The 71334-nt window shown below is 51.3% G+C and overlaps 1 protein-coding gene across 3 annotated transcripts; it reads right to left on the reverse strand.

The window, feature by feature from the left end:
• Positions 1–7729: 7729 nt before the first annotated feature.
• KCNJ12 (potassium inwardly rectifying channel subfamily J member 12) lies at positions 7730–52076 on the reverse strand. 3 transcript variants are annotated; one of them, XM_019656746.1, is made up of 4 exons: positions 51548–52076; positions 34846–35097; positions 19410–19531; positions 7730–12718 (listed from the first exon to the last, which is right to left on the reverse strand). In XM_019656746.1, exon 4 carries the CDS (start codon positions 12660–12662, stop codon positions 11376–11378), a length of 1287 nt encoding a protein of 428 aa, XP_019512291.1. In that variant the 5' UTR covers positions 12663–12718; positions 19410–19531; positions 34846–35097; positions 51548–52076; the 3' UTR covers positions 7730–11375. The 3 variants fall into 3 exon arrangements, with proteins under 3 accessions (XP_019512291.1, XP_019512292.1, XP_019512293.1); XM_019656747.1 differs by lacking the exon at positions 34846–35097; XM_019656748.1 differs by lacking the exons at positions 19410–19531; positions 34846–35097.
• Positions 52077–71334: the final 19258 nt, after the last annotated feature.

Consider the following 71334-nt stretch of genomic DNA (forward strand, 5'->3'; position numbering starts at 1 on the left):
CCGGCCATTGGATGGCCACTCACGCTGGCTGCCAGCCACTCATAGTAGCTCACGCCAGCTCACACCAGTCCATGCCAGCCCACTGCAGCCCGCGCCATCACTGGCCATTCATGGCAGCCCAGCTCCAGGTTGAGCTGTTGTTCACAATATTAGCTGTAGAGGGCGCAGCTTACTGGCACATGTGGGAATTGAGCCAGCAGCCCTCTTGTTCAGAGCTCACACTCTTACCAACTGAGCCACTCGCCGGCCCCCCGTAGCCATTTTATCTTTTGTTTTCTTGTTGCTCTGTGTCACCATTGTTTATTTTTCCCTGGTGTTTCTGTCTGTTATTAGTTTGGTGGTATTCTATGCTTTCCTCTTTTTTTATGTTCTGTGTCTCAGTTCTAAAATTTTTTGTGGTTAACATTAGGTTTATGCAAGAGAAAGTTTCATATATACAGTAGTCCTTCTCTTTGTTGTTGAATGCAAATTATCTCCATTCCCCTATGCAAATTCAGACCTTTATCCCCTCCACTTTTATGTTTTTGTTGTCACAAATTATCCGTCTTTATGCTGTGAATTCATTTCCAAATTGCAGTCGCTATTGCATTCTCCTTTGATTTTAAAAGATATTTTTACCTCCTTTAACCCTTATTTTATATTTAGGTGTATAGTACCATGTTCTGAATAAGGGTTGCAATTTCCTGCTTCTTTGTGTCTGATTGTCATCTTACTCATAGTTTTGTATCTTTTTTCTTTTTGTTTCAGGTAGAATAACCCCCTTAAGTTACTTTCTGTAATGCAGGTCTTGTGATGGTAAATTCCCTCAGCTTCTGTATGTCTGAAAAATTATTTATTTTTCCTTCATATCTAAGGGATCATTTTTCTGGATATATTATTCTTGGTTGGTAATTTCTTTTTCAATAGTTTGAATATTTAACTCTATTCTCTCCTAGCTTGTATGGTTTCTGCTTCAAAATCTCATCATAATCTAATGTAATTTTCTTTATAGGTTAGCTATCTTCTTTTTCCTGACTGTCTTGTGATTGCTTTCTTCGTCACTAATTTTTGACAGTTTTAATATAATGTCTTGGAGAAAGACTTTTTGGATTGAGATAATTATGTGTTCTCTTTGCTTCTTGATTTTGAGGATCCAATTCTTTCCATATGTTTGGGAAGTTCTTGCCGACCATTTGAATAGGCTCTCTGTTCCCTTCTCCCTCTCTTCTCTTCTAGTATACCCATTATTCTTATATTGCTCTTTCTGTTGGAGTCAGATAGTTCTTTTATTTATTTTTTTATTCTCAAAATCTGTCCCTTCTTCCATCTGCATCATTTCTAGATTTCTATCTTTGACATCATGAATTCTTTCCTCTATCTAATCAGGTCTATTTCCTAAACTTGCTAGTTAATTCTTCATCTCTTTTATTGATTTCTTCATCTCCAGAATTTCTATTTGGTCCTTTTAAAGTTTCAGGCTCTTCAGTAAAGTACTCCTTTTGTTCATGGATTTTACTTTTGAGTTCATTAAATTGCCTATCTGAGTTTTCTTGTGTCTCATTGAGTTTTTTTCAGAACTGCAAGCTTGAATTTTCTGTCATTTAAATCACATATAGCCATGTCTTCAAGTTTATTTTCTGGAGATTTTTCATTTTCTTTCTGAAGTGCCTTGTTACCTTAGTTATTCATCATATTTGATAGATTATTTATATGCCTAGGCATTTATGAGAATGAAATCTGCTTTTTAAAATAATGTCTGGCACTTTTCTATTTAGCAGGTTATAAGAAGAGTCTTTGTTTTGTTTTTCAGTAGGTGACACTGTAGCGCACTGTTTTTTGTTGTTGTTGTTTTTAAAGATTTTTATTGGGGAATTGGGGGATGGGAACAGCGCTGGGGAGTTGGGGGAAGGGGAACAGACAAGTTGCTGTCGTTTTGTTCTTCAGTCTAGTTGTGGAGGATGTTGCTTCACTGGCCCAAGTTGGCACCATCATTGCGCTCTTCCTGGACGAGGCAGATTAGTCGCCGGCTTCTGGACAGCCACTCATGGCGGCTTGAGGGCCACTCACCCTGGCTGCTGGCTACACACAGTAGCCCATGGCAACCCACTGCAGCCTACGCCATCGACCCAGCTCCAAGTTGAGCTGTTGTTCAGCATCTTAGCTGTAGAGGTCAGTGTCACTGGCCCTCATATGTGGGATCCGAACCGGGGCTCTCTGGCATCCTGAGCCAGCTCTTAACCAACTGAGCCACTTGGCCAGCCCTGTAGCGCACTGTTTTTATTTCTCTTACACTATTGGGAGTTCTCCTATCTCCAATGGCCCAGAGGAAAACGCCCTGTTTGAGGAACTGTTTAGTGATGTGTTTGATTGAGACACCATGTTCACTGGTTTCACTGTGTGTGCACATATATGTATGTATGTGTGTGTGTGTGTTGCTAGAGCAAGTACAATGAACCATGTTCACTGACATGCATGTGGCACTTTGTTCAGTGCTACATGTGAGAGACACTGTGTTTAGCTGTGTGAGTACATGAGATGCTGTATGTCGAGGTACATGTGTGAGTACCTCACCTGGTGCCTGTCCTCTGTGTGATGGCACCTTAAAGAAGTCTTCCTTGTGCACCTCCAAGCCCATGGAGGCTTCTGAGTTCTTTGACACCAATGATCCCATTGTACAGATGGACCATAGGGGCTGGACTGGGGCTCCAAGCTGAGGTGATACGAATGTCCTCTCCTTTCATACTCATGTCTATGTCCCTTGAGGGGCCTGGCAGGGATGGGATAGATGTGGCAGGAGGAGAAAAGAAGTTGAGGGGAGGATCCAGCTGGACTGTCCCATTTCACCACTATGTTCCCTAGGTAATTATTATTAATTATGCCTCCTTCCATTTGCAAAAAGGCCCAGACTTGGACAATAAATTATAGGCCATCCTTGGGTTTTAGTCACTTTCAAAGTGTCTCAGGGACTCTGCGGCGGGTAGGGGGAGGAGGGGCCTGGAGTGGAGCCCCTGCTCCTCATCTTCTCTTCTCAGAAGATCAGATGCCCTGGAGGGTCTTGACCTCTGCTTGAGGTCTCTGGGACCCATTTTGCCCCTGAAGCATCACCTCTCCTTACTTTGGGATGACACAGGATGGTATCACCTGGTACCTAGTCTGCTCAGCAGAAGCCCCAGTCATTCTCAACATCTTTCCCACCTCCTTTGTTTTATCATGTCATTTCTAACTTCTCATGATCATTCAGTTCGATTCACACCTTGGTGACTCCCCAGTTTCAACCTTCAGACCTGACCTCTCCTCCAAAATCCAGACACATTGACCTCTCTACATGTAAGCTTTGTTGACTACTGCTTTTTTTCCCCCCTTTTTAAAAAAGAGGTATAATTGACCTATATTTATCCATTGTTGCACAGTCCTGGGAGTCTTGAAAAAATGGACATCTGTGTGACCATCATTATGGTCAGGATATAGACGTTTTCATCACTCCCTCCCCCTCGACCCGAAGTCCCCTTCTGTCCCTTTGTAGTCACCGCCTCCTCCACCCTGGGCCCTGGTGATTGCTGATGTACTTGACATCCAATAGTTTTGGCTTTTCCAGAATGCCATATTAATGGGGACCCTTCTGAGTCTGGCTTCTTTTACTCGCATCATGCCTTTGGGATGAACTGTATCCATCCATGGATCAACTTCCATACCTTCTCGTTCCTCTAGAACAGGGGTCAGCAAACTTTTGAGATGTAAGAGCCAATCCTGTCCCTCACAACAATTTAAAAATTATTCGAGAGCCATAAATATATTTTTACAAATAAGGAAAATTTAAAGTAATATTACAAGTAATAATGTTAATTATTTTCATTTTCAATTTTACCTCAGAGCCACATGTACATACCCAAAGAGCTGCATGTGGCTCATGAGCTGCAGGTTGCCAACCCCTGCTCTAGAGGATTCCATCATGGGACAGGCCACAGTCTGGTCACCTGCTTACAGGCAAGGGGCATTTCTGTCTCTTCCTGGTTTTGACAATTACACATAAAGCTGTTGTAAACATCTAGTTACAGGTTTTTGTGAGAAAAATGAGTTTTCATTTCTCTTGAACACCACATAGGAGTGCACTGGCCTGATATTACAGTAAATGTATGTTTAACTTTATAAGAAACTGCCAAACCGATTCCCAAAGTGAAGTGCCATTTGTTGGCATCTTAAAATGTCACCCAGTCCTCCCCATCCATTCAGGGGCTCATACCAAAATCAACAGGGTCAGCCAGGGTGCCTGCTCAGCCCAACTGCACATGCCTCCTAACTCGTCCAAACCCCCACTTGCCTACCTGGCCCAATACCTTCCTCTCTTCCTGGCCACCACATTGGCCTCACTGTGCCACTTCCTATATGGCAACCAGAGTGATCTTCTGAAAAAATTAACCATTTCATGGGTCTTTCTTGCTCCCACCACACCTGGAGTCAGCAGACCTCAGCCACAGCCTATCCCTCTCCTGTTTGGACTATGTCCCTGGCTCTAAGTGGTCCAGCCACCCAGACCTTCCATATTCTGCTACCCCAGCTCACAGAGCACTGACCCAAGGCTGTCCCAACCTGGGATGCTTGTCCCCAGATAGGTGAAAAGCAAAAAGAGCTTGTACTTATGTTTTTCCTCTTTCTGTTGCCCTGTTTCTTCTTCATTCCTCATGCGCTGCTTTGTGATCATCAGCCTCATTTTATAGAAGAGAAAACTGAGGCACAAAGAAGTTATCTCCCTGGGCCAGGACACAGAATCAGGGAGCAGTGGAGCCAGGTTCACACCCAAAGAGTTGGTCTTCAAGAGGCCATTCTCACTCTCTGGGAGGTTTCAGGGCCAACATGAAGGTCAGCTCCATAAGGGCCCCTCTGACTGCCCTTGTTCTCTGCTGCCCACTTGGTTTGTAGGTCTGTGGCATTTATCATTTCTGGGCCAGGCACGGAGAAAGCACCCAACCATTGAATAAGTAAAAGCCACACCTTACTGTCCCTGCCTTTGGTTAGGTGCTGGGTACAGGCCATAGCCCTCTGGACTTTCCTAGTGCTCCATAGGGGCCAGCTGGCTGGGCAGACAGAGAAATACTCTGCTTCTGAGGTTGAGCATCAGGTTCAAGAAATGACCCCAGCCCAGCCCACCCTCTGTGATTGTAACGATGGACTGGGGTCTCATGGTCACTCAGGACACTTTTCTCAGGGCTGGGACCCAAGGGCCCCTCCTTGGTTGGAGCTGGGCTCCCTGACCCCACAAACACAAGGCTGGTTAACAAAGTTCACTTTAACACCTGCCCACCTGGCCCCAGAGGCTGAGCTCAGATGTTCTTCCAGGGCAGGGGTCGGCAAACTTTTGAGACGGAAGAGCAAATCCTGTCCCTCACAACAATTTAAAAATTATTCGAGATCCATAAATATAGTTTTACAAATAAGGAAAATTTAAAGTAATATATAACAAGTAATAGTATTAATTATTTTCATTTTCAATATTACTTCAGAGTTACATGTACATACCCAAAAAGCTGCATGTGGCTCGCGAGCCTCAGTTTGCTGACCCGATCCAGGGGGGAAGTGCACGTGGGGCCTAGTTCTAAGGGGCTAAAGTGGGAGTGGGGGCACCTGTTTGTGCTGAGGGGTACCTGGGAGGGCCAGAGCCTCATTAGCATCTCTGAATAGGGAGGGTCTGGATGTCATGTGCCATTTGCCTGCCACCAGGAGGGCCCCACCACATACCAGGTCATCCCCACCCAATTTACCCCTCCAGTCACCAGTTCAGCTTCCTCCTCCTCAGCCAATCCTCTATGCCTGCCCCAGACGGCTCTGCTAGCAGAGCGATGGCTCCCAGTGGTGGCCAGCTAAAAGTGACATTGCAGCCTCAGGCAAGTCACTCACCTCCAAACTTCAGCTATAAAACCCACTCTCTGCTGGGCAGAACATGTGGACATGGGACCTTCTCCCTACAGGCCCTCATCCTGATCCAGGTGCTGCCTGTTCTGTGATCCCAAATCCAGCCACTTGTTCTAACAGCAAAGTTCTGTCTCTTGACACCCAGTAACTGGCTCACCTGCTCTCCACAGACAACCACTGTCTTGATTTCTATCCCAAATTAATGTCTGTTCCAGAACTTCATATTGATGGACTTAAACAGCATATGCCCTTTTATGTCTGGATCCTTTCATTCAACATTGTGTCTGTGAGACTCATCCACGTTGTTGCACGTATCTGGTAGCTATTTTCATGGCTGTGTAATAGTCCATACAATTTATATGTGTTCATATTACATCTGTGTGCATTTTAGGTGTGTGTGTGTATGCTTATGTGTGTGTGCAGGGCGTGTGTGTTGGTATGAGCCTGTACCACCCTTTCAAACATTTTCTAGCCACTTGATGGGTTCACAAAAAAGTTGTTGGTGCCTGGAGAAGCAGCCTCCATCTGTGCCCCCATCCTTGTCATCTCATACTGTATATTCCATGCATACCGTGATCCTTCCCCATTGAGCCCATGAGCAGCTCCTCTCTGGAGCCCTGAGGCAGTGAGGAAAGGCGAGAAGCTTCAGAAGTTACCTGTGCACGATTATCTAGGTTGTGAATGGCAACTCTGGGGTTGTGCAGTATACAACTTGTGCCACCACAGTGCTCCAGAGTCTGGTCTGGGGTCCCTGTCCTGGCCTAAGGCCATAGTCTCAGAGCCTCAGCAGGGAGTAAGAGCAGTCCCAGGCTTCAGTGGTGACCTCAGCATTGACCCTGGGAGGGAAAAGAAGAGCGTGTGGGCCACACAGCTTGGTTCAGCACTCAGGGCCCTCAAAGAGCATTCCTTGTGTGTGAGACTGCAAATGGGGAAACTGAGGCCCAGGGAGGGACTGCAGTTGACAGAGTCAGAGAGGATGGAACTAAGCACCAGGTCACTGATTCGCTTCTTTTTGTCCTGCCAGAGCATCCTCCATGTAGTGCCCCAATGGACCCATCAGAGTCCTGGGGTGGGGACCCCAGGTACAACCCAAGGAAACACCCCCGGGTCCGTCATTGATGTGCAGTTATTCCTGTGTGAAAACAGCTTGAGCAAAGGAAGGAATTCTCTCCCTGTGGACCTTGACCAGAAGGCAATTGAAATCCCAGAGACTGAGCCATTTGTACAGATGAAATTCTTTTCCTCGAAGTGGGCCTTGCATATCTCCCTCCCTGCACATACTGCTCCCCCTGCCAGCAGCACCTGTCTGCCCTTCGTCCCCCTGTCAGGTTGAAGTAGGAGTCTTTCAGACCCCCACCCATCCCAGGTTCCCTTGCTGTCACAACGGTGAGAACCAGAGCTGTTGTCTTGTTCCCGGCACTATGGGTACCAGAGTGGGCCTCTGGTCTCCTGCACATGGAGGCATTTATCACATCTTTGCAGAAGGAAGAAAAGGTGGGAGGTGCAGGCCCGGAGAGGACGAGGCAGTGGTGAGGTCACCCAGCTGGGGAGGTGTGATATCTAGTCCGAGTAGGTGGTTTGACACACTCAGGGCCATGTATGTGGGAGAGGGTGTGCAGTCACAGGGGAATGAGGGCATGTGTCCTGGCTGGAAGAGCATGCCAGGGTCTACAAGGAGACTGTGTTCTGTCCCTTGTCCCTGAGCTGCTGCCATGTCCCACACCCACCTCAAAGACCCCTGGAGGACCCCATCACTGCAGGACACGAGGGGCTGAGGGAACACAAGAACGGCCAGCTTGACCTGCAGCCAGGTGGAGCCTTTCAAACACACATCACCACATGGTGGCAGTCAGAGATCAAAATGCATTTAATGTGGTCTAGTCTCGTGGCCTATGTCTTTGTTATTGAAAATAACATGAAAATTTTCCAGTTTCACCATTTAAAATATATTTGACATTCTGTGACCTCACTCAGGGCAGACAGGGCCCTCCTTCCCACCAGGCCCCCCAGGCCCCTTTGGGACCTTTAAACAGGCAAGGACTGGGAGGCACAGCACCAGTGGGGCACAGGAGGCAGCATGCAAGGATGCACACATGGATACACAATCCCTTGAAATTTGTGTGCACAGCTCCCTGGACCTGTGTGTGCGCGCGCGCACACACACATACACACACACACACACACACACACACACACACACACTGCCCCCAGCAGGCAGGCACCAGCCCTGCTGCTACACAAATGTACCACATGCATGTGACATGTTCACAGGCCTCCTACATGTAATCACTCACTGCTGGGTGCCAAGGATTCACATTCGTATCTAGATATCACCTCATGCCCAGGCACCCAGAAGCCTCCCCCTGGCACACATACTCCACATACAGCCTATATGGACGTGAGCAGGGCAGAGGGCCAGTGGAACTACTGAGTTCAGCTCTGCCGATGTCCATGGCCAGTGAGCATCCTGAGTGGTGTGTGCCCAGCCTTACAGCCTGGTGAACATTTAAACGTCTGCATATAACACACACACACACACACACACACACACCTATGGGTAACTATACACATAACTATCTGTGTTTGTGTATACATACTCACACATCTGTATATATGGAGATCACCGTGTGCACACATCTGTACAACAGTCCCACATATCATAAATCCACACGCTCATGAACTTGCAGGCAAAGCCATAACTGTGTGTTTCATTCAAACACAGATGAGACAATTCCATATATAAATCCACACACTTGGTGCTCACACTCTCACAGTCACACACACCCTTCTGCCAGCACGGCCCTTTCCCACATAAGCAGCTCAGTGTCTCAGGGCAGAGTGCAGAGGCCACGTCCTTAGCCCGCTCCAACCTCTGGACCTCCTGGTTCAGACTGTTGAGAAACTTCTTGGAAATCTCACTTCCTGGGAGGGTGAGGGCAGGAGCAGGTTGGAACATACCTGCACGTCACACAGACCACACACCACGTATGTACACATGCACACACACACTCACTTGTGCACAGCACATTCAGAGGGTTAACATGCTTTCCATACACCACATGGACACACGCCTCACAAGCACCCCCAGGGGCCAAGTGATTCTGGCTCTGCATACACACAACTCCTCCTCTCATCCACCCTCCCATTTCAAGTGCATTAAAGAGGAAGACTATTTTGGTCTTTAGCACAAGCAATAAATAAATAAATACAGGGGAGGAAAAGAAAAGGGCATAAGAGTTTGAAAATGCAGCATCTGCTTTTGGCGAGAGATGAAAGGCAGCTTGGGGCTGCTCTCCCATAGGATCTGGTGGCTGAACAGGGAGGGAACAGAACAGGTCTGAGAGGGGGCGCGCCAGGCCACCTGAGATTGTCAGGGCCTTGGGATTCTGGTGTCCCGGGGCTCTGCTCTGGATCAGGTGAGTGGAAGGCTGGTCCACCTAGGCTGCTGGGCAGATAGGAAAACTGGCCTCTATGGTGCCCTAGCCGGGGCCACCCCATCCCTCTGTGGCTCAGCCTGACATCTGTATGTGGGTGGTGGGTAAGTGCTCCTATATCAACTACACTTTCACCCCCAGGGCTAAGGCTGAGAGAGCCAGGTGCTCAGGGCTGGAAGGAGCTGAGGCCCCTCCTGCAGATCCTGAGAGGAAAGAGCTGCCTCCGTACCTTGGGCTGAATCTTCTTGGCCAGAAGTTGGGGTGAGGTCTGAGTCTAGGACAGGGTGTCAGCAGTCAGGCCTATCTAAGGGCAGGGGCTGCCAGGGTGTCTCCGGGTGGGAGCTGACAGCTTGCGTCCAGGCCCTCCACAACCCCTGACCTCAGGTCAGGTCTCCAGGGTTGGAGGAGGAGGGAAGAGGCAAGAGACCCCACCCAGGGCCCAGCCTCTCCCTTTCCCCCAAGTTCCACCCCTTATTTGCATGACTTTGCACTCTGCCTCACAGAGACCTGGTGCCTTTAGGTTGAGAGCTGTCTTGCACAGATTGGAGAGGCGTGGAAAGGCAGGTTGAGGAGACCCTAGCTTTCTAATACTGACTTCCTTATGGGCCTAGTCATTTGGGAGCACAGCATTCTTAACTGTCCTGGGAAAGTTCCCAGCTCCATCCCAGGGTGCAGCCCCCACCAGATGTCTTCTCTGCCAAGAACAAGCCCACATTGGGCAGTTCCGGGTCCAGAGGCCCGCTTCTGGGAGAGCAAAGCCCAAACCTCTTCCTGACTAGGGTGCGTGGATGTCATTCCCAGTACCTTGACTGACAATTCCACACCTTTCCTAAAATTGTTCCTCTGCAATTCAAGGAAGGGTACAGCCTGGCTGCCACTGACCTGGGCTCACAGGTGGTGCTGCTCCAGGTGCAGGGGGAGCATCAGTTCAGCCCAGCCTCTGCAGACAGAGGGGCTGGCAAGGACTTTGCAGTAGAGTCACGGCAGCGAGGAGGACAGGGGAGTCCAATAAAAACAGAAACAGCTGGAGCCAGACCACCAGGTCTCTAAGGCACGACTGACCCTAGGGCCCCATTCAGGATGGGGCTGATCAGCTTCCTCATAGTCTGGCTTCCCTTCCCATGGAGCCATCCAGTCCTACTTTTCCCAACTTCCCCTCACTGTGTATGGGGTAGAGGCCACTGGCCAGAAAAGGAGAGAGAAACAAAACTGGAGAATCCAGTGTATTGGAGGAGAGGGGACTCTCCACTGTGGGCAGGTCTCATATCTGGCCCTGAGATGCACCTCTAAAGTACAAACTCAAACTCAGAAAGCTCAAACTAGGTTTTTCCTCCAGCCCCTATCCTCACCTCTATGACATTGGAAAGCTTTTATTATGATCATTAACATGGTCTTGGTTTTTCTATCACAGGTGGAATCTAATCTGTTCATGTGCATAAAGAACGTTGGTGAGCACTGTGCTTGCTGCCTGGGAGCCACCCACTCATGCCTGGCCTTCTCAGAGGAGAGGACCTTCTGGAGCCTTCACACAGCTGCTTGTGTCCTGGCAGACTTATGGCATTTTAATTGTCCTTCTTTTGTACCTTCATGAATTAAAACAATTTTAAATCACTTGTTAATTTTTTTTTGTAAACAGTCATACTCAAGCTATGATTGAGAAAGCCAAAACCCGTTGTTTCTCCCCAAGTTAAAAACCAGTGAGATGCCCTGCAGCATGCCAACTTTTGCCCAAAGGCTGGGCGGCTGTTGAGCCACTTATGGGCAGGCTATATCTCTTTCCTCAGGCAAAAACCCTTAGCTCCCGTGGCCCAGCCCCCAGGACACCACCTACTTGCCCCTGAGCCTGCTCAGGCCTCTGAGGTGGGGGTGGGGCACCCACTCCAGCCTTTCACTTTCCTGCCAATCTTCTGAGGCCATTGTGAAGAAGCATAAAACATCTACAATGCTACTGAGTCTGCAATTGGGGCGCCTGGTCCGCTCTGCTCAAACCTAGGGCCCTTGCAGTACGCAGGCCTTACCCTGGCTGGGCGGATGTTAGCACCTTGGCTAACTGGCTCAGATCTCTGACTCCCGTCTGTAGGGCCGCTGCTCAAGGGTGCCTCCACTGGCCTGGAGTCTGTCAAAGTCGTGCCTGGCATGAGGACTACTGCTGTCCTGGTCTTCGTCCACTTCGTCGTCTTCATCACGGCTCAGGAAGGCCAGCTCATTCTCATAGCAGAAGGAGTTGGCACTGGGCAGGAGAAACTTGTTTTCCACCAGGTCCTTGGCACTGCAACGGGGTGTGGAGGGCACCTCGTAGGTCTTGTGGAAGTGCGAGTAGTCGATCTTGTACTGGTTCTTCTCCTCAAAGAGTACAGGCTCAAAGCGGTGGCCCCACAAGATCTCGTTGGCCAGGTAGGAGCTTCGGGCCTGTGTGGTCATAGCCGTGGCCTCCACCATGCCCTCCAGGATGACCACAATCTCAAAGTCATCTGTCTCCAGGTCCTGCTGGCTGATGCCAAACAGTGGGCTGGCCTCATCGATCTCGTGCAGGATGGTGATGGGCGACACCAGGAAGATGCGGTCGAGGCCCTTGTCAAAGCCGACATCGATGTCAATCTGGTCCAGTGGGATGTACTCACCCTCTTCTGTGACCCTTGGCTTGATGAGCTGAGCCCTCACATGGGCCTCCACGATATGGCTCTTACGGAGGTTGCCCACACGCCACATGAGGCAGAGCTTGCCGTCGCGCAGCGCCACAACAGCATTGTGGCTGAACAGCAGCGTCTGTGCCCGCTTCTTAGGCCGGGCCATTTTGGCCATGATGGCACCAATCATGAAGGAGTCAATGATGCAGCCCACAATTGACTGCGCCACCACCATGAAGACGGCTACTGGGCACTCCTCCGTCACGCAGCGCAGCCCGTAGCCGATGGTGGTCTGCGTTTCAATGGAGAAGAGGAAGGCTGCCATGAAGCCATGAACCTGCATCACACAGGGCGTGTGGCTGCGGTCCTCAGCTGGCTCCAGGTCGCCATGGGCCACAGCGATGACCCAAAAGATGACACCGAAAAGTAGCCAGGAAGCAAGGAAGGCCAGCGAGAAGATGAGTAGCATGTAGCGCCAGCGGATATCCACGCAGGTGGTGAACATGTCAGCCAGGTAGCGCTGGGACTTCTCATCCATGTTGGCAAACTCAATGTTACACTGGCCGTTCTTCTTGACGAAACGATTTCGGCACCTGCGCCGTGTATGCACCTTGCCGTTGCCAAAGCCATTGACGCCCGACATGGTGACCAGGTGCAGCCCGTCCTCCTCTGATGACACAATGCTGTAGGGGTTGGCCCAGCTAGCTGTGGTCATCCCAGGGATGGGGAGGCCCCGGATCACATTCAGGCTGGCTCCGGGCACGGTGGCTCCTGCAACAGATAGAACAGCATGTGTCCCACACCTGCCCATGCCTCTGCCCCCACCCAGGGCCCTCAGAAATGATTGGCAGATATTTGACCCTAATTTACCCACAACTAAGCCCCTGATCTTCCCTTTCACCTTAAGCCAGCACTTCACCCTCCTTCTAGGCTTGGAAAACTGACACTCCATCCTTCTAGTGCCTCCAGCCCAAAACATTGGCTTCATTCTCAACTCCTCTTACTCCTACACCAAGGGCTCTGCTTTCAAAATATATTTAGGATCCAACCCTTTCACCCACCCTCATGGCCTGAGTCCCCATCATCACCCACCTGGACCAGCATGGCGCCCACCTCACCAACCTCCCTGCTCCCGTCCAACCTCAGTCCAGTGGCAGCCAGGGGGAACCTGTCCATCATCATCTGCTCCATCATCTGCTCAAAGCCAGAGCCCCCTGGCACCTGCAGAGTCTGCATGAGCAGAGCCTGGGACCCCTTGGATCTTGCGTCCCAGCCTCTCCCTCATTCACCCTGCTATGGCCCGCTATTACAGACCCTCCCTTCCCAGGCATTTTCTCACCACCTCCGTCTTTCAAACTTTGGCTTTAATGCCACAAGAACATCTCCAGAGGTCTCTCTGTGCCCTCGGGAGATGGTATATCCCACCCAGGTCTCCATTGTAACCCTTCAGCCGTGACCTCTGACCTAATAATGATAATAATAGTAACTGCAATGATGTCCATGGGGTTGTACTTGGCCACCATCCCTATCCTGAGACCACTGGCCACCTGAGCACAAGGAATTTGCTGTTTCATTCAGTGCTGTCTCACCCCCAGGACTTAGAAAAGGCATTGTTTCCAAGGAGCTGGGTCCCACTCACCCTCCTGATGCTCACGCACTGTACCCCAGGTACACACTCTCAGCACCGATATGTCACACCCTCTGCCTCCTTGTCAGCAGTAGCTAGAAGGGGAACCCTAGGTTGGCACCCTGAGGGGTTACTGACAGCTGACCGCAGCTCATTGTCATCCCCCATCCCCAGTTTCCTCAGGTCTAAAAAGCACATGGGGAGCACTCAGAAGTGTTACCATCCTTGGCCCACTCAAGGAAGTGACTAGTTGGCCTGCCATGTGCATACACACTCATGCACACTGGGCAGTCTCAGGGCATGCCAAATGGCATGCACTCACACCAGATAAACACTGTTCCCATGGCTGGCAGTACATGTCCAGCCCCCAGACACATAGGCCAGTGGCCACCCCTCCCCCAGTGCCCTGCTGGCTCCAGGATAGCCTGTTGGTGCCAGGCTGAGGCATCCACAGGCTGGGAGCCATGGCACCGCCTGGCTCTGTGGGCACTGATGCCATCTAGCCATTAGCATCGGGGCTGCGGGTGCTCAGGACCTCAGCCTGTCTCAGCAAGATTGGGCTGGGCTGGAAGGAGGTGGAAACTCCCTGCCAGCTGGCCTGGACAAGGCGCTGAGGAGTTGGGCATGTTCCTCCCCACCCGTGGGGACCCCATGGACCCCCAATTCCCACCTGGTCACATTACAAGGTCAGAGCTAGACAAGACTAGGAGCCCTCGAGTGCCCAGAAGACAATGAGGACCCAGATGAGACGGTCCCAGGGTGGCCAGGCCAGGAGCAGGGAGGCAGACAGCTGGGCATCCACCAGAGGCTCAGAAACTAGAAGTGACATAGCCAGGAGGTGGCAATGCTGGGATTCAGCCCTGATCTGTGTGACCAGGTGCACCCAGAGCCTTAGAGGAGCAATGAGCTCTGACCTCTGCTCCAAACCTCTAGGAGATAGGTTAGGGTGGAGTCCTCAGGTTACAAGGCTGCAAACCTCTCCCAGAGTCCGTATCTGTTGCCAGGTGCTGCTGGATGCCAGCACTGGCACACACATGCTACCCACACAATGCTTATTGCTTGAGTGAAACAGCTCCTCAAACCGAAGACAGAGCAAGCAAGACACATCAGCAAATGCTCTTAAGTCATCCAGTAACAGCTCAAGGAGGTAGGTGCTATCTGTACTTCTATTCTCTGAATGGAAATTCAGAGAGATGTATTGACTTTCCCAAATCCACACAGCAATAAGCAGAAGAACTGAGATTCAAACCTTTTTGTCTAATGCAACATCTCCCATCATGAGGCCCCAGGCTCTGCAGGGGCCTCTCCTCATGCTTCCATCCTCCCTCCACAGGTGCTTCAGCTGACCACCTCACCATGGGTCTGAGGTGTTGAGACCAGAGGCCTCAATGGTGGATGCTGCTTCTGCCTGGTCCATGAGGCAGGGAGTTGGCGGTGGTGGGGAACCCAGGGACTGTGCTGGGGAAACAGCTCAGCCACAGATTCCTGGACCATCCAGGGAGAGGTGGCCAGAGTTGGGGTACTCTGGTGCCAGGTACCCAGATCACAAGGGGTAGGTTTGTGTGGCCTGAGGCCTTGAGGGATATCCAATGGGTTGTGGCTGTTTCAACTGGGGCTCCAAGCAGCTCAAGGCCTGCATGGAACAGAATTACAAGAATCAAAGACCGGAGGGCACAGCCTGGTGCATTGCTCCTGACAGCTGGGCAGCCTTATGCCTGGCCAGCTCACAAGCAGATGTGGCTGCTGCACTGACTCCCAGCATATCTGCTGGGCTGGGCACCTGGGACCCACCGAGACCGTGTCACACAGACCTGGGAATCCCCTCTTCTGTTGACATTCCTCTTAAAACCACACAGAGAAAATCAACAAGGTCAGGTTCACATCCACTCCCCCTTTTCTCAGAGCTGGAAACTGAGACTCAGAGCAAAGCCACTTGTCCAAAGTCACCCAGAAAGTAAAGAACAGAGACAGAGTTGGGGACATGTGTTGGTCCAATCCTCAGTCTCTCATGCCTCCATTGTGCTGTGTGCATGCACACTCATGTGTGTGTATAGGCATGTGCGTGTGTACATGCATATGTGTATGTGTGTGAGACACTTGGGGCGTGGGGAGCCCCTCACAGACTCTTGGTGAATACAGCACCACAAAGAAAGACCCAGAAGAGGACCCATGAGTAGAAACCCCAGCACCACAAACTTGCCAGACGTCCCAAGGAAGACGCTTCTCACACACACAGGCATGGCAAGAAGGTCGCACAGGTGTGTGGTCTTTAAGGACTCAATTTAAGAAATGTAGGATGGTATCCTCAACCAGGGATTTGCAGGCCTGTTTGGCTCTTGCTTAATGAGGTATATGATTAAATCAGATAAGAAATGGAATTAGATTTGTTTTGCGAGAAGAAGCCGTAGCAAACAAGGAGGCCAGCTCCCTTCTTTATAAATGAGAGAACTGAGGCTGAGGCTCATCCTAGGTCACAAAGCAACTTGTGAATGTGGATGAGATGGTAAAGATAGCAGGACCATCCTTAGCAGATGCCCAGGTTGGCCAACAAGGGTCCTGGGCATTTCCAGGAGGAATGGGAGAAAGGCACTGGGGTGCATTACCTGAACTAGAAAAGGTGACTTCCACACCAGAGACAGCAGTGAAGCAAGTCCAACAGGCGGAAAACAGGCAGTGAAGAACGTGAACCTGGAGCCCCTGAGAAGTGACGAAGCTGTCCCTGCCAGCCCCAGGGGCTGTGGATACAGCTTCCCAGGATCCAGCGTGCTCAGAACACCAGTTGGACCTGGGCTGGAAGCCTTTAGAGAGGCAGCTACCACATGACCAGTGGGAGGATCCTGAAAGTGAGCGGGAGGGGCCTCTGAATGGAAGAGGACACCCTATGCCCAGTCCCCTGAGGCTCTGGACACCTCAGGTTTCGGGGACATCCGGGAGGAGACTAGGGCAAGGCCCGGGCCCACATTCTCAGATGCCAAGAAAGCAGTGACTAGAAGTGTCAGTGGAGGGGGCCTTAAGGGGACAGGGCTCAAGGTCCCCCTCCCTCAGAGGCCTCTCAGCTGACCAGGACCCCTTCAGAGGTATGAGTATAGTAGTCAATACTTATCCAGTGCTTACTACCTCACAGGAACTGTTCTAAGAGCTCTAATTAACGTGCTTAATTTCTATAACAACATTATGATCATTACCCTATTTTCCAGATGAGGAAACTGAAGCTAAGGCTGAGTCACTTGCCCAGGGTCGCACAGCCTTTAAAGAATAAGTGTCCAATCTGGAGTTAGGAGGAAAATCAATCCTCCACGTCCCTCAGGCCTCAAGGCCAGACTGAGCATGACACTGTATTCTAGTCTCAGTCCTCAAAGCCCTTGCAATCCCATGTGGTGATAAGACATACACACAGCCTGAATCTCAGCACTCAAAAGCAGAGGTCAGACTCGCACCAGCACCCTTGACCCATGGACATTTAGCCCTTGCTTAAAATGTCCAGGGTAAGGGCACTCACGACCTCATGATCAAGTCTTACAATTGGAGAAATCCTTATAGATCACTTAGTTCAGGGAAAACTACTGTGTGGACTACAAGCACTTCCTCCTATAGCCTGTGCCTGTGGCAGACATCACTAACCCATCCTTAAACTTTTTTTTTCACTGTGTCCTGGGACAGCCTCAGAATCTTTCCTAATCCATTCACTATCCATCAGACTTAGCATGAGAGCTTTAAAAATCCAATCTTTCATTTAAAGATGGGGAGGCCGAAGCGCCAAGAGGGGCTCCCTTACTCAGTCACACAGGAAGTGAGAGATAGGGCCAAGCCTGGAGGGTGCAGCACAGCGAGGCAGGGTAGCTCAATGGGGACAGGCACTGAGGGCTAGGAGTGCAGAGGCTTTTCTGGTGGGGGCACTGTGGAGCAAGTGGTGGGGGGAACATGCTGGCACACTTGGCGGGGGGTGGTCAGTGAGGAGGCTGAGGCTGGTGTGAGGAGAGCCAAGAGCTGGTGCTGAGGGGAGATGGAGGGTTGGGAGGGGGACCACTTCCATTCTCACAATCTGGGGAAAAGATGACAAGTTCATGTACAGGATCACCTTTGCAGGCCAACACACAGACAGCTTCTGCCCACAGTGCGCACCCATGGCCTGCAAACATTTGTGCAGGCTTTCTGTGCCAAGACCATGTTAGGCCTGAGGAGAGAAACAGCAACAATACATTGGTATGTGCTGGGGATAGGGGTGGTTGGTTTGTCACCCATTCCCTGGGCCCTCACCACTCTGGGGCCCACTGCCCCAAATCCAACCACTAATACCAATCTTTTTGCCTGAAAGTTCTCTCTAGCCACTGGAGCACGCTTTGCTCATGTGTCGGGCAGGCTAGGGAATGAATGCCCCAGAAGCCTTTGGTCATTGGTCAGCTCCCTGCCTCCCACAAGCACACTCTGGGGTGCCTGCTCTATGCTGCCTCCCCAGGTTCTTGAGATCCAGTTGCCCCCAGCAGTGACTTTGTTGAAAATACACCCCATGGTGACTCCTTCCTTCCTGATCTCTCCCCTCTAGTACTTCCTGGGATCACCAACCACTAAACTGTCTGCAGGGAACCTTGCCTCTTGGGCCTCCCTCACAGGCCTCAGGTCGTCCCTCTGTGGCAAAGGCTCCAGAACCCAAGCCTCTCCTCTTGGATGCCCCACAGCACCACATGGCCAATATGGTTCCTCTTCTTCCAAACCTCCGCCCCCTTCCTCTTTTCCACCTCTTCTCCTCTCCTTCTTCTCCCCCTTCCTTACCTTACCTCTCCCCACTCTTACCTTTCCTCTCCTCATGGGGTCAGTTGGCAGCCTGACCAATTCTCCAGTCACCCCAGCCAGAAGCCTGGCTTCCACCCTCTCCTTCAGCTCCCATATCTACTCCCTCACTAGGTCCTATGCATTTTACCTCCTGAATTCTCAAAGCCATCCACTGTCTCCTTACCTACAGCCACCATCCTGTCCAGGCCACTCCTGTCAAGACATGGCAACAGGTTTTTGATGGATTTCACTGTGGTGCCCCTCTGCCCCATGTGACCCAACCCCCAAATCGTAGTGAAAGGGAATGTTTAAAATCTTCCCATCCATTAGGGATCAGCTGAAGGCCATTACTTCCATGACACCCTTTTGGATTCTCTGGCTCTGGATTTCTCCTGTTAGGGCCAGAAACTACTCTCTACCTTGTGTGGCAGTTGACCTTGCCAGGCCAACCTCAGAGGCCCACAACAGCTGAAGCAAGCCTGGCACAGACAGGGCATCCAAGAAATGCTCACTGACCCGACAAAAGAATGAGGGAGTAAGCAGTTGAATACAGTAATTGATGAAGAGATGGATGGATCAATGAATGAGGAGACAGATATATGTACAGATGGGTGGTCAAGCATATGGATGAATAAATAGGACTGACAGATGGGTGGATGAATGCATTGGTGGTGACCAGAGAGACAGATGGATTAGGTGGGTGGAGAATGATTGGATAGGTTAGTGAGTGGATGATAGATGGATGAATCAGTGGATGGAAGGATGGATGGGGGGTTAGGTGAGTAGATGAATGGCTGGGGAGGGTAGATGAGTAGTTGGGACATGGGAGAATACATGGATGGAAAGATGGCTGGATGGGTTGGATAGGTAAGTAGATAGGTAGATGGATGGGGGGATGTGTGGAACTAGTGCATGGATAATGGGTAAATTAGAGGTTAAATAGGTGGGTGGAAGGGTGATTAAGTAGACGAATAGATAGATGAGTGGGTGGGTAGGTGCATAGATGAGTGTTTGGTGAAATGGATGACTAGATGGACAAGTCCACACCAGTGACCTTAATCTTACCTCTTGAATCCTATCTTCTAAGTAACAGTGCTGACTGGGCAAGTGGCTGTCTTCAAGGCTGCATTAGCAGCAGCTGCCATTTCCCAGGCACCAGCTGGAGAGGAATCAGTTGCTAGAAGGCCCTAAAGTTAACAAAGCAAACCAAAATTACTGTAGACGGTGTCACTTTCCTTAGAGGGGCTCGGAAGTCATAAATTTCCACATGAATCCATATTTCTGCTTGCTTCCTCCAGGGTCCCAAGAGAGGTGGAGGGGCCTCCCACACTTCTGTGCCCCTCACCTTTGCAGCATGTGAGCCTGTCCATAACAAACTTTCAGAACCAGAGAAGGGCAATACAAGATGGGTTTCCCAGGGAAAATAACAGATGATATTTAGCAAATGCCTAATACATTCCAGACACTGTGATAGGTGTCCAGACATTAACTCATGTAATGCTCACAACAACCCCACAAGATTGGAACTATTGCTGTTCCCATTCCAGAGGTAGGTAATGTGGTAATTCTCCTAAGATCACAGAAAAACTTGGGTTCCTAGCCTGTGCTCCTAGTTACCACGTGCAGAGCCTTCCCAATACCAATCGCAGGGCCCAGCAGTGGATGGATGGGTGGAGGATGGGTAGATGGATGGGTGGGCTATAGATGGATGGATGATGGATGGATAATGCATGGGTGGGTGAGTGTGTGTGTGTGTGTGTGGGGGGGTGAGTGGGTAGGAATGGGTGAATAAATGACTGGATGAAGTTGTTGGTAGGATAGATAGATACAGGAGTGGGTATATGAATGGGTGACTATACGAGGTGTGATAAAAAATACAGTGAATGTTTAAATAAAAAACAATTCATTGCAGTAAAAGACACATTGCCATTATTCTCCCTCAAAATACTCCCCCTCGCTTCAAACATACTTATGCCATCATCCTTGCCACTTTCTGAAGCAGTTCTGGAAGTCCTCCTTCGTGAGTGACTTTAGTTGCGCTGTCGTGGCTGCCTCCATGTCCAGAATCATTTTGACTTCTGGGGAAGAGCCAGAAGTTGCACGGTGCCAGATCCGGTGAATAAGGTGGATGAGGACACACCATAATGTTTTTATTGGACAGAAATGGCTGTATACCAGAAGAGATGTGTGACATGGAGCCTTGTTATGATGGAGGATGATTTACAGCACACCATTTTTTTTTTAATGAAAATTTATTCAGGTGACAATGGTTAGTAAAATTACATAGGTTTCAAGTATACAATTCTGTAATACATCATCTATATATCACATTGTATGTTCACCCCGCAAGAATCAGTTCTCCTTCTATCACAATATATTTGACCTCATTTACCCTCATCTACCAATAGTTTAGTGGTTACCAGATGACATACTTTAAAACACACCTTCTTTCAACCGTAGTGCACACCTGACTGACTACTGAACAAGTTGAAACTTGTCACACACTGTTACTAAGGTTTGACATGCCGCTTCCCATATTGAAGATCCCTGCCTTTCCGTTGGATGGCACTTGGCAGCAGCATTCACCATAGTTTTTGATCACACCTCGTGTAGATGGATGCACATCAGTAACTTGTCAGAGACTGACCTGGAGCTACCACACATCCTACATGGTCCCTGAAACCCCCAAGCCTCAGTTTTCCCATCTGTCAAAGGGGCCCCCTGCTTTCCTCTTGTGCCATGAGGATCAGGGGAGAGTATGTTGGGAAGGGGCTCTACGAATTTCCAGAGGCAAGCTGACTTAGAATGCCCTTCTCACCTTCCCCCACCTGTTAGTCACTGAGCCTTTCATAGCTAAGGCTGGCTGTAATCCACTGTCACACTGGCTTTTCTGGCTGGGATTAAGGTAACTTGGTGAGTCACCCTTAAATCATAAGTCTCCTGAGGCAGGCAACAGTAATGGGTTTAGAGGCACACAGAGCTGGGTTCAAGTTCCAGCTCTGCCCCTCACAAGCGGTGTGACCTTGGGTGAGTCATTTCCCCTTTCTAGGCCTCTGCTTACTCTGTATGGGGATGGCCTGGCTGCTCCCTCTTCACCCTCTGGGCTCTCACCTCAAGACTCCTGGTCCTCACCCCCTGCTTTCCCATCCCTCATCATTCCCTGATCAGCTGCCCTAGGTCCTGCAGTGCCTCTCTTAGGTCTTTCACTGTAAAAACTGATGGGGCAATTGAGGCTCAGGGAGGCTCTATCATCGACCACTGCCCACAGCTGGGAATCTCAATCGCAAGGACTTGTGACCAGGGCTCTGCTCTAATGCTTGTCCCTTTGAGGAGGCCCACATTGTGAAGGCTCAGCTGCTGCCTTCAGTTACTCTAGTCTTCACAGTCCCACCTTGAGGGAAAGATGATTCTCCCCACTGGACACACAGGGAAATTGAGGCCGAGAGAGTTTAAGTCACTTGCCCTGGGTCGCCTAGAGCTGAAACTCTGAGCAGACGTGTCTGTCACAGGACAAGGAAGCCAAAGGAGGTTAGGGAAAAGGGGTGTGGGTAAGAGATATGGGCAGCCTGCCCTTCTCCACTTCCTGTTGGTCACTTGGCCTGCCCCAGGCTCTTTCAACCTTGTCCCTGACTCCCTGTGTTGTGGAAGGGGCTTTCTATAGACCTACAAATCCAGTCAGTCAGATTTGTTCTCACTCATGAGGGAGGCAAAAATAGTTCCATTCTACAGGGAAAATGAGGCTCAGAACAGAGAAGTGATTTGCCCAAGACCACAAACCACTGAGTGAGTGGTGGCATGGAGACAAGAACATAGGTCTCTGGATGCCCTGTCCAGTGCTTTCCCTAACACCCTGCAGTGGCTGCAGCAGCCCATGAGTGAGCTCGGCCCTCTGAATTTCACCACTTTTCTAGTCATTGTAACAGTCCTGGATGGTGTAGTCAAGGTGGGGGGGGGGCAAGGTTTGCATAAAACAGAAAGGCAGCCTGAACCCAGAGAGGCCAGACTGGCCCTCAGTCTCCCAGCAAGTGAGATCAGGACCTGGACTGACACCGGAGCCTCCAGGTTGGAGCCTTTACCCCCAGCACCAACTGGTCAGCCAAGACCGGAGCTGAAACTGCAGGGGGCACAGGGCAAGGCATTTCTGCTTCCTGAGGCCCAGCTTCCTCTTCCTCAAAATGGGCTGATGCCTGGCTTCCCGGGGGATGTGATCGTGAAATTCAATGTGGTGAGGGAGGTATGCTCTGGGCACAGGGCCTGGCACAGCAGGACTCCAGGAAGAGGCAGCTGTCATAATCATCATCAGGACATCAGTCATCCCTGGAGGGGTGGGGCCCAAGGGGCCAGCAAGTCCGCATTTCTGCAGCGCTGCATTCGAGGCCTGGCTGACCCCCAGTTCACTGGAACTCCTTCCCTGGGCCTCAGCCTCCTCATCTACAAAATAGGTAGACCCCACCTTCCTCAGGAGACTGCCAAGAGGGTAAACTGAGGCCATATCCCACTGTGTGGCACACAGAGCCATACTAAGTGCCAGGTCCTCCCAGTGTTCTCTGAAAGGAGTTTTCTGGCTCTGACAACCACTGGCACAGGCAGCTCAGAGCATAATGGGGATTCCCAATGGGATCAAAGCTGGCACATCCCTGACCCTCCCACATGGCCCTGAGTAATGCTCTCCAAATGCACTCCAACAGGCGACGATGCAAGCGAGCTGTGAGCTGCACTGAGGCAGCACTCTGGCTGCCTTGCTCCTCTGTGCATGGGGTAGTGCTGGTCGGCAGGTAGTGCTTGGTACATGATGGTCGCAGCCTCCACAAGTACCTACGACCCCTCAGGCCCCTCACCTTCTGTGGTCTGGAGACAGGGACTGGACACATCGACCCCAGGAATAGGCTGCACCAAGAGGCCAGGAGGGGTGGACATCCATCCTGAGCCCTAAAGGGAAGCTAGGAGAGGAGTTTCTGGCCCCCAGGGTGGACAACAGGTCAGGCCAAGCACCAGGAAATGTTTCAGAGGGTATTTTTATCTTGAGAACATCCTTCTACAGTGGTGGGGGCAGGAGGGAGACAGGGTGTCCTTGGCCCCAGGCCTCTGGGAGCAGCAGAGGACAGATGCCCCTGGGCACTCTCTACTAGAGTGGCCATTACAGGCAGTGCTCTGTCCCTAGGCTTTGTTGGGTCCTGAGAGCAGTTGGAACCTGGAGAGTCTTGGGGAGTTTCATGGGGCTCCCAGCTCTGCTCCAACTTGCTGTATGACCTGGAGAAGGTCTCTGCCCCACTCAAGGTTTCCTTCTTGCATTCAAACTTCCCTAATGCCCTGCTCATGCTGGGCTCAGCTGGGCACCAGGGACTTGGAGGTGGACCAGCAAGTACCTGCCTGTGTGGGGCACCCTGCCAAGCATGGGAGACAGCAAGTAAACCAGCAACCACAACAAGGCTGGATCAGAGCCAAGGTCAGAGCCCTGAGAACCCAGGGGAGGTGTCTAACCCAGATGGGGGAGAAGAGAGCTTTCTGGAAGGAGTGGTGGGAGCAGAGAGCCTAGCCTGAAACTGGCTGCATTGCAGTGACGGGGACTGAGTCCCATAGATCGGGGTGCACATTTGGCTCTGTTCCTCACACACCGGGGCTTGGGCAAGGTCTCCCCGCCTCTGCCCCTCCCTGCCCCTATCTGCCAATGAGGGAGCTGGCCCTTCCAAGCCCCACATTCCAGGATCCTAAGGGATTTGGGGCTAAGGAGGGTGTAGAGAAACAGGTGGGGGCACACCTTGTCACCCTAATAACAGGGAAGGTGAAGGTGTATTGAGTGCCTACGTGTGCAGGCACTGGAGCAGAGGCATTACACAGACAGATGAAGAGATTGAGGTTCTGAGAGGCCCTGGATGCATATTAATGAGCTTGGACTTGATCCCAGAGGAGAGTTTGAAAGTATGAGTTCTGGGGCAATATGTCTTGGGTTTAATCTTGTCTCTTCTTTTCCCGTGGGACCTTTGGCAAGTCATATAACCTCTCTGAGCCCGTTTTCTCACTTGTAAAATGGGATTAATAATAGTATCTATCTATGGGGTGGTGATGGGGTTTCAGCAAGTTAATATGTGGAGGTTGCCAGCTGAAATATCCTGGCACCCACCCACTCCCATCATCATATCTCTGAGCCTGGCTGATGCTGGGGAGGGGTCACAGGCTCCTGGAGGGCCTCAGCTGGACCTCACTCCAGGCAGAAAGGAACAAGCAGATGGACAGAACGGGAAGGAACTCCAGGCGGAGGCACCCAGTGAGCAAAGGCACCCTGGCTTCTATTTTTCTTACAGCAGCAAATGTTCAAGCTTCAAACTAATTTGAGTCTCAGGTATTACCTAAGCACTCAGCATGTGCATTGGAGAGAAAAGACCTGTGATTAAGTAACAAGAAACATCCTGGAACAAAATAGACCATGAATAAATAGGCTGGAAAATTGGCTAACATAAAAATATTTATGATGTTTTTTTATCAAAACTCACCACAAGCAAAATAAAAGGTATAAATGTTTTGTTTGTTTCATGTGTGTTACAAAAAAGGATCAATGCACTTAACATATAAAGAATTCTTATAAATCAAAAAGAGAAAAAGACACACTAGGAATGAGCAGAGAGCTAGGACTGGACTCCCCACTGAGGGTCACATGATCCTCTGTGAACTGCGTCTCAGGAATGTCCACGCCTCAGAGCCTCAGTGTAAGCTGGTTCCTCATTGTGCAATGTCTTGCTCTGCCTTCCAGAACTTGATGCATCCTTCAAGCTCAAAGGATGCCTCTTTTATGAAACCTTCCAAGATTTCCTTGGGTCCCCTGCTGCTCCTTGTCTTGTCCCCACAACATGTTTCTTGGGCCCCCGGAACAAGTGCCTGGCACTTCATCAGAGACTGTTCCAGGTGGGGTGGCCTAAGCATCTTTGACAGAGCAGGAAAGAAGGCACTGAGAGGTGCACAGCCACGTCCAAGGTCACTAGTCTATAAGCCACATTGCTGAGCCTAGCACCCAGGTGTCCTGCCTGTGGTCCCTGCCTGCTTCAGCCACCTTCTCCCTAATGAATCCTCCAGGCCCACCTTGCCCCCATCAGGGAAAAGCCCCCCACCTTGAGGGCCTCATGTCATCATAATTGGGCTGTGCCCAATATGAGTCCTGACGAGGCAAAGGCCTGGCAGGACCAGGGCCTGAGACCTGGCCTCAGTCCCCAGTGACCCAGAAGTGCTGCTGGGAAACACAGTGACAGTTGTTTTCTCAGCTTCCCTTTCCTTTTCCTCCTTATTTTATAAATTTGTCTTTATCTTGGGACCAAAAAATTCAATGGGAGGGTCTGTCAGACCTCTGAGAGCACTGGGATTCACCTGGCATGGGCTCTGAGATCAGGAGTCCAGGAAAACAGGGTGGGCTTTCCAGAGGGCCCGTCACTCCACCCTAGGACCTCTGTTATAGCTCAGGTCTGGGATCACTGCCAAGGTCTTAGGCCTCCATCTGCTCACCAGAATCACACTTAGCATATACTCACTCACTCAACAGATACCTACTGAGTCTCTACTATATGCAAGCATAGTGCCTGGGGCCAACATTCAAATGGAGCAAAACAGAAAACATGTTGAGGAGAAAAGAACCCGAGTAATTCTGGAGGCAGGGTGGGCACTATTCTAGAGGTCAGGGAATACCTCTCTGAGAGAATATGGGAATAGTGTTCCTGGAACAGCAAGGACAAAAGCCCTGAGGCTGGAATGTTGCTCTATGTGTTCAAGAAACTAGAAGGAAGGCAATGGAGCTGGGGCTGAGTGTGCCAGGCGGAGGAGAGAGTAGGTGAGAGGGAGAAGGGACAGCTTACAGAGATGACTTAGCTGGGGAAGCATAGCCATCTAGGCAGATGGGAGCACCTGGGCCTCCTCTTCCTTATTTGTCAGTGCCAATAATAATCCATGCCCAGAAATGGTGCTCAGAGGACATGCTCCCTACCTCCTTGCCAGACTCTCTGCCCAGTGCACTTTCTTACTCATTCTCCCTCAAACTCCTATGCATTCTTCAACACCCACTTCTAAGCCCCCAACCCTTGTACTTCTCTCAATCCTAGACCAGACCATTCTGGGTGGCAATTAACTATCCTACTGAGTCTCTCCCACCAGGCCAGGAGCCCCCTGAGGCCAGGGCCTAAGTCTGACTGCCTTGAGCATGGGGCCAGTTTCCAGAAGGAAGCTAAAGAGGGCAGTGGGAACCAGACCTCAGAAGCCCCTCATGATGTGCCCCTGTAACCCAGGAGCGCCCTTGAAGCCTGCATTGCAAGATGGCAGGCAGTGCTGTAATCTGTCCCAAGACCACTCCAACCTCAACTTGCCATGGGATCTTGTTCTGTCTGGGCATAATTTTCCCCATCTATCAAATGAAAGGCTCCTCTGGGTCCTCTTCAACTTGTTGCAGGAAAAAGGCTGTGGCCTGAGGGTGGGAGTTTCCCACCTCCTTCCCTTATTAACTGCTCACAGCAGGGAGGGGGCTATGGCTGGCAGGCACCACCTGAGCCCCCTTGGAGCTCTGGATGAACCTACAGGGCAGGAAATGTCAGCTTTCTGCCAGGTCAGCTGGGGGTTCGAGGCCAAGCCTCAGAGTGTTGGGGGGCCTTCCCAACCCTCATAGGACCCTGCTGGGAGACACCCCAATGCCTGCCTTGGGCATTTTGCCTAAAACAGCCAAGTGGGTGGGCCTGAGAGAGCAGCTTCTCCAGGCCGTGGCCAGGAAACTGAAGCACAGGTCATAGCCCGTGATGCCTGTGCTGGTCCCCAGGCCCCCATGAGGACTTCCCAAGAAGACTGGAGGCAAATTGAGGGAGACTGAGGGTATGTGAAGGGGTCTGGTGGGCTGTATGAGGCAGGGAAGGACTGTGTAGTCCCTGCCAAACTTAGCACATTTCAGGACTCTTTCCCAGAGCCCAAAGATGGAACCCAGGGCTCTATAAACTTGATGGAAAAAATACATAAACTTCTCTCTCTGCAAAATGTGCTGGTCCCTCTGTGACAAATGGAAGAAGCAAAGCCCTATAGCTTGACACTCTGTACAGCTGGTATGGGGGCCTCCGCTAGGTCTTGCTGTCGGAGGCATTTTTAAGGAACAGCATGCTATAATGACTGTATCACATACTGTAAAATAATGTTTTGATAACTATTTTACATTTCTGGTTTCCTTTGTGGTCCTATGTGGGTCCTTTCGTGCATTCACAAATGTTATCCTGAGCAAGTGGACATCAAAGGTATCCACGGCCAACCAGGTCAGGACTGTGGCCTTATCTATGACATGGTGAAGTTGGTCACAATTTCAATGAGGAGAATGAGGATCAGGGTGGGAAGGAACCCACAGCTAAAAGGCAACTGATGTTCTGACCCCACGCCACCTCGCACTGACCTCACTACCATGCAAGCCTTTCCAACCCCAGGGAACTGGAACTGTACACCCATCATGCATCAGGCATGCCTGACACTTAACACATGTTACTTCAGTTCATGCAACCATTCCTTTCAATAGGGGCTCAGAGAGGGTGAGCATCTTGCCCAGGGCCACACAGTTGGTCTACAGCCGAACTGAGATGGGAACCCAGACTTCCAGGGCTGTGGGAACAGAGACCCTGGACTTGACCATACACACCTGGCCCTAATGTCTCTAGGAGAAACCAGTCTCTCCAGGTGACTTAGCACCACCTCTGACAAGAAACCTTTGCTAGCTACATGGCTCCCACTGCCTCTTCCTCATGCCTACCTGGTGCTGTAGGGAGGCAGGGGCTGCAGAAAACCCCGGGCCGATGGGGCAAGGGCCTGGTGTCTGGACCTTTTCTGGACCCTGCTGTGCTTTGTGACTCTGAACCACTGGCCCTCTCTGAGCCTGTGCCCAGGAAAATGAGGCAAGTTTAGGGGCATTTGTCCTAGAGCAATGGGCCTTACCAGCAGATCTCTGTCCCAAAAGCAGGAGGGGCAGCCACTGAAAGTCCCAGAAAAAAATGCTCTCATGCCTTTTATTTAGCACCTACTGTGTGTGCCTCTCAACAACCCTATGAAACTGCCTGGGTCTCTCCCTGCCCCAACAGGAAGAAATAGGGTCAGAGAGAATCCAGTGGCCCAAAACAACAGGCCAGTCAGTGCCTGGGGGTGTGTCCCCTCCTCAAGCTAGGCATTCTGGAGAGGTCAAATGCACCTGGTGGCTGGGGCACATGGCCAGAGCTGGGAGGATGAACGAAGGTGCTTCCCATCTCCATCCTCACACCAGCATCTGCTGAGGTGTTAGGATCGGGGTTAGGGTGGGGAGGCATGGATTCCTCCTATGCCAGGTCCTGGCCTTTTCCTGCTTAGCTTGCCATGTCTCCATCTCTAAGTCTGTCATTTGCATGCTTAATCCTTGCCTCAATTTCCACATTGGTTAAATGGGCCTAATTCTATTGCCTCCCTGGTATAACTGTTGAGAATTAGTGGAGCTAGTGAATGAAAAATGCCCAGTACACAATACCTGCTCATGTGTACACCATCCGTTCAGGGATACACAGCCTGAAGCACAGTGCTTACTGTTCTAGGAGTGTCACAAATGTGTGTGCACCTGCCTCTACTTTGCATTTCCCCAGAAGCAGGTAATTGGGGAGGTGACCCCGAGGAAAATGAGGCAGGGAAGGACAGCAGCCCGTAATAGGTGTGTTGATGAGTGCTTCAATGCAGCAGGCACTGGGGCTCCAGCCCACTGGTGCCTAAACTTGCACCTTCATTATCTTCCTCAGGGGCAAGAAAGTTGCAGGAGTGGCCTATGGTGCTGTGGGAGGCAGGTACTACAGTGGCCTGGTGTCATCCATCGAGGGCAGCAGGGACAGTTCCACTGGCCAGAGGAGATGCTAGTGCAGAGATGAGGGTGCGGATGAAAGTTCCAGGTATGAAGTGGGCAACTTGACAGCGCACGTCTCACATGCAGCAGTGTGTGTCTGCGTGTGTAGTGTGTGTCAGCTGCTCACCCCTGCTCCTTTGTGGGAACACACAGACATGTGTACAGTGTGCACACAGACATGGGCCTGTGTCCTCATGAGGATGGATCTGTCCCGACATTAATGCCGGTGCTGGACACCCTAGGCTAGGTCGCTCTGTGTCTGCTTTTGCACTCATGTATGCACATGTTCAAGCTCTATGTATACACATATGAGTGCCAGGCATGACACACACATGCATGTGTGCCCAGGCTATGTGCATTTGTGTGCACCATAGTCCCTTGCCCAGCCCTGTCAGTGGAGATGGTCTGGTCACCTTGGCAACAGGGCAGGAGCTGGCTATGTTGGGACAGCTTTGGTTCAAACTACTGAATACAAAGAGGCTGGGAAAAGAAAAGGAGTTGGAAGGGGCAAAGTCTCAGCCCCCAGGCTCTGCTCACAGCTGCCCCACCTGCACTGGGGCCTGTCCTATACATACCCCAGCTAAGGGCTGCTGGAAACTGGGACACAGGTCCAAGGCCCTGTATCAGGCAGGGCTGGCTGTGCATCCAGGGGAGCCCACATCAGAGGACAGCAAGCAGGGATGACGTGGGCCCTCCCAAGCCCCAACACCGGGATCTGGGGAGGGCTAGCTCTCAGATTCACCAAGCACCAGAAGAGGGTGCTCCAGATACCAGGCACTTGGTAAACCATGGGATGCTGGGCCACCCAGCACAGAAGTCACCCTCTCTGGACAATTAATGCACTAATTGCACATGCTGTCCCATGGCAGTCCATTAGCCCAGATCGTGCGATGATTTATTCAGTAGCTCTTATCTCCTTCAAGTCCCCATGCCCTGCTCATCAGCTTCACTGCCTATGCTGGGAGAGTCTGACCCGTAGACCCTCCCCTATCTTCACTCGAAAATGCTGCATGTTATTTCATCAGACAGAGTGTATGAGGATGAAACCCACAGGCAGCCAGGAGATGAACTCCCACACAAGCGGATGCATCTGGGAAGTGGACTCTGGCTTTTTAGGCAAGTCCGTGGATTCTCACATTCTTTCGGGGCAGCCCTTGCTTGAGAGCCTGGGACAGGCCCTTTGCTTATTTTTACTGGGCTTAATCTTGACTGCCTCATTGTGTCCTGAGAAAGCCCTACAGGAGTCTACTATTATCCCCATTTGCCAGATGAGGAAACTGAGATTCAGAGTGGTGAAGTAACTTACCCAAGGCCAACAGCCTACAAGAAGAGGTGGGGACTAAAGCCAAGCAAGGCCCCCGAGCCTGTGCCTCTTTAACACAGCATTTGGCCTCCCTAACTGAGCAGCCCTATGAGGTAAGCCCCATTATGATCCCTGTTTTACAGATAAGAAAACTGAGACTGAGAAGTAAAGTCACTTGCCCATGGTCACACAACCAGGAATGGAAGCCAGGTAGGTGACCTCGACTGATAATGTGCTCTAATCTATGCTCTGGGTGAGCCCATGGATGTGTCCAGAGAGAATGAGAAATGGTTCAGTGCAGTCAGTCCCCACTGCTACCCGAAGCCGCAGCCACGTGGTCCCCTCACCTGACTTCTTCAATACTTCAATGCCCAGCCCCACCTCCCAGACACTGAGTGGAGATCCAGGTTGGCCAGCTCTGATAGCTCAAAGGACCCAGCTCTCAGCACAGTGACAAGTGTGAAGGGCTCTCAAATCACAGCACTGACCTCTCATCATCACCCTCACAGAAAATGGGCCCCTTGCCCAACTGAACAGGCCCAGCCGTGTCAATATTGGGCTGGGAATTCTGGGAGGCCTCTGCCCATCCCCATTGCATCCTATAACCCCTAGCTTCTCCCAAGACCCCTGGAAACAGAACTAGCTATCTAAAATCCCAAATCCTGCCAGACAGGTTGGCCCCCACTTTGGGACTCAGTGCCTCATCTGTAAGATGGGGGCTGACAGCCCCTCCAAGGGTGGGGTTGGGCATGTGAGGACTTGGTGGCCAGCACAGGGCCCGCAGGCAGTAATCGCCCAGCAAGTGGCCGCTGCGGTTGGCATTCACATCATGTGCAAAGCTCGAGGCAACATGCCTGCTTAAATACACACTGCACAAGCTTTGCTCTGGGCAGGCTCTGGGTTCAAATTCCAGCTCTGACTCCCTGCTTGTGTATCTCAGGCACTCAGCTGCCTCTCTCTGAGCCTCAGTTTCCTGGCTGTCAGCTGAGGATGTCACTCCTTCCCCTACAGGGCTGTGGGGACAAAGTGGGTCCGGGCATGTGCAGCACTCATCTCCAGCCTCAGCAAGCGCTAATGGCTGACTGCCTCTCTCCCATTCCAACTCTAAAGCCAGGGCAGCTGGAACTCTGAGTGATCACCGCCCCCACCAGTGCCTGCTGACCGGGGACCCAGAGTGGCCACTGTGCCAGGCCTAGAAGGGACCCCGGAACAACAGACATGTGGCCCAGCTGGGAGTGGAGGGTACAGGCCCAGGGGCCCAGAAAGGGCCAGCTCTGCCTGGGCCACACAGCAGGACAGTGCAGGGCACGGTGTGACCCCACCAGAAACAGCCCCGCCCACTCATCCTGCCTCAGAACACTCTTCCCCTCTCCCTGGGCAAGTGTGCAAGCCCTGCCTGAACACCAACCATGTTCAAGTTGCAGCTCTGCTGCTCAGATGGGATGAGATATTGGGCAGGTCCTTTTACCGCTCTGAGCCTCAGTTTCCCCATCTGTAACATGCGCGTAATAAGATGTGATTGTAGTGAGGATTTGTGAGTTCATTAATCACTTAGAACTGTGCCTGGCATCGAGAAACATTATCACTATCACTATGATTAGTTGCATCGGCATTTCTGTGCCAGGCACCGGGGGCACAGCAGGAAGTGGCCCATGGGTCCCAGCACTGACCACACTGTATGTTCATGGTCTGTACCCAGGCCTGCCAGCTCTAGAGGTCTTCATGCACTTTCAGGCAACTTTTTTCTGTGTCTTCAGCAGGGCCTAGAAAGAGCTTCTGAAAAGAAAATGAACTGACATTTTCTGACGTTTTACCTCTGACAACATTGAACTCCCAGCGGTACCCATCTCCATGCTTTTGCCCAGGCTATTCCCCCCACCCCATTCACCTATCCCCGGGATGCCCAGCTCCTGGCTAACCTCTGGCATGTCCTTCAGGCCCCTAGCTGGGTATGGGGTCTCCCTGGGTTCCTCTCTGTCACAGCCCTGACCACACCGGGCACCCCCACACACGGTCCCCCAGCCTTGAGCTGAGCTTCTAATCCTGATTCATGTTTGGAGTCACCCAGCGCATGGTCAGGCTCAGAGCAAGAGTTTTGCATCTACGTTCAAAACAACAACAATCTATAAGGAGAGCTCGTGTTTACTGAGAAGGTACTGTATGCCAGATCTTGTCCCCGAGTACTCTATCTAGATTCTCTCATTTAAGCCTCTGAAGAGTCCCATGAAATAGATGTTATAAAGTTACAGACAAGGAAACTGAGACACAGGGAGGTGGCCTGAGGACACTGGAGATTTCACGTGGGCTAAAGCCTGAACTCAGACTCCCTTTTCTGCTCCAGCCTGTGGGGTGGGCAGGAGAGGCCAGCACTGGTGACCACAAGTGCCCTACAGTGGGAATGGTCTTTTTGCCCCTCAGTGGTACCCCTCCAAGGCCTAAGCTTTAAGGAGCCCCATTCTGTCAGCCACCAGCCCATATGAGAGGCCCCCAATGCTCAGTGTGCGAGCAGGACAAAGAAAGAGTGGGGACATGGGTCTGGCTTCAGATTTATGGGACTGCATTGTGCATTCCAGGTCTCTGTGGGCTCACCTGTAAAGTGGGGGGACTGAGATGAGTCAGCACCTAGTGCAGAGTGGGAGCTATCAGTCCTGGAAGAAAGGGGTGGAGGGGCCATGGGCCTCTGGGCCTCGCTCCACTCACGCCTCTACCCCCTGGAGGTAGGTCATCCCAGACAGGGGTCTGGGGCCCTCAGAGGGGCATTAAAGTGCCCAGCACAAGATCCATGGCCTGTAGACAGCGTTCGCCCTGGGAGCAAGAGAGAAAAGGCACCTGAGGCCTTGGACAAAGGACACAGGCTCTGTGAGCACCAGAAAGGGAAGCCTAGGAGCAGATGTGAGGGGGGCCAGCCCTGGGGCAGCCAGCAATTAGGGACAGACTTGTGGGGCCGTGATGCTGGGCTTCTGAGGGTTACCCATCAGTCAGAGCCTGACCCCTAGACCAGAGCTCAGGGGAGCACCTAGGCCCCAAAACATCCCTTAAACTTCTCTAAGCCTCACATCCTAATGTGTAAATGGGGACGACAAAAGAAAGGCAGCTTCTGGGTCCTTTCCAGAGACCTGAGAGGGAGGAGCCTGCACTCTTCCTCCAGCTGAGCAGGGGTGGGGAGTGAGAGGTTTTGGGGGGTTGAAGGACAAGTGAGCCAGAGAACCTGGGGGTTGGGGAGATGTAGGCACCGTAGTACAGGGAAACAACGAAAGACTCGAAAGACTTAAAAATCCAGCCTTGGCCTGGTAGCAGCCTGGGCCCCTCTCAGAGAGTGATGGGTTGGGCAAGAGGGGTCAGAAGTTACTGTGAGTCAGAGCATGGGGGAGTGAGGATCCAACCCATGTATGCCACCCACACTGCCCTTCCCCATGATGTCATCAGGTCACACTCATTTCACTGGTCGCAGCACACACACAGCCAAAGCACCCATCTCCATTGCCCACACAGGCCTTCCATCTGTCTCCACATCCCACATCAGTCTACACTAGCCCAAAGCTGTACCCAGGACCGTGGGCCACAAACTATATTGTCAACCATTCGGACAGCCTGACCCAGTCTACACAGCTGGTCCCAGGCCTCACTTTCTGAACCTACTTGCCTGGACTCTACTGGTTGTGACAAAGGGAAAACGTAGGGGAGTCGATGAAACTCCCACCCCCAATAGCACTAGCTTCCCCAGGCCAAAGGAAGCCAGGTGGCTTGAATCCCCTCCAAATCCGGATGCTGGGCACAGCCCTGGTGGGGGGCTCTTGCCAGCTCTTTAGCGCTGACAGGCTAATTAGGGGATGGGGGATCAGCTGGGCCAGTGCCTCCCCACCTCAAGCAGCTGCAGCCTGGGCTGTTGGGGGTAGGAACCTTGTTGGGAGGAGACGTCAGTCCCCTGCCTGGCTTTCTAAATCCACCACAACAGGCAGATCCACCCTTCCCTGGGGAGCACCAGCCGCTGGGCTGGGCACCACGTCCATGTCCATGACCCGTGACCCCCCCCCATGTGAGCACATGCTGAGGGTCTACTGTGTGTCAGGCCTATGGGAACCCCTAGACACATAGCCCTGCTATGACCTCTAGTGAGTAGATTATTCCCATTTTACACCTAGGGAAAACTGAGGCTCAGAAAAGCTCTGTGGCATGACTAGACTGCTTCCTGCAGAAGTTGCTATAGCTCAGAAAGTGAGAGGGGAGGGGAAGCCATGTCAGAAAGTCTCTTGTGCAAGCCAGGAATGTGGCCCTCTGCACAAATCATTGGGATTCACCATAAGAACAGCCCTAGAAGGTGGAGACTGTGTTTTCATACTCACAGTTCAGATGAGGAGCCCAGAGTCTACAGAGGTGGAACCAGGAAGCAGCCCTGCCGGAAGGCAGTCCCCCCAGCTCAGCTCCCACCTGCTGGTTATTCTGAACATTTCTGAGAGGTCATCGCAGCATGTATGTTGCAACCTCATCTTCTCTTGGAGACAGGGACAGAAGTAGCGAGAAGGCAAAAGCTTGCGAGAAGGCAAAAGCTTGCAGGAAGCTGGGAGCTCAACTCTGGCTTAGAGACTCTGAGGAGCCTGCAGACACATGGGGGAGACACCGTGGACAGGTGAGTGGCTGAGCCTGAAGGCAGGAGAAAGGTCTGGACTAGGGATGAAAACTGGGAGCTGGGTGAGTGGACAGAGGTCTGCAGGGGAATGAGGGGGCACCCCAGTAAGCAGACCTTCAGGAGGAGGCTGATCCACAGGGCCAAGAGGCAGGATGGGTGCCGAGCCACACAGGTCATTCCCAGGGGGAGTGAGGGCGAGCAGGATGAAGACAAGGTGACCATGGATCTGGATAGCTTCACTGGCATCACAGAGGTGAAGGCCAAAAAGAGAAACTGGGGCAAGTGGGGACACCACCCGTGAGTTGTGTGGTTCCTGAGAGCAGAGAAGTGAGGCAGAAGCTGGAGAAGGGTCAGGGGAGGTGTTTCAATGTTGAAAGACTCTGTTCAAAGATAATATGTCCTCAGAAGCTACAACGGAGAGCTATCACAGGACCCAGAAATTCCACTCACTCCTAGGTGTACCTCCAAGAGAATTGAAAACAGGCATTCAAACAAAACTGTGTTCAGAGCCGGCCGAGTGGTGCGTTGGTTAAGAGTTGGCTCGGGAGTGCCAGCTCTGAGCAGCAGGGCCCTGGTTCTGATCCCATATTAGGGCCAGTGATGCTGTGCCTTCTACAGCTAAGATGGTGAACAACAGCTTGACCTGGAGCTGGGCTGCCGTGAGTCACCAGTGACAGCATAGGCTGCAGCCCCTGCTGCAGTGGGCTGCTGTGAATGGCGGTCCAATGGCTGACGAGCGACTGCCTCACCCGGGAAGAGCACAATGATAATACCAACATAGGCCAGCGAAGCGACATCCTCCATAACTAGACTGAAGAACAAAAGGACAGCAACTTGTCTATTCCCCTTCCCCAATTCCCCAATAAAATCTTAAAAACAAAACAAAACAAAACAAAACTGTGTGCACAAATGTTCACGGCAGCATTATTCTTCAGCCAAAGGTGGAAACAGCCCAAACATCCATCAACTGCTGAAGGATAAACAAAACGTGGTGCATCCACACAGTGGGACATCACAGCCATCAAAAGGACTCGAGTGCTGACCCATGCTACAACATGGATGAGTCTCAGAAATATTCTGCTAAGTGAGAGAAGCCAGACACATACAAAAGACCGCATACAGTGTGGTTCCATGTATACAAATGTCCAGAAGAGGCAAATCCACGGAGACAGAAAGCAGATTGGTGGTTTCCAGGGACTGGGGAGATGGGTTGTGGAGAGTGACTACTGATGGTATGGGGTTTCCTCTTGGGGTGATGAAATGTTTTGAAACTAGAGTAAGAGGTACTAGTTGCACATCATTGTGAATGTACTAAATGCCGCTGAAAGGTTCACTTTAAACCTAAAAAAAAATTGTTTTTGAGGAGACACTTAACAGAGATTGAACCCACTGCAACCTGACAGATCCAAGCCCACTCTTCACACCCACTCAGTACAGCCACAGCCACCTACCAGGCAGTGGAAAACAAATGCTTGTTGCTGTAAGAAAGAAACAATATGAGAACGCTGCACCGCCTCTGGGCCCTATGCAAGGCTCCCTCCTTTCTCCCTTTACTCCAGCCCCGATGTTCTGTTCTCCAGGCTGGTCCTTGAGCCCAAGGAGCACCATCCACCCTTGGCCTCTCCCTGGGCATCCCAGCTCTGATATCCTCCTGGCTCCTCCCTGATTCCATGCAGATCCCTGCTCAGATGTCCCCTTTCCTCTCACATGTTCTGTGGTCACTTATTCAGGAGTCTGTGCTCAGTCACCTATTGACATGTGAGAGCAGGGATTCATTTTTTTCTCCAAGATTATTTTTTAGAACAGTTTTATGTTTACAACAAAATTGAGGGGAAGGTACAGAGGTTTCCCACATACCTACTGATGCCACACACACAGCCTCCCCCATTATCAGCATCACTCACCAGAGTGGGACATTTGTTACAATCTGTGAACCCACATTGACATATCATCATCACCCAAAGTCCATAGTTGACCTTAGGGTTCACGCTTGGTGCTGTACTTTCTATGGGTTTGGACGAATGTATAATGACTTGTAACCACCATGATAGTATCATATAGAATGGTTTCACTGCCTTCAAAACCCTCTGTGCTCTGCCTATTCATCTCCCCTTGTCCACCCCTGGCAACCACTGATCTTTTCACTGTCTCCATAGTTTTCCCTTTTCCAGAGTATCATATAGTTGGAATCCTATACATGTAGCCTTTTCACATTGGCTTCTTTCACACAGTAATCTGAATTTAAGGTTCCTCCATGTCTTTTCATAGCTTGATATTTCATTTATTTTCAGTGCTAATAGTCCACTGTCTGGATGTACCCATTTATTTATTCATTCACCTACTGGGAACATCTTAGTTGCTTCCAAGTTTTGTCAAGTAAGAATAAAAGATGCTATAAACATGGGTAAATACCAAGGAGTGTGATTGCTGGGTAGTAAGAATATGTTTAGTTTTGTAAGAAACCACCAAACTTTCTTCCAAAGTGGCTGCACCATATTGCATTCCCACCAGCAATTAAAGTTCCTGTTGCTCCACAACTTCGGCTGCATTTGCTGATGTCAGTGCTCTGGATTTTGGCCATTCTAATAGGTGTGTCGTGGTATCTCCTTTACATTTGCATTTATTTCCTTTATAACATATAGTGTGGAGCACCTTTTCGTGCTTACTTGCCATCTGTATATCTTCTTTGCCTAAGTGTCTGTTCAGGTCTTTGCCCCATTTTTTATAATCAGGCCATTTGTTTCCTATTGTTTGAGTTTTATGAGTTCTTGGTGTATTTTGAGTAACAGCCCTTTATCAGATGTGTCTTTTGCAAATATTGTCTCCCACTGTGGTTTCTTATTCTCTTGACAATTACTTTCACAGAGCAGAAGTTTTTAATTTAAAAAAATTCCAACTTATCAATTATTTCTTTCATGGATTTTGCCTTGGTATTCTATCTAAAAAGTCACTGCTATACTCAAGGTCATCTAGGTTTTCTCCAATGTTATCTTCCAGGAGTTTTATAGTTTTGAATGTTACAGTTAGGTCTGTGATTCATTTGAGGGAATTTTTGTGAAGGGTGTAAGGCCTGTGTCTAAATTTATTTTTTTGCATGTGGATGTAGAGTTGTTCCAGGACCATTTGTTGAAACAACTATCTTTGCCTCATTGTATTGCCTTGCTCCTTTGTCAAAGATCCATAGACCCATTGACTATATTTATGTGGATCTATTTCTGCACCCTCTATTCTATTCCATTGATCTATTTGTCTATTCTTTTGCCAGTACACACTGTCCTGACTCCTGTAGCATTACAGTAAGTCAGGTATTACCAGTCTTCCAACTTTGTTCTTCTCCTTCAATACCGTGTTGGCTGTTCTACGTCTTTTGCCTCTCTATAAACTTTAGAATCCATTTATTGATATCCACAATATAACTCACTGGGATTTTGATTGGGATTGTATTGCATCTGTAGATCAAGTTGGGAAGAACTGACATCTTGACAATATTGAGTCTTTAACCATGAACACAGAATATCTCTCCAATTACATAGTTTTTCTTTGATTTCCTTCATCAGATTATTGTAGTTTTCCTCATATAGGTCTTGTACATATTTTGTTAGACTTATACCTAAGTATTTCATTTTGGGAGGGCTAATGTAAATGGTGTTATTTTTAATCTCAAATTCCATTTGTTCATTGCTGGCATATAGGACAGCGATTGACTTTTGTAAATTAACCTTGTATCCTGCAATCTTGCTAAAATAGCTTATTTGTTTCAAGAGTTGTTGTTTTCTTTTTGTCAATTTTTTCAGATTTTCTACATAGATAATCATGTCATATATAAAGAAAGACAATTTTATATCTTCCTTCCCAATATGTATACCTTTTAACTCCTTTTCTTAACTGCATTGTGAAGGACTTCCAGTACGATGCTGAAAAGGAGTGGTGTGATGGGACATCCTTGCCTAGTTCCTGATCTTTGTGGGGAAGCTTTGAGTTTCTCACTATTAATTATGATGTTAGCTATAGGTTTTTTGTAGATGTTCTTTATTAAGTTAGGAAAGTTCCCCTCTAGTCCTACTTTACTGAGAGTTTTTATCATTAATGTATTTTGGTAGGGCTTTGTTTTGTCCCCTAGAGTGTCCTTGTGCTCAGAGAGAATGCAGGCCCACAATGGGCTTTTAACAATCACCTCAGGAACAAACAGGTGCAGGGTGTAGAGAAGTGTCCAGCAGAGAGAGAGAGAGACTTGCCACAGCAATGTTCTGGAGTAGGCAAGAGAAGTGGTATCCCAAGACAGAAGGCAGGGATAACAATCCATCCACAAGAAAGGGAGGAAGGAACAGTGAGGGGTGCAGGTGTCAGGACATGGGTAGCTGTGGTGGGAGCAAGTGGAAGTTTTCTTTTTTTATTTTCCCTGTGAAAGAGGAGGCCACACTGTTAGCTGAGAATCTAGAACCTTGGTGTGAAAGGTGGGGCCCCAGGACTAAGGGGGCAGGTTCTGGAATGGGGAGAAAGAGAGTGGTTCTGGGGCTAGTGCCCCAAGCTTGGAAGCATGACCCGGAGTGAGAGGGGTCTGTAAGGCCACTTGGCAGAGGGCTGAGTAGCAGAGTGCTGCAACTCGGCTCAGGGATCCGTGTCTTTTAATGTTTTCTCCGTGTGTGCTCAGGAGGGCTAGGGTGGGCTCACGAGGCAAGTGGCAAGGGATCTCTCTGCCCTAGCACCTGCCTAGGGCTCCAGGGATGGCTCTGAAGGGCTATCTATGGTTTCTGCTGGCTGGATACTCACCCTGGGAGGCACTGGTGCCACAGCAGCCTTCCATGGGGTCAGGGGCCAGAGTCCCCTCCCTTGGGTGATTTTTCTGCTCTGCCACCTCCAGCAACCCACTCTCTTCAGAGAATTCTACTCAGGCCACATGGATCCAAAGTTAAATGCATAAGTGCATGAATAAATAAGTGATCAACAGCTCCATTCTTCCCCCAAGCAGGAAAGCCAGTGCCATCATATCCTGGGGCATCAGACAATATTTATGGACAGGTTCATGGACAGCCTGACACACCTACCTCCACATCTACAAAAGCACAGAACTCAGTCATGGGAGGGTGGAGGCTCTCAGGACATGGGCCTGATGGGGAGACAAAAGCCCCATCTCTAAGAAATGGACAAAGGGGGCAGGATCCCCATCCTGAGAGTGTTAGCAAGACCTTAGCTGAAATCTTCCCTCTGCATGAGCCTTCCCTCTGCATGATGCTCAAGCAAAGGTTGGTCTTTCTAGCCTAGTCTTGTGAGGGTAAGAATGAAGAAGATTGAACCAGACCCATGTTTTGGCACAGGGAATGGAGGGCTGCAGGCCATTCAATGTTGGCATCAGCTCTACCAGTCTCTCCCCATTTGGGCCTCAGAGCCCTCTGTCATCTAGAATTCTGCAATAGCTCTTGCACCTGGCATGCACACTCACAGTTTAAATGGAGTAGATAGCCCCATTTCTCAGAGTAGAGAAGCTAGGCTGAGAGAGGTCAAGTTGCCTGCTTCGAGTCACACAGCAAGTACAGGGGGACATGTCCATTTAAATCCAGGCCAACCTGGCTCATATCCAACACTGAAACTCCATGTCAGAGATGTTTCATAGACATCTCTGGATCCTCAGCGCAGGACGTCTCCACCTCCCCTGAAGGGAGAGTCCAGCAGGGCCCATGGCACTCTTTTTTTTCTTTTTAATTAAAATGTATTGGGGTGACAATGGTTAGTAAAATTACATAGGTTTCAGGTATACAATTCTGTAATACATCATCTATATATCACATTCTGTATTCACCACCCAGAGTCAGTTCTTCCATCACTTATATTTGACCCTGTTTACTCTCATCTACCACCCTCCCTCCCCCTTACCCTCTGCTAACTGAATTACTGCCATTTGCAACAAAATGGATGGATCTTGAGATTATTATGCTAAGTGAAAGAAGTCACACAGAAAAAGTCAAGAGCCACATAATTTCACTGACATGTGGGATATAAAACTGACAGCAACAAAGGAACAAAACAAACAAATAAACAAAAACTCACGGTATTCTTAAAAGACTTTGTGCCTTTGGAGAGAAACTCAGGTCCATTCATAAGGCATCTTTGTCAGGCCAGGGCACGATAGCACCACAGTTCCCAGGGGTGCTACTCCCCAAAGGCGGCTTGGCTGCCTGCCTCCCTCAGTGGCCTCTTCTCTCAAGCCCTGCTCCCCACGCAGTCAGGATGTTTTGAGAATTAAATGAGATGATGTTCGGGAAAGCACTGAGCACAGCACCTGGCACCAGAAGGCACCGGATGAACAGTCATTTTCATTATTATTGTTGAGTGCCAAGTCTTAGCAAAATGTCACGCCACTTCTAGAGAAATAAAGGCACCCGGTGACACCATGGGCAGCTGAATTCACCACCAGGGTATGCATTTTGCTGAAGCCCCCAAATATTCTGATGCCTGTCAGGAGCCAAGGGAGGGGGCCACAGACACCCAGGATCTTCAGGCCACACAGCATCAGGCCAGGGCATGACAGTGGTTCATTGATGCACCAGCCATCTCCAGGGGGACACTGCCTGGCAGCCCAGGGAGGGGGCCGTGGCTGGGAGGCTGGCAGGAGTGAACCCAGCTCCCTGCCTCCAACAACATTGAGCTTGCAGGGAAACCCAGACACCTGAGGAGCCTACCCTCAGCCTGGGCTGCTAAAATAGAATATTTTTTTTAAAAAAAGAAAAAGTCAGGATACAAGGCAGCTTATTCAGCTTGATCATGTGTAATGGGTTGAATAATGGCCCTCCAAAAATTTTCCACCTGGAACCTGTGAATGTGACTTTATTTACCATATTTTGCCTTGTATAATGTGCACCTTTTTTGACCAAATTTGTGAGGGAAACATAAGGATGTGCGTTATACATGGGTAGTAACAATTCCATATCTATATAAACATTTTTAATTCTTTTATTTATGCTTATGAGCTAAAAGTGTAACTCTAGAAATCAATAATGATATCCATATACAAAATAATACCATGGAATACAATAATCGCTTTTGTTGAACTTACGAGGAACTTGCAATGACGAAGAGTTCTTGGCCTTCTATGATGCATAAATATCCTAAATTTATTGCCAGTACATAAAATTTCTTGTACCATAATATATTAAAAATAAATGCTAAAAGTCCTTTATAAAACAAAAAACAAGTGTAAACAAATAAAAATTTGAATTAAAAAGTTAAAATGAAAGATTTTTTTCCCTGAAAGTTTTGGCCAAAAACGTGGGTGCACATTATATACAGCAAGATAGGGTAGATAAAAGGTCTTTGCAGATACAATTAACTTAAGGATCTGCAGATGAGATCATTCTGGTTTAGTATGGGCCCAAAAATCCAATGACAAGTGTCTTTATAAGAGAAGACGGAGACACAGACAAAGGGAGAAGAAGGCTATGTGAAGACAGAGACAGAGATTAGAAGGATGTGTCTACAAGCCAAGGAACACCAAGGATTGCCAGCAGCCACAGAAGCCAAGAGAAAGGCATGGAACAATTCTCCCTCAGAGCCTCCAGTAGGAAGAAACCTTGCCGACATCTTGATTTCAGACTTCTGACCTCCGGAATTGAGAGATAATAAATCGGTGCTGTTTTGAGCCACCCAGTTTATGGTCATTGGTTATGGCAGCCAAGGGAAACTACTACATGGCCCGATTTGCTCCTCACCATCCCACCTCTGTTTCTTTTCTGGACCTAACTGATTGCCACCCCAGAATGCTGCCCCAGTGCTTCTTCCACACCCCAGACAAAATGTCAAGTGTATGGATTCATTCAACCCTTTTCTCCTGGAGTTCCCATTTCACAGATGAGGAAACTGAGACCACAGGCTCATCAAGTCACAGTTCCCAGGGGTGCTACTCCCCAACCACACCCTGTCTACCTGACCTTGATCTGTGGCAGAACAAGTGGAGAACCCCTGGGGCCCACCCAGCTGCAGCTGGTCCTGAGGCCGCCAAAAGGGCAGCTGGGTCAGGACGGGGCCCAGAGCCAGGTCACCTGGCCCTGGAGCTTCAGGGCCAGGGCATCTGCTGTAGGATCAGGGCCAGGTCCCAAGGCTGCCTCTGAGGCTGGGGCTGCCAGGGCCAGCAGAGGAAAGAAAGAGGGCAGCCAGGGTCTGTTCCTTTAAGCAGCCCCCAAGGAGGGGCTGGGCCACTCTGCGACTGCCCCAGGGACTTCTGGGGGCACCCCCGCCAGTGGTCCTGAAGGCTCCCAGGACCCAGGACAAGGGAGTCTGGCTGCCCCAGCCACACAGGTGCTGCTGACAGCTTGAGGCCCAGCAGGCCAAGGTAATGGACATGGCTGTGCCTCCGGCCTACAAAGCAGAGGGTGGGGGAGCAGGGAGAGAGGAAGCTCCCTGCCCTGCCCTGCCCTGCCCACAGAACCAAAGCCAAAAGGTGATGAGAAAATGGATGCTCAGATGGGAGTCTGGTGTTTCACGTCCATTTCACAAATAGGGAAATGGAAGAAGAGCACCAGGGGTGATTAACACTTCTCTCAACTTAGTCTATCAGATCCTTTCCAACCAGGGACCCTTGGTGGAGCAAGGCAGGGACTGTCTGTCTGATTTGGCTCAAACCAGGTTAAAGGAATGACAGGGTGGTGGGCACCTGAGATGGAGAAGCTCAGAGATGAATCCGAGGTGACCAGTTCCCCCAAACAGAGGCCTTCTCCCCATCTGAAGACCATAAAGGAGCAAGTAATGGAGATGAGTATCTTCGTGGCAGCTCTTATTTGTTTACACTGCACTGAGTGGCAGCTGGATTGGCTCAGTGGTCCCTGAGGGTTGCTCCAGGGTCAGGGAGCTTGACTGCAGCAGGATGACTTCCCCGCAGGGGGCTGGGCTGGGGGCTGTGCTATTGGGGGGATTAAAAAATGTATATTCCTAGGCTCTATCCCAGACCCTCCAAACCAGAATTTTTGGGGGTGGGGGCCAAGAGATCTCGACTGTTCACTTCAGGGGTCTGAGGAAGGAGGTGCCCTGGCAACAATTCAGCACCTCTCCCGGGGCTCAAATGAGCCAATTCTACAATTTCAGGCTCTCCATCTCAAAGAGGCTACGCCTTCACGATTCAAAGAATCCATGACCTGTGCACTTTGGTGGCTCTATGCATTCAAAGGCTTCATAGCCGAGAGTCTATGACCTGGAGAGTCTGTGGTGCAGCCTCAACCTGGTGCCCACCAAGGGAGAGAGGACGAAGTCCCTGGGTCCAGACTGCTGGGGCACCAACAGGGGCAGCACAGGTGGAGTGATCCCATGGGGGGTAAAAAGAAAGGCAGAGAAGAGAAAGGGAGTTATAGATGTTGGCATGTTTACATAGCTATATTCATATGTTTGCATAAGCAGTCAATCCAGAAGTTTCTCTAATGATGGGCACTTCAAGAACATAAAGCGGTGAGGTGGAGACAGGGTTTGTTTAAACCCTTACAATTGTTTAATGGTTTACCATGAACATGTAACAATCATTATTAAAAATTGTAATAATTAACAAAAGAATATGATGAAGCCTGTACTTCCTTATGAATTTGTTTACTTGTTTCTTTTCTCCTCCCCACCTATCCAGACATCAGCCCCCAGTTTTGGCAAGGGGCACAGCACATGTGCTCAGAAGCTAATTGCTGAAAACGTGAAGGACAAGTGAGACCTCTCTGAGAAGGGAAGGGAGAGGCCGGCAAGACAAGAGATTCCCAGGTGCTGGTCCCGAAAGTAGTGTGTCAGGGGGGTTCCCAGGTCCTGTCCACACCCTGCTTCCACAACGCCCACTTTTGGACCCCTCACCTGCCCCGGAATCCCAGCACCCTCAGGAACCCCAGGAGTCCATCTGCCTCTGCCCTCCATGTGACTCAGCCAGGCCCCACACACTCTGGGTCTTGCCAAGTTCTAGTCCCATGAAGGGATGGGGCCAGCCTCCTGCAGCCCTCCTCAGTCCTCCTTGGACCCCCACAGGCCTGAGTGAAAGCCTGGCCTGGCCTGGGCCTGGAACCAAGAGCCCAGAGGCATACAGTTGGGGGGCGGGGTGGAGTGGCACGGCAGCTACCACCCAGAACACCAGCTGCTGGCAGTGATTAATTCTTTATTTAAGTGCTGGAGAATTGTAGGGATGCAGTGGCCAGCTCAGGGGGCTCAGGCTGCAGCTGGAAGGGGAGGGAGGTGGGCAGGGGCTGGGAGCCACACAGCCCCCACTTCCGACCTCCCCTGCCCTTGATCTTTTAGCCTTTCCATCACACAGACACACAGACACACAAAACATACACATAGCTCAGCACCTCCCCATCTCCACAGGCTCCTTCCTCCCAGCCCCAGCTTCCTAAGTAAGTCTCCAAACAACTTTGAGAAGGCTTGGAGGGCGCAGAGGGTCTCCTCCGCTGCCCGCAACCTTGCTTCTAAGTAAGAAGTCATGCCACTTCTGGCTGTGACTGTCCCTCTCTGGGCCTCAGACTGCCCACTCCCACAGTGAGATGTCATGTTGTACCCTTCCCCCAGCACACTCCCTCACAGGGTGGGGACGACAGGTCAGAGGCTGGTAAAAGCCGTGAGTGAGTTGGACACAATTCTGGTTCTCATGTCCAAAGGTTCTCTCTGGTCCTTTTTTGGCCCCAGAAGTGAGCCTCAAGAGACAGTGCCCTGCCAGGGTCGCATCCACCAGAGAGGCCCAGCCAGCACTTGGTGGAACCCAGCAGCCCTGGCCAGGGCTCGGATTCTTGGAACCTGTCTGCTCAAGTAAGCCCTGTGAGAGGCGACAGGAAGATCAGGAGCAAATGGAAAGGGGAAGCATGTAGGTTCTTTTTAAAGTGGGAAGTTGCTATGGTTGAAAATGGCAAATATTAAAAAAAAATTTAACCTGGGTGTTATATTCAAAAAGGGATTGGCCAGGGGAGGTAAAACACACTGACACAAAATACAAATGGCCAATGGACACCTGAAAATGCTTAACTGGCAAAGGTGGGGACACTGAGCCCTGAGCCACCCCAGTCCCCCGGGGTGGGAGGGCAGATGAGACTTAAGAGGCGCAACTTCCTGTGCCTCAGTTTGCCCAGATCTGCAATGGAAAGAGCTTCTGCCCCTTGAAGGGGTGTGGTGGGGACATTCTAAGCTGGAAGTAGGCCAAGTGCCAGGGACACAGCAGACTCAGAGCTTGAAGCAGGTGAGGTCACAGAAAGAGCTCAACACAGAGTAGGGGCCTTAAATAAATGCGAATTCCCTCCCCCTCACACAGACAGAGGGCAGGCCAAGAGCTCAGAGCCAAGGTCTGAATGTCAGGCCCAACAAGCTCTATGATTCTGGGACAGTGATGTCACCTCTCTGAGGCTCAGTTTTCTCATCTGCAGAATGGGGCAATAATTCTGGCTACCACTGCTACTGAGCACTCACTATGTGTTGGGCACCATGTATGGAAACTGAGCACCTGTATACACTGGGCACTGCTGTAGCACTGTGGGCATTGTTGTGAGCAAACCGGACCAAAACCCATGCACCTGGGGAGCTTACATTCCAGGGGGAACAGGCAGTAAGCAAGATAAGCAAATAAAATATAACGTGGCAGGTGGCATTAAGTTCTACAGAAGAAAAAAGCAGGATAGGGACTGCAGAAAAAGGGAGGCCACCTTGTTATCCAGAACAGCCAGGAGAAGCCTCATGGAGGAGGTGCCATTTGGGTAAGACCTGAAGGAGGTGAGGGAAGGGGCTGAGTGGAGATCTGGGGGAGAGTGCTTCAGGCAAAGGGAGCAGCAAGCAAAGGCCCTGGGGCAGGAGCAGACCTGGTGTGTTGGAGGCACAGTAAGAAGGGAGGTGAGGGATGGCCTGACAGGCTGTGCAGAGTCTTGTGGACTGACCGCAGTGAGGAGTGTGCTGTTTATTCTGGGTGACAGGGGAGCCATGGGAGGGTCCTGAGCCCAGGGCTGTTCCGAGACTAAAGCACCCAGAGTGTATCAAGTACATATTTGGTGCTTAAGCGACCACGACCGGGGGTGGCACTGGCAAAAGTGTCCACTCTAAGAGCTTTTTTTTTTTTTTTTAACTCCCTAGCCCCTCTCCAAGCCTGAGTCCTCCAGAGAGGCCCAGACCACTGGTGAGCAGAGGAGGGAGAGGCTTCAGCTGCCCCAGGAGGTGAAAGAGCTCAGTCCAAACTAATGGGGAGGTGGCCCCAGGAGGATCTAGGAGGCCCCTTCTACTGAGTCTGTGGCAGCATTAATGCACAGCCACAGCAGACCTGCTCCCTGAGGCCACTAAAAAGGGGGCTTCCACTGCTATCTGGCCATGCAAACAGAACTGTGTCCAGTGCTACAAAAGGCCAGTTAGGGGCTGGACCAGGGGTCCCTAAGGTCCCCGCAGCCTCTCACTGCCTCTACAACTGCCATTTCAGCAGCCAGGCAGGAAGACCTGAGCTGTGGCACATCAGGGAGCTGGTGGAGGAAGTGGGTAGGGAAGGGGGTATAGAGGACACAGCAGGAGCAGGCGGCCTGTGTTTGAGGCCCTCTTTTTCTGCAGCAAATCACCTATCCTCTGTGGGTCTCACTTTCCTTACATGTCAAAGGGAAGGCTGGACTGGAATGACGAATTCCCAAGGCTCTGGCACCACCAATACTCACATCCCACTCCTTCATGGAGCCCCCTTTACACACCCCTATTTCTGTTGAGACCCCATGCCCAGAGGCACACAAAGAGGCTCACATTTCTACTCTCCCATCCTGTGTGCTCTCAGCAGGCTCCCCAGCTGGGGTTTCAATCTCACTTCACAGATGATAAACTGAGGCCCAAGAGGAGAAGTGACTCAGCCACAGTCACACCAGAAGCCTTGCCCGCCCTAGCTGTCTGCCCGGAAGTCTCCTCCTAAATGCTAAGATCCTTGAGGGCAGGAGCCAGGTCTCCATTTATTCAACACTGGTTTATTAAGCATCTTCTGTACGCCAGACACTGCACTGGGGCCCAGCTAAGCATTGGGGTGCCAGGGCCACACCCCAAGAGCTCACAGTCACCCCAGAGTTCACGACCAGCCACAACTCATGCCAGCACAGCAAGGCCCCATTGTGGCCTCTGTAGCCAAAGAAAGCAGCCCAGACACGGACCAACTAACATTTTCTGAGCACCTACTGCATCTCAGGCCTTCACTAGGTCCCAGGGATACAGCAACCTGGGAGTTGCACTAGGGCCTGTGTAGGACCAGCCCGGGGTGGAGGGGTGTCAGGAGGGGATGCCATGTCATTCTGGCGGTCCCACAGCCAACCTGGCACACAAAGGCACCTGGCGGGGTGTCTGTGGAATGAGGGAAGATACAGCTGTCTCTGGGAGAGTTCCAGGGTTCTGGAAGCGAGGGGCGTAGGTTCCAGTCCCTCCCAGGGCCTCAAATCTCCCATCTGTACAATGGAGCGAAAGCCACCCTCTGCACTGGCAGACCATTAGGAAACTAAATCAGCTGGCATAGAGCTGGGTCCTCAGCCAGGGCCCAGCAAGGGCTCCAATCCTGCCCTCGGCACCAGCTCCTCTGGAAAGCCTGCCTGCTTTGATGCAGCCCCCCAACTCCACCCCAAAGCTCTTCTGAAGCCTCTAGCCTCCCTGCCCAGCCCATTGCCCAGTTTCAGGCTGGCTTTCATCTTCAGCCCTTTCTGTCTCCCTATCATGCTGCCAATTCCCCTGGTGCAGCCATCCCTTGGGACTAAGCCCACACACCAACCACACCTTCCAAGTGTGGACCTAGCTTCCACTCCTCCTACTGCCCACAAGTTGCCTTCCTCCCAGCCTCTCCTCTGTGCCAGCCCGTGGCAGTGCTCCAGTTGCAGGCCCCAGGGGAGAGGCAGGTGTGCCCATGTGTTGCTCAAAGCAAAGCCCTGGCGGGAACCCAGCAACAAACACCAGCTGCACCTGTGAGAGGGTGGCCAAGCCCAGAGCTGGGCCTGGAAGCAGCAGGACTGAGGGTGGGCATCAGGTGGCCTCTGAGGGAGCACCAGCACCCTTCAACCTGGGACCAGGCAAGGGCCACAGAGGTTGCCGAGAGTGACGATGCAGTTGCTTCCACTCCAGACGTGTGCCAAGGCCTCTGGATGCCATGCTATAGCCCAAGGCACAGAGGCCTAGTCAGGCCAGGGCAAACTGCCCCCAGGCAGAACCAGTCCCAGTGCTGCAGAGTGCTGCTGTCCGTTACTATTATAACTACTGCCATTGCCATTATTATTAGTTCACTGCCACAGGGCCACCAATGTTACCTTGTCCTGCTTTGGGGGCAAAGCAAACTTGAAGGAAGGGGTGCCTTGGCCCTGGGACAGGAGCCTGGCAGGGAAGAACTAGGTGGGGGCTTCTGCTCAAACCCTTGACTTGCTGTGGGGCTTTGGACAAGACTCTGCCCTTCTCTGGGTACCTCTTCCTCCCAGCACAGCACAGCTCACTGAACATCCCTCCACCAGGCACTCATCTAGAGGGGCTCCCTCCTGAGCAAACTCAAAGCCCTACGGGGGTCTGATGTGGCAGTTGGTCATGGGGGGCTACAGGATGGGCTGACAAACTCAGGCTCTGCCCCTTCCCCCAAGAGAAAGGTCATCCCCTTCAGGGTCGGGGAGGCGGTTCTGCTGTGCCCTCACAGGGAGAGAGGGACAAGGAGGTGGTGGGGGACTTGGAGTTAGTTGACTGCCAAGTCTGTGTCAACACCTAGTATTTAGAGCGCCCACTGTATACACTCAGTAGTGCTCCAGTGGAGAAGAGGGACCTTCCCTGTTGTAAAGCACACTGGAGCCCCCTTTTTTGTCCCCAGGTGTGCTCAAGCAAGCCCCTGCTCCTCTGCACCCTGCTCTCCCTCATGGGTCCTGGACCCACGTGATGGGAGCCCTTCCAAGGTCTCCCTCTTGGAACTGCCAAACTCCAGTCCCCTGGCTGCAGGGGAGGGGCCACCAGAAAGCCTTAGACTTTGCTGAGGAGTCTTAGAGTCCCAGCATGGGACAGGGATGCTCTTCTCAGAACAGAAGAGGTAATACTCCACAAAAAGACTATGAGCTTCCTGTGGCAGTGCCCAGGGCTGGGATCTTCTCGCTTACTCTCTGGCCACATGGCGGTGGTCCAGGGTCTGGAGCAACCTAGCACAAGGTGAGACTGGGTTTGGGGGGCAGGATAGCTTTCCTTTGGCACTTCAGGGAGGGGGTGAGGGGTAGGATGGAAGGCATTATAATGCCTTCTGGGTTGGCACCTTTGAGGAGGCGGCCGCTGATTTCAGAGGCTTGAGGATGCCTCTGTGCTCCAGGGAGATGGAGCCTGTGAACCCGGGTTCCGGGATGTGGATCTGGGGAGCAGGAGGTCCCCACCACTTTATTCCAGGGCTCTGGCCTGGGCAGAGGGAGGAAACAAGGAAGTAGAAATGGTCACAGGTAGCACAGCACTCAGGATGGGCATGCCCTCTAAGAAATGGGGAGCAAGTGGCCCCAGGTCCCAGCAAGTACAGGCTGTAGGGAGGCAGAAGAACCTCCCAGGATGGAAGACCACCTCCAAAGAAACAATTTCCCGTGACCTCCCTCCCATTCCGAACACAGGTTTTAAGGTATTCACATGACTTGTGCACATTCCATCCAAACAGGCAACACAGACACCTCCTTGGGCTTCAGCTCGCCTTTGAACTCCCCTCCCAGGAGCTCCCCACCCCAGTTGCCTTCCAGGGAGCCCTGCCTTCCCCATCTGCCCTCCCTCCCCCCATCTCCCTCCTCCCTCTCCCCTCTCCAGGACATCCAGAGCAGAAGTGAGCACGTGGGGGGAGGGACCCGGCCCTGAAACGCAGGGGGGCTTCTTAGCTGCAGGGCCATCTCCTCCGCGGTCAAGGCCCATTTCTAAAAGCAAGAAGCTCCGGCTGGAGTCGTCGGCTCGCTGGCTAGCGGAGAACACCATTTCTAGAATATTTTTACTCCACTAGAGCACAGAAAGTGAGAAAGCGAAACGACTCCAAGGATCCGCAGATCTCGGGCCTGCGGGCCGCTGGTAGACGGCGCCCTCATCCGCCCCCCACCCTGATCCCGGGATCTCCGGGAAGGTCACGCTTAGGGCTGATGCCGCGCGGGAAAGTGTCTCCCCACGCTCCCTCTCGAGCCCCCTCGTGCAAGTCGGCCAGAAGGAAACGAAGGCGCCTCAAAGTTTCCCGGAGCGCCCCCAGGACGAAGGTTAGCAATGAGCAAAGTTCCTTGGTGGCTTAGCCGGAGACATGGCAGAGGAAGAAAAAAGCTTGTAGTCAGCATTTCCTCCAATGGCTCACCAAGAGAGAGAGAAAAAAAAAAAAAAACGAGAGGGAAGAAAACCCTCCCGCGTCACCTTCCCTGTTGCTGCACCATCTCAAGCTCACTCCGGGCCGGGAAGGGGCCTGCGGGGAGCTGGAGCCGGGCCCCCGGGGTCCGTGCGCCGGGCGGCCGCGCACTTACCTCGGTCAGTGCCCCGGGCGCGGCGCGCTCCGCGTCCTCCGAGCTCCGGGCGGCCGTTCCTGGCCCCGGCCGCCGCCGCGCTGGCTGCATCGCCGCTGCCGCCTCAGGGCAACACCCAGGAGCGCTCCATGCCGAGGGGCGCGTTGGTCCCGGGCGCCGATCGCCCCGGTACAGCCACGGATCGGGAGAGCGCGCCTGGACGGCGCCCCCGGGCGCGGGGCGCTCTGTCCGGCCCGCGCGGCTAGAGTCCGTCCTTCGGTTGGGCTGTGAGCGTGGCCGGCGCACCCCCTCCCCCGCCGGCTGTTATCTGATCCCGGGCAGGCCCGGCGCGCTCCCCACGCCCCGGCGCTCCGCACCGCCCCGCGCCTCCTTGCCGGCTCTGGTCGCACCAGCCCCCTCGATCCTGGCTCCGGTTCCCAGGGAGGCGGTGGCAGCGGCCAGGCCCAGGGAAGGCGGTGAGAGAAGGATGGAGGGCGAGGTGGCGGCGGGAGTCTGAGGCTCGGCTCGCACCCAGCTCCGCGCCCCGCTGCTACCAGAACCCAGCTCGGCAACTCCTCTAACTCTCCACCGAGAGCACGCCCGCCCCGCGCCGCGCGGCTGCTGCCCCCGCCCTCCCGGGCGCTGGCCTAGCTATGCGCCTCCCCAGCCCAGGGATGCCCCCTCCACACAACCACCAGCCACTTGAGCACTGGCGCGCGAGCGCGCGCGCGTGTGTGTGTGTGTGTGCGCGCGCACACACACACACACACACACACACAGAGAGGCATGTCCTCCAGGGACACAAGCACACACAGGTGCATGGAGAGTGCACACACAGGCAAAGGAATCTTGCACACAGCCAGCACACAAGTTCAGGCGTCTGTATCCACATGCGCAAAATGCGTGCCCTGACATCCATGATGGTTGCAGGTGCACAGGTGCATACACACTCATAAGTACACATGCAGGGTAGTGTCTGCACATATGCAAATGTGCACACAGATCTTGGCTTGTACATTCGCACTGGATCTTTTCCCCTTGCACACCAGGCATGCACATTCATATGCACACATCATCACCCCCTCTTTAATAGCATTTTCCCCTCCCATCTTGTGCTCTGTTTGGCTTCTCCCATCTCCTGCTTTCTCCTCTGTGCTCCTCCCCCTGCTCTCCCTCTTTGCAGACCTGAATCCCATGTGACCCTCTTCTCTTGCTACCCCTGCCTCCGGAGGTTCAGGCTTTTTTCCCAGCCTGTCCCCATGAGCCCTGCCCTCCCAACCTCCTGGGGCCTATTGTCTAGGTCTCAGATCTCTCAGCCTCCTGCAGGGCCCAGGCGTTTCATCCTGGCAGACAGACCTGCCTAGCTGGGCCTTGGCCCAGGGAGACCCCATTTTATCACCAATCTGACCCCATGCTCAACCTTGGGGCCACAGAATTGAGCTAAGGAGGCAGGTCTGTGCTTGGAGCACAACCCTGAAAGCGCTCCCTGGTCCCCTCAGCCTCTAGTTCCCTTTTTAATGTGAAATATAATTATGTGTCTGCACAGCAGGGAGACTGGCTGCAGGATTCTAACTGAGGAGGATGGCTCTCTGGCCAACGCCCAGATTGCTGGCAGCTCAGATAGAGCTGTCTGCAGGCCCTACCAGCCTCAGGCTCCTGCTCCAGGCACCTGGCCCCAGCAGCTAGCTAGTAGATGTCTCCTGGCCTAGGCCACCCAGAGAGTTCACCAACCTCATGCTGTCTAGGGTTTGAACCCTACCACCTCCACTGATGGGCTGTGAAGGCAGGTAACTTCAGCTCTCCAGGCCACACTTTCACATCATCAAGTGGAGGTAGTGAGTGAGATTTCCTACCTCCTAGAGCTGCAGTGAGGATTCAGTGAGTGCAGAGTCTACCCAGAGTGCCTAGCACAGCTATGATTGGGGGGGGGGGGAGCACTCAATACACACAAGGCTCTGTATTAAGGACCTGGCTAGAATTATTTCATTGTCACTACGACCCTCTGGGGTCACTGGCCCTATTTTACAGGTAAAAAAACTGAGGCTCAGAGAGGGGTGGTCACTTGCCTGTCACAGAGCTATTGAAGATGGAGGCAGGTCTTAGAGCCAGGTCTGTTCTACCCCACCCCCAAAGAGAGCTCTTCCCTCTTGCCAGGGACAGCTACCTAGGGCTCAGTGGAGAGAAGGATATCCCAAGAGATTCCAGCCTAACACCTCTACATTGCCCCTGACTGGCACACAGTGTCCTGGTTTCTTCCTCCTCCTTGGAGACCCACCTCCCAGGGGACCAAAAGCTTCAGGAAACCTTTCCTCCTTCTCCCTCAAAGTGACCAAGGAGGGAAGTGACTCAGCTTCCCACCCTACCCTGCCCCGTTTTCTAGAACACAGAGGGCACAGTTCCACCCCAGAAGGAATGGGCCCCAAGACATCCCTCCTGTGACGACCTATCATGGGCCCCCAGAGGAGCCAGCTGCATCCCCTCAGCTGGGAGACCAGGTCTTGGCTGGGTAAAGGACAGGAACACTGGGGATACTTCTGTGTCTAGGAGTCTAACAGCTCCTAGGATGAGCAGGTGAGCCCAGGGCATCCTCAACCTTAACCCCCCTACACACACATAGCCCCCACCCTGCTGCTCACCAAGAGGGCCAGTGGAAGGCAAGCCAGACCTTCTCCCTAGAGCCATTCCCTAGAACCATTATCAGACCCCTTTCACAGAAACAGAAAGTGTCTTGTCCAAGATCACCCAGCAAAGAATGTCCTTGCAGAGGTTAAGGCCTGACTCCCCAGGCCACTGCTCTTTAGGCTCCACATCCCACCCTCCTGACCCACCTGCTACGTCTGAATTCTCAATCATAATCACATCCCCTGAGCAGCTGTTATGGGCCCTGGACACATGGCCCTTTGCAGGACTATGTGGGGTGCCAGCCTCTCAATGGGGAGCACGCCCATGTGCCAGATGCAGGGACTAAGGCACAGAGGGGTAGGGATGTGCACTGGTGTCTCTCTAACCAGTTCACACACCTACCTACCCCAGGGTTTCCTGTCTGTGAGCAGAGGGGCTCACCACCCTCCAGAGAACAGTCCACAGCCACTCTGCCCTCTACTGTTGAGGGGAGGCTGAGCAGGGCGAGGTGGGAGGGGACTCTGGACATGTCCCTAGCCCCCTAGCCGAGGTCCCACTCTGTCAAATGGGGGTTATAGTAATAGCCACAACAATAAGGATAATAATACCTCTCCTGAGGCCACAGCAGAAGCCGATGAGATGAAAAGGAGTTCGATGTCCCCCACGCAGTAGGAGTTCTAGCAACATACATACCTTCCCAACCCTTTTCCACTGTGTCCCTGTACCCAGCTTCCTCTTAAACTAAAATTCTCTTTCTTCTCCTCCAGGGTGGGGCCCAGGCCCTCTCAGCCTTGGGCCTGGCACATAATAACTACTCAGAAAACAGTTGCTGACCTAGGTATCCTCAGAGCCACAGGCTGGGAGGCCAAATAGCCCCTCAGCCTGTTTGGAACCATTCCTTCATTTGAGGAAAGAAAAGCCCCAACAGGGGAGTTGCTTCCAAGGCCACAAAGCTGTCAGTGTGGAGGGGACGCCCTGTTAGATGGAGTTTGCTGGTCCAAATGGGCAGCAGGTTCAAAGCTGCTGTCTCTTATAATATTCATGTTTCAATATGACAATGCCGATGCATTTTCAGTCATAAATTAATCATTGATTGAGATGTGAAAACCAGATAGTCCCTCACTGGTGTCTCTTTGTCTGGCCCCACAGGCAGCTATACCAGTGTGCCCCAGAATCCTCCCAGGGCTTCAATGGCCACCTTCTCCCAGGAGTCCACCCAGATTTCTCCAACCCCACCTAGATTTTACTCTAGCTGTGGTCTCTGAGTCAGGAGACCCTTGAAACATAAAATGGGCTTATGGCATGTCCAGTTCAAACTCTCCCAGGGCAGACGTGAGACCCAAAGTCTCTGAGTCCCAGGACCTGCCTGGCTTCATCTCGCCCCGCTCTCTTGGCATTCCTGTTCCAGATATATTGGCCCACCATCCAGGCCCTCACAGGCCACCAGCTTACTTCTGTTGCTGGGCTCTTTCCCCAAACGGCTCTTCATTCAGGGGCTGCTCAGACAGCACCTTTTGAAAAATGTCCACTGGGGTCTCCCATGGCCTGTTTTACTTCCTTCCCATACTGGCCACTCTCTGAAGCATCTCATTTACTGTTGGTCTCCTCTGAGGCATGTTGGCTCTGTTAAGGGCAAGGAATCATTTGTCCAGAGTGTACATAGCTAGGGCTCAGCACGCAGTGGGCCCGTTGTGAATCTGCAGAATGAAAACAAATAAGCACAGGATGGAGAGACCCAGGAGATCACAGGTCGGCTCTCAGCAGAAGCCTTGCATCCTCCTCCAGGCAGGTGTCCAGGGTTTGGGGCTTACCCTGCCTCTTACCTCCACCCTCGTAAGGTGGAGGTGTATGTATTTCTGTAAGCTGGTCCAGTATATGCATTTCTGGTGGGATGCACAAAACCCTGCCCGGAAGTCAAGAGGTGCAGGGTTGCATTCCACCAATGCCCAGAGGGAGGGAGAGGCCTCTGATCACTCCGGCAGTGAGTGGCATAGCACAGTTTGGGCCTGGGAGTCCTGCTGTTAGCCCAGTCCCTTCCCTCCACTCCATTTTCCCCAAGAATAACAACAACGATGGTAACAATGGATGATGCTAATTTTATATTTGGCCTGTGCGAAGCTCCAGGTTACATGCCCATTACATGAACTCATGATGAAGGATGATGTATTTGCTCCAGTTGATAGGCAGATAGATGCCAGCCCATTTGGTAGATGAAGAAACGATGCCCAGATGGGTCTAAGGTCTTGCAGTGAAAGTAATTGCCTGGGAGGACGTGAGCTGCCAAACCTTGGTGGCCCTTTGTCAGTAGTGCTGCGAAGGGGTGCTCCCTCAAGGCCACATACCCCTCCCTGTCCCCAGGTGCCCACAGGCCCCTGGCTTACACTGTGGCATTGATCTGAGGAGAGCAGAACTTCAGGAATGGCTGCCGGCCCTGGAAACAGGACACTGAGTCCCTCCCACCCTGTCAGGATGTAGGCATTGATCACTCAGCCTGGAGCTGGCCAGCTGACTTATTTCCTCATGCACAGGCTCTGACAGCCACCCCGCTGCCTTCACCCTTCCTCCCAGACTCCCCTGGTGCTTCATCTGTCAGGAGGATGGGCTGATGGTGGCCAAGGGGCAGCAATGGGGCTGAAGGCCAACACTTTAGGCCCCAGGCCATCCGACCTCTCCTGGGTATCTGGAGTTTTCTGTCCTGTCTGCACAGCTTTAAAAGCATCAGTGGTCCATGTCCTCCCATTGGTTAGGCCCTTCTTTTGGGAACCTTGCTTTTGGGGGACTCATCACCTGTATCCCATACTCTCTATCATGTGCTTCCACGGGGGCTGGGACCATCCCCAGGGACTAGGAGTAGGCAACTGACCCAGGCCTGGCTGTGGGTTTTAATGTGAGTGGTTGAGGAATGGACATTTGATTGAAGCCAACCAATGAGGACCGGCCCTAGGACTTTGGCTGGATCTGCTGGAAAAGGAGCTCCATTTCTCAGGGGCTGCTGGAAACTCCTTTGCCCTTACATAGGCTGAACCCACCTGAGACTAGACCCATCCAGAGGAGAGCAGAGCTGAGATGTTGAGAGAAACAAGATTCCAGACATGCTCTTTTGGGGCCCTTAGATCCAACCTTGGACTTTTGAGTTTTGCAACCTAAACAATCCCTTGTCTAACTTCAGAGATTTTTGAGATGGGTTCTAATACTCTTCTCCATGCCCTCAAGGGGCTGCTGGTGGCGGTGGTGGACGTAAAAAGGACTCCAAAATGTCCCTGAGACCTCCTGAATCTCTTCCAAGCCCCTCTCTAACAGGGGGTACGTGAGAACTGCCTTGCAGAACTGTGTGGGGAATAAATGCTGTGGCATGACGCAGCCAAGGTCATCTTCTGCCTCCCTTCTTTTTCACTTCCTCCCTTCCTCTAAAGGGACAGAGCTCCCAGGAAGGCGGGCAAGGCCTGCAGGCCCCAGGATGACAGGCAATAAAGGGAAGGAGGGAAGTCACTTCAGACTCTCTCACAGTTAAAAATAGCTTCCACCAAGGAGGCCTCCCAGCTGGGATAATCGGGCCAATTACCCAGCCCCCCTCCACTCCAGTGGGCACTGCCTGCCTCCTCCCTGCGATCCCCACTGAGATCCCTATGTGGGACCATCACTCCAGGGATGCAGCCTCTGCCCCCAGCACCTGCCCCATGACCAACCCCTTACCTTTTCTTCTCACAAGGGGGCAGGGCTGGAGCTCTCAATCTCAGTCTCCTCTTCTATGAAATGGGCTTGACTCTGAAACAGAATGAGGTAGATCTCTAAGGTCTGATAATGGAAAGTTAATTGGCCAAGACACACTGTCTCCCCTCTCTACCGGCCGAAAAAGAATCAAGAGGCAGAATAGGGCCTAGTATGTGATCCTATTTATTTTAAGAAAAACTACAGATATATTTGCATTAGCAAAGCAAAACATCTGGAACTTTGGAGATGAAACTGCTAGTGGTGTGTCTTCCTGAAAGGGTACCTTTCTCCTCAGTCACTTTTGTGTGTAGGCAAATGTCTACACCTGCTTCCAGAGTGCTCTGAACTCAGGTCCACCTGGTCAGATCCCTGACCCTTCCTTCACTCATGCAGCCAATGGAGACTTCAGCAGGAACTCAGCCTCCCTCCTTGTCCTCTGCTTGGTGGGTTGTGAGGAATGAGAGTATGGGCTCATGTTACACGTGGGCACTTCCCACAGCTTCAGGGCTTCTGAAGTTTGTACAAAAAGCAATTTTTTAAGTCCAGCTATCTTGTTATTATAATAAAGCCTGACGACCTGGAGACAGGGTAGACAAGGCTTTCTGGTGTCCTGAGGTCCATTTCTAGGAATCATGGCAGAAGCTCCTATTTATAGGAATGCCTGCAGCCTGGGCTATTCACAAGAATGGGAGCAAGGAGAAAGGGGACTAGATTTCAGGGTCGTCGGTTTTTGCTTTCTGCATCCAGGCCTCAGTTTCATCAGCTGTAGAACAGACACGCTGCTCCTCTAATACAGTGCCCGGTGCCTAGGAGGCCCTGGGGTTGTTCATTGCACAAATCAGTGGCTGATATGTGAGAAGGGCCCAGGAGAACCACAGGTGCACATTGGGTGCTCAATGAAGAGGCCTTGTCCTGGATCCCAGCCTGGATCCCACTCCTCCTCTGGGCACCTACAGCCTCCTGGGCTGCCCCATCACAGCTCTCCGGAGTCACTGTCTCTCTCCAATCCTGCCTTTCCTCAGACTAAGGGCTCCTTGAGGGCTAAGGTGGCGTCTCTGGTCTCCCTTCTCTAGCACATCCCACCTCCTGCCTGCATCTCCCTCTCCACCCCAATCAGCACCACCTCCAGCCTGGAGCACCTCCCTGACCACATCTAAACCATGAACTTTCAACCACAATCTGGTGACAGCTGGCCAAGTTAAGAAGACACAGCTCTTTAACCCGGGAATTCTATTGGGTTGTCCGAAAAGTCATGATGCATTTTTGCAACAAAAAACAGAAAAATACGTCATGACTTTTCCAACAACCCAACAGGTCTAGGAATTTATCCCATGAGATGCTTACACATTGGTAGCAAGACGTAAGTCCAAAGTTACTCAATTTGCAATAGTAACAACCTGCACAGCATTCCCAGGGGCGGTGAACCCAGCACCATACATCAGTGCATCTGTGAGGAAGTGAGGACCCAGACTCCCTGAGAACAGGCATCTGACCTGTCTGGCCCCATGAGAATGCTTAGTAGGTGCTCAATAAATATTTGTTGAATGATTCTAATGGGGAAAGTTATCTAAGACATAGTGAAAAAGCACAGGGCAGAAGAGACGGTACTGGATGCCATCACTGGGATTTTTAAAAAAAGCAGAATATGTATGCACCCATGTGCTTTTGGTAGAATGTTCTGGAAAGAGACACTGGAAGCTGGCTGCCAGGAGGAGAACTGGGAAGTTAGGGGAAGCAGGAGGGAGGTGAGCTGTTTGTATCTTTATAGCATGTTCAAGGATTCCATGTGTTCCCAACATTAATTAATTTTTAAAATAACCCAAAGCTGTTGGAAGGAGACTGGGAGGCTGATCCAGAAAGCCCCAGGCCCCTCTGCCTGTCCTGAACGCTTCCCTTCCTGCTCCGGACTCCCTGTGGAGCTGCCCAACCCCATCCTGTCTGTGGTGATTAATAAACACTCTATGATGACCTGAATCACAGAAACCCCTGGGGGACAGCCTTGCTCTGTGCCATGGACCAGGAGGATTTACTGGCAGGAAGGGCCGGCGCGGCTCCCCCAGCAGGGCTATAGGGTCCATATGACCATGCCTTTACCTACTCTGTCCCCTTGGCTGGCTGAGCACTCTTCCTACTTGCATCTCTGACTATTTAAATCCTCACCACAGGTTTGGTGCTGGTCTGTGTTGAGGAATTTGGTCCCAGAGCTGGAGTAAACTCTATCCCCAAGATGGCCCATCCGCAGCACAGGGGCAATTAGTATCAACTCTATTTAAAACCCATTAACCTACCTAGGGAAGGGGATGATAAATATAGAATCAATTGTAAATCCACAGAGCCCAGCTCAGCCCAGCCCCAGGGACTGTCCCTCTGTGAATGAAGAGGATTCAGCAATGACCCTTTAAATGGGCCAAATATCTATGAAACCCCACTTTTGTGCCAGGCATTCTAGTGGGAGGAAGGGTAAGAGCACAGGATCTGGGGTCAGACAGACTTGGGTTCGAATCCTGACACCCACACCCAAGCTGTGTGCCTTGGGAAAGTTACTTAATCTCTCTGTGCCTCAGTTTATCCCTCTGCACTATGGGGACTACACTAGTGCCTACACTGCAGGACTGTGGTGAGGCTCAGATGGGGGGAAAGCACCCAATGTCTGGCACAATACAAGACCTCCATAAAGACCAGCAATCATTCTTTGTCACTGTTAGGTCATGAAATGTGGCGTTATTGGTGTCCTTGCTGTCGCTTTTCCTGTCAGGGAGTGTAGGAGCAGGGAAAACGTAGAAAGGGGACTCCGGGTCCATGTATTTGAATGGGAAAAATATCACTATTTTTGCTAACCTCTAGCTGGAATTTAGTGTTTCCTTCAACTGTGAATTGAGGCAGCAAACCCTGGTATCATCAGCAGTTCCTGGGACTTTGTCACCAAGAAAAGTCACAGATGTGCTCATATCCACTCCTGGAGTTGCAGCTCTCCCCAAATGTCATTTGTGTTCATTTATTGCTTGAAATTATGGTTGAGATTAAACCTGTCATTCAACCTTATCACCAATGCATCCATAGAGAAGCACATATTCCACTTTATCACAAATGTGTTTTTTAACTATTATGATAACTGGCCCCTTTGAAGTCCTATGTGCTATTCGATGCATGTAAGACCAGAATTTTGAGGAAGGGTCTGAGGCATTGGAAAGAGCCAGAAAGATAGCACCGTGAAAGTGCTGGACCCATTAACCTTCGGTTCCCTCCTTCCAAGACTGCACAACTCCAGTCCTGGGCCTGTCTCCACAGGACCTTCCTTGCTCTGGGCCTTGCACATCTACCTGCACAAACTCCAGTATGTCTATGACACTTCAGAGGGGTCAGGCCAAGGTGGGGATGTCTGATCCCTTGCCGGGGGCGGCCAGGCAAGGCGTTGTAGTTGCAGGTGCCTTTGCCCCCCTCATACTCTGGGGAGGCCTCATGCCTTCACTCCTGGAGCACGAATTTCCAAGTCTGCCCAGAGAGCCTTCTCACCACCAGCTGCAGGCTCAATCCCTCCCCAGCACCCTGGCCAAATCTCTGGTCACTCCAAAAGCCCCTGCAAGCCCACCATCTCCACCCCCTGAAACTGGCACTCAAAAGATGAGGAGGGGGAGGAGTGACAAGAAGAGCTGGGAGAGCAAGACAGGAGGTGGGAGGTGAGGGCACAGGATTGTCCCCTTGGGGCTCTTGAATGGGGGAGGTGAGACACATGAAGAAAGCAGCTCCTCCTCAAATCCCCAAAGTTGGGAGCTTGGCTGAACACGGGGGCCCGGAATATCCTGCCTCTTGGGGAAGCCTGAAGACCTCAGGGTGTTTCAGCTCATCCCTGGGACCAATGCACCAAATTCCCCAGGCAGCCTCTCCAACCAGATCTTCATTCCCCCAATTAGAACATTTAGCCGTTTGACAGATGAGGGAAACAGAAGCACAGAGATGTTAAGCCTAAGGTCACATAGCCATGAAGTGGTCAACTGCAGAGTAATGCTCCTAACCACTGAATGGTGTTCCCTTTCCAGAGGAAAGTAGTTTCAGGATCTAAGTTCCCCCCAGTCTCTTGTGCCTAAAGGTCCAGAATGGGAGCAGAAAGGGCAGTAAGAACACAGGCTGGTGTTAAGAACTGGGGTGTGCGTGGCTAATGGAACCGAGGTTTCTTGGAGGCCAAAGCTCAGCCTCTCTGCACTAATGCAGAAGAAAGAACAACCTTTCCTAAGATCTGAGCAGCTCAAAGCCAGGCATGACTGCTCTGGGAGGTAGTGACAAGAGGTGTGCCATATCACAAGAGGTGTGCAAGTAGCCAAGGCCCTTCCATCCCTGAGCAGCAGCCCTGGAAATGTCTGGATGGGGGCTCCGTTCAGCTTGTCCGGTGTGTTGGGGGGATGGAGGGAGTGTGCAGAGATCAGACCTATCCAGGCACGGCCACAAGGTCAGTGCCAGAGCCAGGGCACATTGTCCTGGGATCCCTCCTGGGCCTTTGGCAGAGCCAGGGCTTAGGCACAAAATGGGTGCAGTGAGGGAAGCAAGATGGGGAATTTAGGGCTGTGTCAGCACATAGCTCACTATGGGCGAGGCTGATACTGCCCCTACCACTGGGCTCCCTGTCCCAGGGAGAGGCCCTTTTCAGCCTCACCAATCTCAGGGACTCTGAAATTCAGAAATACCTCCACCCCCAGCATCATTTGGGAAGGTTGAAATGGATTTTTATCATTTTGCTATTAAAACTATTTTATCATTTTGCTATTATTTCAGTTTAAGTCTGGCTGTGCTATGAACATCCTTAGGGGTTTCTGCCATGGAAAAAACTTGGACCACAAACTTTCCAAATAGAAAAGATAAAGTTTTTAGAGGTGACATTGGCAGTAATGTGGGCTTGGTGCCATTTCCTGACACATGCCTTCCTTCCCATCCACAGCCTCCTATGTTTGGAGCCGGGAGCTCCGGTTTGGGGTCTCAGGTCCGGGGCTATCTCCCAGCCTGTGCCCCCCAAGCTCTTGTGTTCCTAATGCTAGCCTGTGCCTGGGGGTTGGTCTGGGACTACCACCAGCTCTCTGGAGTCTCCACAAGGGCAACCAGGGATGAGATGGAGCAGAGGGTAGGGAAGGCAGGGTTGAGCCCCTGAAGGGCCCAGGAGAAAGGCTCCGCTGGAAAGAAGCAGCCCCTTCCTCTTACACCACAGCCTTAGGAATTTGTGAAAACCCTCTGCTCCAAACCCACCCAGCTCAGTCACAGTCTCAAGGCCTTCATTGCCTCTGTGATCTTATTTCCTGTCCCTCTCCTCACACTTCCTTGCTATTCCTCCAACATACCAGGTCCTGCCTACCCCAGGTCCTTTGCATTTCCTACTCCCTCTGCCAGGATGCTCTTTCTCCCTCTGCATGGCTCACTTTTTGCCAACCTCAAGCCTCTGACCCTTCTTGGGGGTATGCCTTTCTGGATACTGTATTTAAAATAGTACCCCTCACCCACTCCATTGTCCCTTCCCCTGCTTTATTTTTTTCTATATCACTTATCCTCACGTAATATGGTGTGTACTTTACCTATTTATGTTAATTGCCTTTCCCAAATGCAGGAATGTTTGTCTGTTTTATTCACTGCTGTATTCCTAGTACCTAGAACATGCTTGGGGAAAATAAAGCTTTGTTTAAAGAATAGAATCTTAACAGAGCTCCAAGGTAGGGATCCATTTCCCAATTTTAAGGAGAAGAGGACTAAGGTTCAGAGAGAAGTGACTTGCCCAGGGTCTCCTGCAAGGACATGGCGGAGCTGGTTGGAATCATCATCAGTAGAAGCTGAGTACATATGATGTGCCAATCACTTTACATTCCTCATCTCACTGTACATTCCCAACATCTGGTGAGACAGCTGGACATTAGGACACCCGTTTACCCTTTGGGCAACGAGGCTCAGAGCAGTGTGCCCTGGGTCAGAGGGGTAGACTAGAGCACAGACCCTGAGAATCATGGGGCTCCCTTTGTCTGCAGTGAATCATGCTAGCTGCCCTCCTACCCACACCCCCTCCCCCATAGGTGGGGACACCCAGTACCAGTGTGGAGGATTATGGGTGAGCTGCTCCCATTGTCTTACTCCTCTGGGGCCAAATGTAGCTGTAAAGATCAGATTGGAGCCAATAGATCTTGACAGAGACCTCCTCCCACAGGGGCTAGCTGGTAGGAGCTTCGGAGATGCCAAAACAGGTTGCCTGCCACTAAAAGGTGGCCACTCATGTGGTGGGGACCCAGTCAGTCCTGAAGATCAAGGCAGCCTTGAAGGCTAAGCTGACCTGGGTACGAATCTGGTCTCAACCTCTCCTCAACTGTGGGCCTTAATAAGTCATTCCACATCTGAGACTCAGTTTTTCCATCTGTAAAATGGAGACATAAATCCCTCCCTCAGATTATAATGGGAATTAGGTTGAGTATGTGAAGTGCAGGCAGGGCATTCGGGACACATTCAATAACTAATAGGTGCTTTTTTTAAAAAAAGATTTTATTAGGGAATTGGGGGAGGGGAACAGACAAGTTGCTGTCCTTTTGTTCTTCAGTCTAGTTGTGGAGGACGTTGCTTCACTGGCCCATGTTGGTATTATCATTGTGTTCTTCCCAGATGAGGCAGATCGGTTGCCAGCCACTGGACGACTGCTCATGGCAACTCTTGGCAGCTCATGCCGGCTGCCGGCTGCTCACGCCAGCTGCCATCCACTCACGGTAGCTTTACGGCAGCCCTCTGCAGCCTCACTGCAGCTTACGCCGTCACCGGCAACTCATGGCAGCCCAGCTCCAGGTCGAGCTGTTGTTCACCATCTTAGCTGTAGAGGACGCAGCATCACTGGCCCCAATGTAAGATCCGAACCAGGGCTCTGCTGCTCACAGCTGGCATCCCAAGCCAACTCTTAACCAACGTGCCATTCAGCTGGCCCATAATAGGTGCTTTTTATCATCATCATCATCATCATCATCCTAGCCATCTGTCCACTTATCTGACCACCCATCAATTGACCCATTCATTCATTTGCCCATCTGTCTATCTATCCATCAACCCATTTATTCATCTACTCATCTGTCTACCCATCTACTTACTCATCCAGTCTTCTATCCATTTGTCCATCTATACGTCTTCTACCCATCCATCCATCCATCCATCCATCCATCATCCTTCCATCCACCTGGATTCATGTACATATCCATCTGTTTCCTTTCTTCATCATTTATAGCATCAGCTTCCTCACTCATCTCTCATAGCCAGAGATTTTTCTAGCATCTGACCCCAACCTTTCCAGTACAAACCCTCTCTCTGCCTCCCACTGCTGACAGAGTCAGACCCAAACTTCAAGCTTAGCTGGGTCTTCACCTTTTACATAGTACCCTACAGAGGCCTTGGGGCTTACGTGGTGGAGGAGTAGGGCAGAGGAGGAGGGAGGGCAGCTGCCCATTCTTAGCCCTTCACACTCTTTTCCAGCCAAGTCCAGACGGAAGCAGGGTAACTGTAGGCATCCAACGAACCAATCAACCAACCAACCAACCAACCAATCCATCATTCAAGTAATATTTGTTGGATACCCACTGTGTGCCAAGCACTGTGCCAGCTTCTGTGGACAGAACAATGAACAAGACAGACAGAATCCCTGCGCTTGTCAGGAGACAGGGAATAAACAAGCTGAGTAAGGAATCAGAATGTCAAGTGTTATGAAGAAAAATAAAGCAGAGTAGGAGGGTTGCAATTTTAGGCTAAAAACTTTTCATTGAGAAAGTCCTGAAGGTGTTGAGGGAGGAGCCATAACGCTATCTGGAGGAAGAGCAGCTCAGGCAGAGAGAATAGCATGTGCAAAGGCCATGAGGTAGGACTTGTCTGGTGAATTCCAGCAGATTCCCAGGCTGAGCAGAGGGAATAGGGACAAGGGTGTCATGCAGAGCCTTGAGGCTTTAGGGAGCCTTTGTCTTGGTCTCCGAGGGAGAGGAGAGCCAGGGGAAGGTTTTGAGCAGAAGGGTGACCTACGCGGACTTAGGTTTCAAAAGGGAGGCAGGAGAGGCCTCTGGGGCAGATAAGTGAGCCTGGCTGGCAAGGCCCCTCCACTCTTCCCCCAAGACCCTCAGGGTGGCTGGTGGCTGTAACTGTGGGTTCTCATGCACAGTGCCTGGAAGATGCCTGCCTCCCCATCCTGACTGGAAGAGCCTAAGGGCAGAGCCAATGTCTGTCCCATTGTCCCCAACACTCAACATGCAGCCTGGCACACATAGGGGGACTATTTACTGAAATAAAGAAGGGAAGGAAGAAGAGGGTGATGTGAGCAAGAGAATAAATGAACAAAGGAATGAATGAATGAATAAATGAGTAAATGAATGAACGAGGACAGAGGCTAAGAGTCTCTGCTTTTCCTCCTCTCCCTTCTTCTCTTCCCTGACCTCTGAGGTCTCCACTGCCCACCTGTAAACTGAGACACTGTCCCAAGGTTACAGGCTGTGGGGGCCCCTGGCAGCCTCCCGCTTCAGTTGTTAGCTACCATGGGCCTCAGGACAGCCTTCCTTCCTCCCAGGCTCCATCTGCCTGCTCCTTTCCTACTGCTTCCAGTGGCATCAAACCCCTGATCCTGGGCCAGGGTGGGATGTTAGGAAGGGCCCCAGGGAAGGCCACTTCCACCCACCCCCTCCCCCAGGACATTACAGCCACTGTCAGGATCCCGAGCCTCTGTGATAGGAGCACAGCCTTTCCTGCAGGCCTCATCGCCACAGAACCATGGGAAAATTAGCATCTCCATTTCACAGATGGAGAAGTGGAGGCCCCTGGGGCCAGCTCCTGAGAGCCCCCAGCAATTGTTCTCCATCTGGTTCCCATTTCCCAGCCACTGTTCCATTTTCAGATATACTTGTGAAGACAAAATCATGTTTTTAAAAATTAGTTTGAAATTAAAATTTTTAAGTGTAAAATGGTAACAGTAATGTCTGCTTTGCTCGCTGGCCCAGACCACATGCCAAGGGCCAGGCTCTGTGGGGCAGAGAGCCTGGGAGTGTCTCATCTCTGCCAGACCCTCTGGAAAACTTCTCCAGACCTATGACCTCTGTCTGTGCATGGGAGATCCTGGTCCCTCCCAGCTCTGGCAGTTCAAAATTCCTAAATTTCACTCTGACCCCCATTGAATAGAGGAACTAACTGGGACTGATTTAACCAAGGTAGCCAAGGACACAGAGAGACTGCCTGCGGCATGTGATATACACAAGATGGTTTACTGAGGAGAAAGTCGATCCAGGCCCTGGAAGACCACAGAAAGTTCTTTTGCTGTGGAAAAAAGCAAAGGCGGTGGTCCAGGCAGCAAGAACTGCCTGGGCAAAGGCCTGGAGGAGGAACCTGTCAGGTCTGGCTTAGAATGAGAGTGGCTCTTTGTGGGGACATAGGGAGGGCCTAAGGGGAGTCAGCAGGGCAAGTCATGGAGGACCACCTCGGCCAGCGGAGCTGGGATGTTACAGGAGGGTGATGCGGAGCCACAGAGAGTGTTGAGCTAGTGATGACCCAGGCAGGTAAATGTAGGTCTCTCCTTCCAACATGTCTCTCTTTCCCCACCTGCAACAGCCCAACTCTTTACATCTGTGTCCCTTGCCCACCTAGCAGGGGCAAGGAGCTTCTGGATCCTCACCAAAGAGTCCCCCACAATGCCTGAAATTCCTCCAGCAGTGGCTCATCAGGTGAGTGAATTCTGAGACAAAAGGACCTTCCTGGCACAGACACTGAGCAGACTCTTCACAACCAGGAAAAGAACCTCCATCCCTCCCCCCACCCCCAACATCAGCATCACACACACGTATTTTAGCTTTGCAAATGTTTGTGGCTCTCTCCTTGCACTGGTAAGCTCATTATAAAGTCATTGAGCACTTGTAACAGTTTTTCTCTTTTAGAATCCCAATTAAGACATCACTTTATGTTCATCTTCCCATGAAGACCGTCTTTGATTCCCCTCACCTGGCAGGCAGGGCAGGCAGCCAACTAAAAATACTAGGTCAGGCACTGCTCTTTCTGCCAGACCTTTCCTCTCCTCTCCAGCTCTATCTACCCCAAGGCCGAGCCCTGAGGGGAGGCAGGATCTAGTCCCTCTCTGAGCCTCAGTTTCTTCATCTGTGAAATGGGGAGAATAATGGCATATGTCTTATCAGGTCCTCCTGAGAAGCAAATAAAGTAACATTGTGAAGCCCTTAGCATGGGACAGACTAGGTCACGTGGCTGCCCTTGCAAGAGAGACACTGGGGGATGTAGTCTTTCAGCAGCTGGCCCTTTAAGGCCACTAATATATTTGGGTCGGGTGGGGGGCGGGGGCAGGTGCTCTTCAGGCAGAGGCTGAGGAGGGGCTGGGTTGCTGAAGCCATAGGAAATGGATCCGGTTCCCCTGAGCTTCCTGCCAGCTTCTAATGCCAGGATTCTAATGCTTCTCATTCTAGTTCTAATTAGAGGAGTCTAATTCTAAGATTCATGAGGATTCTAATTCCTGGTGACTCAGACTCCAAGCAGATCCAAATTCATCCCCACCTCTCCACTCTCCCAGCCGGGTTAGAGCCATCATCTGGCTCGCCAGGACACATGCAGTAGCCTCTTCATGGGCCTCCCTGCTGCCCCTGTTCCACCCCAAGGACAGCTAGAGGCATCCTGTGAAATTTAAGGCAAGTCATGTCCCTCCAACAGCTGTCCTTTGCATAACAAGAAGAATCCAAACTCCTAGGGCCCCTATTCCCTCCACTATGTCCTCTCTCACCTCTCTCTTCCTCTCTCCGGTGGCCACCCCACCTTTGTCTCACGTGACTGGGCTTGATCTCCTGCATGGCACTATCCTTAAGGAAATTGTCTAATTCATTTCTTCACATGTTCATTCTCCGTCTCCCCACTGGATGCTTGCCTCTTTCACTGCTGCGTCCCAGGGCATAGCATAGAATGGGTGCTCAGTAAATGTTTATTGGTGAGTGAATGAATTCTGCAGTTAGGAGAGTCTAAGTCTGGGTCCTCCTGCCCAAGTTCTGATGTTTGTTAGTTCAGTGGATGTTTATTCATTGACTGACTGACCTGGTACAGCTCCTCCTGAGTGAAGTGTGCTTCACATAGGCTTGGGGGAGAAAGCAGAGAACGGTTCACTACTCTTGTTTGGCAAAGGGACAGAGGGGACTTCGTATTAGGTTGCTGCCCCATGGGACATACCTCTCTACGTGTGCTCACCACCTGCTCAGTGGGTCCAGCAATGGTGTCACATCTGCCAGGCTCTCCCTCACCTTTGTCCTCCACAGCTCTGACCAGGCACCAGCTGACTGCACCGTGACCATTGACAGAGGCCTCTGAGGCCTGCTGGGGTTGGTGTGAGGGGCCAGAAGCTCTGCCAGGAAGTACAGGGCAGGTCCTGAGGTAAAGTGGGGGGTTAGGGAGAGTGGGAAATGGGGTTGATGGACTGCTAATGGCCTTACAGCTGCAATCTGGTGACCCCTGGTTCCCCAAGGGCTGTTAACAGATGTCCCTCCTGCAGCAGGCCCTCTCTTCCTGGACCAAGGTTCTCAGGTCTGTTAAGTAGATAAGTGACAGGGAAGGAAGGGAAGAGCAAAGCAACCCTTCCCCACGATGGCACTCAGGCAGCTTAGGGAACCGCCTTAGAATGTTGGGGGAGGCCATCACTGTTCATCCCCTCATTACAGGCAGGGAAACTGAGGCCCAGTGCATCAATCTGTTCCTATTTATCTCCTCCTTTCCAGACCCTGTAATCATGGCTCACCTCTCTTCTTTGGGCAGTAGGACCCCAGTCATAGACCCTCAGGAACACAGGGGTAAGCTGGGAACATCTCACCCACTGGGCACAGTAGGCACAGTGCCTGGGGCCAACTAACTTCTAGGATCAAGAGTGGGAAAAGTAAGAGGAGAGACAAGAGCTTCGCAGGGCCTTGAAGCATCATTTGGTTTGAAATTTGGGTTGGATCAGTCAGCATTGGGAGGTGAAGAGGGGACTTGTGCTGAGCAGGTTGGAGTCAGATGCTAGAAAAATCTCTGGAGATAAGAGATGAATGCAGAAACAGATGCAGTAAATGATGAAGACAGAAAACAGATGAACATGTGGACAGATGGAGGAGTGAACAGATAGGTGAGAGTGTGTATGGGAAGAATGGACAATTGGATGGGGTGAGCAGGTGGGTTGTGAGGGATGAATAATTGATGGATGAATACGTTTGTGAATGGATGGAAGGATAGATGGATGGATAGGTGAGTGGATGTGTGGGTGGATGGGTAGGTGCATGGATGGATGGATAAATGGATGGACGTGTGAACTGAAATGTTTACATCATCTCAAAAGAAAACCCCACTTCCTTTAAATAGTCACTCCCAACTCCCCTCCACCCCAGCCTTTGACAACTAAAGATCTAACTTCTGTCTCTGTGAATTTGCCTATTCTGGACATTCTGTATAAATGAAATCATATGGTATGTGATCTTTTGTATCTGGCTTTCTTTGCTTAGTGTAATGTCTTCAAGGTTTGCACATGTAATAGCATGTATCAGAACTTCATTCACTTTTATGACTGAATAATATTCTATTGTATTGGAATAAACCCACCACATTTTGTTTATCCATGCATCCATTGATGAACATTAGAGTTGTTTCCTACTTGGGGTGACTGACTATTTCTGTATGAACATGTGTGCACCTGTACTTGTTTGGATGCCTCTTTTCATTTCTCTTGAGACTATAACCAGGAGTGAAATTGCTGGGTCCTACTGTAACTCCAGGTGTAACCAAAAAACTTTTCCACGTAGCTGCAAAGATGGTCTCTTCTGTGCTTTAAACTATCCCCCAGTTGCTATTGCAAAGCAGATGTTAGACGGGAAAGTGTGGTTCAGTGAGGCCATGAGGCAGTCACTACTCTAGCCTAGTTGAGCAAAGATGGTCACAGTGGAGGCAGAGAAAGTGGTTGGATTTGGAATTCAGCTGGTAGAACCTGCAGGATTTACTGAGGGGCTGGGTGTAGGGATGAGGGAAAGTGAGGAATTGCCACTTCCTGAGGTAAAAATGCCAGAAACAGTCTCACCTCAGGGCCTTTGCCCTTGCTGTTTCCTCTGCCAGGAACGCTCTTTCTCAAATGGCTTCTTGTTTAATCCTTCACCCATTTCAAGTCTTTGCTCAGCTATCATCTTCTCAGGGAGGCCTTCCTGGACCACTGGATTTAAAAGTGCAGCCCCTCTCCCCCAGCAGTATGGGCCCCTCTTCTCTGCCTTATTTTTCCAACACACCTATTGCCACCTGATATTTGTCAATCTCCCAACTCGAATGCCAACTCCATAAGGCCAGGGTCATTGCTCTGGCACCACTGGCTCCTGAGCCCCTTTCACAAGGCCTGGCACACAGTAGGTGCCAAATAAGTGTCATAGAATAAATAGGGAAGACTGATATAGAAAGGGTTTAGGGAGCCAAAAGTCAGTGAGCGGGAAACTGACAATCATTCATTCATC

Source organism: Hipposideros armiger, unplaced genomic scaffold (assembly GCF_001890085.2).
Source record: "Hipposideros armiger isolate ML-2016 unplaced genomic scaffold, ASM189008v1 scaffold_264, whole genome shotgun sequence".
In the NCBI taxonomy this organism is placed as follows: Eukaryota; Metazoa; Chordata; class Mammalia; order Chiroptera; family Hipposideridae; genus Hipposideros; species Hipposideros armiger.

Bases quoted from the DNA above. Each gene is read 5' to 3' on its own strand.
- KCNJ12 (XM_019656748.1), bottom strand. From the start codon at position 12,662: ATGACCACAGCTAGCTGGGCCAACCCCTACAGCATTGTGTCATCAGAG.